Raw genomic sequence first — 69,889 nt, 5'->3', positions numbered from 1 at the left:
ATCTGAAGATGCAATTGCGCACCATATTATCATTGCGATAGATGGTTCCCTCCGGCCGAGTTTCATTGTGATGCACTTTTTATTTGCACTATAAATACCTGCAAGTATACAGAGTAGGTATAGTATAGCAAAAGGTTAGAACCGGGTATCGAACACGGGGAAGATGTACACAAAGTGTCTATCTTCTACTAGAACTCAATTACTATCTGGAGAAGCAAGAATTTTTTGTAACTTTTTGAAAATAGTAAATATTAAAAACAGTAAACAACTAAAAACAAGCAAATCACGGAGAGAAAAGTATAGAGATAAGGGGAATTCCAGGGATGTGCTTTCGCTTTAATGGTTATACAAATTCCAAACTACAATACCCTAGCACAGTTAATACTTTGAAAGGACGAGTCACCTAGCTTATGCTCATGCGATACAAACGTTGATTACTAACATTAGGGTTGTCAATCCTAACACGTAACTCCAAAAAGCTCCTAAGACCCTTGAAAAGTCCTCACTCTCAATTAACAGTGCCGTATTAAAGGAAGCTAACTGTAGTGTCTACTAAGTGGATCTAACTCGCTAGAACTCTGTCACAGTTATGAAGCAAGTTGTATTGAATCATACATAATTGTGTCACTCAATTATGAAGCATCATGATTAACTTAGGGAAGAAACAAAGTAAAAACAAAACGGATATTAAATAGAAAACGGAATTGTATAACCAAAGTTGCTACTAACACATCCCTAGAATCCTATGAGTTTAGTTATACATGACTGAATAAACTAAAAACATAGATTGAAGGGAAAGCAATTTGAACATAAAACTAAAGCAAATAAAACCCGTAGGTTGAATTCTTGTCGTTCTTGATGTTCTTGAAATCCTTCTTCAACTCCTTGCACAATTGAAGTACTCTAGCTTTTGATCTCTATGAATGTGTTCTTGTTGTGTGTCGGAAAAAAAACTTCTTTTGATGAAGCTTGAGGTCCTATTTATAGGGGAAGATTATTCCTCATCATAGAAGGAAAAGATCTTCAAAATTTGGTAAATCTTGGAGCAAATCTAGGGCTGGTCGGATTCACCGCCTTTCTCCGGCGGGCCGCCGCACCTTGGCCGGCGGTCGCCGCTCCTAGCGTAAATTTCCGAGGCGGGCCGCCACATAGCTCTGACCGCCGGGCGCCGGCGGTCGCCGTACAACTTCGCGGCGGTCGCTGGTCGCCGTCTGACTCCAGATTTCCAGACTATGCATTTTTTCTCCCCTTTTCGGCTCAAATATGCACATTTCTCACAAAACACGTCAAAATACCAAAATGTATAAAATATGCAAATAATGGACATGTAGAGTGATTTTGATGACAAAAACGGACCAATTAATGGCCTTAAAACAGTGCAAAATCCGGGCGTATCACATTGTAAAGACGAGTGATGCGCCACCAATACGTTTCCTTGGTTTGGTTCGTGCCAACATCCGGGTCTTCGGAGACTACCAAGTAGGCTTTGAACATATGGATCATCTCATCCGGAGTGTACAGGGTGCGGGTACCATGAGTAGGAGGAGTAGGAGTAGGGGTAGAAGTAGGAGTACGAGCAAAGCTACCGCTCCCTCCCGATCCGGGTTCGGGTGCCCACCCGAACCCGGGGGCATCTTGGTCGTCCACCGGGTAAGGCCGGTAGCCACCTGGAACTTGAGAACCTTGGTTTAGAGGAGGGGCCGAAAATTGCGTTTGAATGACTCGGAGCTGAACCATTCGTGATTCCAACCGCAGGAGCCGGAGGGGTGTTCGCCGCGGGAGCCGGAGGGGTGACTCGGAGCCGAACCATTCGACCACCCCATGCAGTTGGTGGCGAATTCCTCGATTACTGCCATGACATCCTCACCCGTCTTCCTCAAGAATCCTCCATTTGCACCTGAATCAAGCATAACACAAATCTTCTCGTTAAACCCATTATAGAGGATTCCTACCTGATGGTCCACGGTGAAGCTGTGGTTGGAGCACTTTCGGAGGAGAGCTTTGAAACGAGCAAACGCCTCGTAGAGAGGCTCGTCATGGCCTTGGATGAATTGGAAAATTTCGCTCTTAAGCTTCAAGATAGTGCCTAGCGGATAGTACTTGTCGAGGAATGCAACTACGATGACCGCCCATATGGAGACCTTTTCTATGGGCATGCATTCAAACCACTCTATAGCAGAATCAATCAATGAAAAGGGAAAGTGTCTTACCCTTATGGCATCGTCGTCGACACCATTTAATTTCAGATTGTTTGCTTCCACAAATTTGGCGGTTGGCATCCTCTGCGACCCTACCTGCAAAAGGAGTTTGCTCGACCCTTTGAATAAGGGTCATGCACAACTCAAAATTGTTAGCGTCAACACGAGTTTCCACAAATTCAGGAAAAGTAATCATATTCCCGTGACTGAACATGTTCATCACAGGTACTAATTCCTTGTTCTTCTTTTCCAAAGCCTCGCGGGCTGCCCTCTCCGCGTCTCTCTCGTCCATCAGCATCAGGACAATCTCCTACAACTTCTCGAGGTCTGTTTTGTCACCCATTGATCCTGATCCTTTTTCACTTCTTATTTTCCTACAAGTTCTAGATCGAGCGGTTCTGGACTGTCCTTCCCAGAGCGCGTTCGCACACAAAACCTGTAAGAATCAAAAACAAAAAGAAATTAACACTAAAAATAAAAACAGAAAGCAATTAAAATCCAAAGTAGTAAAATTGTCCGTTTGAAGATATCACTCCAAAGTGAATTGTCTTCCCCAGCAACGGCGCCAAAAACTTGATGCATTATTTTTTTTAGCACTAAATAAACCTCCAAGTATAAAGAGTATATATAGTATAGCTAAAGGTCAGTACCGGATATCGAACACGGGGAAAACAAACACAAAGTGTCTATCCTCCACTAAAACTCAATTACTATCTGGAAAACAGAGAGATTTTGAAAACTTTTGAAAACTGAAAATATTTGAGAGCAAATAACAACTAGATGCAAATAAAACACAGAGATAAACGATAGAGATAAGGGGAATTCCAGGGATGTGTGTTCACAGTTATGGTTATACAAATTCCAAACTACAATACCCTAGCATAGTTATTACTTTGATACAACGAGTCATCTAGCTAATGCTCATGCGATACAAACGTTGATTACAATATTAGGGTTGTCAATCCAAACACGTAACTCCAAAAAGCCCTAACACCCTTGAAAAGTCTTCACTCTCAATTAACAGTGTTGTTTTAAGGGAAGCTAACTGTAGCGTCTACTAAGAGCTTGTTGATTTGTATTGATTTATTATTGATACGTCTCTGCATAGGGGATGAATTCACGTTGGGGGATGGATTTAAGTGTCCTATTTTTGTTGATTATGCTCTACATGTTAACATGTTACAATTTAGGATGCTATGATACGCAAACTTGCACATGATTGTTGATTCTTAGTTTTTACTTGGTTAAGTGCAAGTTTGGAGGGACTTTGATTGCCTATTTGTTGGTGCTCTTTTTAAGAGTGTGAATTTTCTTTTGTAGGATAATGGGATCAAAGGAAAAGCCCGAGAATGCGAAGAACTATGGCATTAGCCTTGCCACGGAGCAGCAAAAGGCTATGTGGAAGAAGGTGTCGGCAAGAGAGACGGCACCAGCGATATATCCCCACGATTTCCCTCTCCAAACTTTGGGGATCACAGAGGAGTTTTGGGGGCTATGCGATGTGGGCGATGGGAATGGCCTCGCCTACATGTTCCAAAGGAAGTGGCCCTATTTTAGGAAGCTCACTCTTGAGTTTCTTAGCTCACTCAAGGTCACCAAGGATCGCCGCCACAATGTCCCGTTAAGCATCGACTTCCGCCTAGGCAACCGTTGGCACTCGCTTACCATGGAGGAGCTTAGTGCAGTGTTCCATTGCTTTGACCCCAACCCCGAGGAGGACAATGACTATGATTTTTCCGAGGTTTGGGGCGCGATAACTATTGAGCAAGAGCACGCCGCGGGTTATGCCAAGTCTTTGTCTATTCGTAACCCCGTCTTGAGGTACCTCCATCGCGCTATGACCCAACTCATGTTTGCTAGGGTCGATGGGAGGAGTGTCTCCCAAACGGAGCTTAATGTGATGTGGTGCCTGCTCAACAAGAATGGATTCGATTATGGAACCCTCTTTACACTTTATGTTGACCGGATCACAAAGAAAGACGGAGGTGTTATATGTTGTGGGGGCTTGATCACGATGATTGCCGAACACTTGGGCATCTCTCTCGCTGGTTTGACGGAAGATGGTGGGGAGCGTTTTATCACTTATGAGGTGCTCTTCTCGGTGGGATTATTGAAGACCGACTATTGGGGTTAAGGCTTTTTCTTGCAAGTGGCGGGGGATCATTTCCCTATTCCAATCCCGCAGTTGACCAAGGTCGATGTTTGGGCGAACCAAGCCAATTGGAAGCTCAACACTCCGGCCCACCGAAGAGCCATTGAGGCCAACCCCATCAATGGGGAGTTTAGAAAGAGGAACATCCCGGCTCGCATCCCCATCTTTGAGCCCGATGATGACTCCACCTTCGATGCTATTGAAAACTATAATGAGGAAGGGGAGCATTCACACACCCAAGGGAGTGGAGCACCGCCGCCGCCGCCCCAACAACAAGAAGAAGAAGAGGAAGTGGAGGACCATCGCCGCCGGACTCGAGCGAATCGCCGCCGCGGGAGGCGAAATCCCAATGAGGAGTTCCAATCGAACACCTCTGCCCAACTAGGATATATTTACTCGTACATGCAAAACATGTCCAACACTTGGGACAATCGATGGGCGGAGCAGCAAGGGGAAAATGCCTACAACCGCCAAGGGTGGACGACTCAAGGCGATTGGCGCACGGCGGAGCAACAATTTTGGGAGCAACAACGATCGAAAGACGTGCATCGCCGTCAACAAATTGAAGAGCTCCAAAGGATGGCCGTCGAGGCTCGACAAGAGCACCAAACCATGAGTGGCGACATCGCCTATCTTATTGGCGAGTTCGACGACCTCAACGCCCGTTTCCCTCCTCCTCCTCAAAAGGGTTCCATAATCGAATCCTTTCTTGTTGACCAGACACCACATCACATTAAGCTCCGTTTGGGAGACACTCCCCCCATCGACCCTAGCAAACATGAGTTGGGTCATAGCGCGATGGAGGTACCTCAAGACGGGGTTGCGAATCGACAAAGACTTGGCATAACCCGCGGCGTGCTCTTGCTCATTAGTCATCGCGCCCGAAACCTCGGAATATCCATATTTATTGTCCTCCTCGGGGTTGGGGTCAAAGCAATGGAACACTCCACTAAGCTCCTCCATGGTAAGCGAGTGCCAACGGTTGCCTAGGCGGAAGTCGATGCTTAGCGGGACATTGTGGCGTCGATCCTTGGTGACCTTGAGTGAGCTAAGAAACTCAAGAGTGAGCTTCCTAAAAGATGGCCACTTCCTTTGGAACATGTAGGCGAGGTCGTTCCCATCGCCCACGTCGCATAGCCCCCAAAAATCTTCCGCGATCCCCAAAGTTTGGAGAGGGAAATCGTGGGGATATATCAAGGGTGCCGTCTCTCTTGCCGACACCTTCGACATAGCCTTTTGCTCCTCAGTGGCAAGGCTAGTGCCATAGTTCTTCGCATTCTCGGGTTTTTCCTTTGATCCCATTATCCTACAAAAGAAAATTCATACTCTTAAAAATAGCACCAACAAATAGCCAATCAAAGGTTCCGCCAAACTTGCACTTAACCAAGTAAAAACTAAGAATCAACAATCATGTGCAAGTTTGCGTATCATAGCATCCTAAATTGTAACATGTTAACGTGTAGAGCATAATAAACAAAAATAGGACACTTAAATCCATCCCCCAACGTGAATTCATCCCCCATGCAGAGAAGTATTGCAATTCATGGAAATAATAATAGGCTTACAATGCTATGAACTTGATTGCAACAAATACACATTCAAGAACAAGAGAAAATCACTATTCACTAAGCAACAATTCACCACCTAAAATACAAATTAAACCATGGAAATTCAAAAATAAGCACACACAATCATCCCCCATCATATAACAAGAGCTTCTACCGAACAATTCATCCAAGAAATACCAAAATCCATGAAAGAATTAAAGCAAAACTCAGAAATTGAGTGGGATTCATACGTTGTGTTGGAGAGAATTGAAGGAGAAGAACTCTAAACTTGGAGAGAATTGAGAGAATGAGAGTGTGGGTGTGTGAATTTGGTGATTTATAATGGTGGGGGTGTGAGCAAGGAAGGAATTAGAGAAGGAATGAGAAAAGGAATGGAAAACATACCTTATATTGGCGAATTCCCGTCTCTGGACTGTCCGTGGCGACCGCCGCGTAATTTGTGGCGGGCCGCCACACGGGCTTTCGAAAACGGCGCTTCCTGGTGGACTGCCGTGGCCCGCCCTAAGCCTACCCTAGGCCCGACTCCATTCTGCACATGTGAACACACGTGTGGCGATCGCCGTGTTAAGCGCGGCGAGCGCCACTCGACCTTTTTTTTAAGGAAACACAAAAACGAAAATAACAAGAAATAACAAAATAAAATTAGGATGCCTCCCAACAAGCTCTTTTGTTTTGAGTCGTTAGCTCGACTTGAAGTGGCCCACTAGTTGGGCGGATCAGCGATCCTAGTGCTGAAAATTGGCATTGGGAGCAGCTTGGTCCCTAGCTTCTTCCACCACTTGTATTCCCCTTATTGGTTTTAATCACATAGATCTCGGGGTCTTCATTGGGTGCTTTCTTCTTCTTTTGCTTCTTTTTCTGCGGAACATAATTTTAAGAGTTAGGTTCATTCTTTTTGGGAGAAGGACTTACTTTGTTGACAATGTAAATTGTGGAGGATAAAGGGTCCTCCACTTCAAATGGATCATGAGGCTTTGTCAAGCCGTGACCATGATTGCCCTGCACTGCCGTTCCATCTCTGCCTGCTTTGCCTCCTCAAATTTAAGTATCTCGTCTCGATCTTGTAGGTGGAGCGACTATAATTGTCACTGATTGTGATCTCTCCACGACCTACATAAATCAAAGCTTTGCAAGTAGCTAGAAAATCTCTGCCTAAGATTAGAGAAACATTCTTGTCCATTTTCATATCAAGCACAATAAAATCGGCAGGAAAGATGAAATCATCAACCTTCACCAACACATCCTCAATCATACCTACTGTTTTGATGGACGAGTTATCGGCCAGCCTAAGAGTCACGTCTGAAGTTTTGAGCGGCCCAATGTTGAGCTTTTCGTAATACTTCAGTGGCATGAGATTGATGGATGACCCTAAGTCACATAGGGCCTTGTCAACTTTCCCTTCTCCGATCCGGCACCTTATGATGAACTGCTCGGGGTCTCTCTGTTTCACTGCCCTTTCCTTTTGGAAGATCTCGCTGCAATGATGCAGTAGCTTAAGGTCGGCTTTGATCGGCTTTTTCTTCCTCATCACCGCCTCCGTTAATAGCTTTGCATATTTGGTTATTTCCTACAACGATTCAACTAGAGGAATATTAGTATGGACCTTGCAAAACATGTTTAAGAATTGTTTGAATTGCTCTTCTAGCTTAAACCACCTCTTCGGCTGAAAGGGGAGTACAATCTCATTGTTCTGCACGAGCACCTGTTTGGTGGACGATTCTTCCTTGTTAGTGGCGGCCCGCCGCGGGGTATGCGCGGGTCCGCCGGCGGCTGGGCAGACTACAATTGGTAGGTCAGCGACAGTCCGCTGCGGTGGTTGCGGCGGTCCGCAGGCGACTGGGCAGTCCCCAGATTTTTGCTTTGCAACCCACTTTTTGTTTATATCCTCCACTCGTGCTGCTACCTTTGCCTTGTCCTCATCAAGTTTCTTTTGGACCTGCTCCATTTGAGTGTTGATGTTTGAAATGACAGTCGAGATTGTGTTTATCCCTTGCTCGAGGTTGTTGATCCTAGCTTCCTGAAAGTGCAGGTTTTCGGTCGAGTGTGTAATTGCAAGAGTGTATCCAACTGATCAGGATAAGATTCCCGACCTAGCTGAGTCGTTGGCACGACAACCAGAACCTGGTATCAAATAAATTTCCTCAACCCACTTCTACTGGTTAGTATAATGGAGGTAAGGGTCAAATCCCAAAAGGATGGACACGTTCGGATAACTGTGGTAACATTCCTGGGTGTTTTTGGTTAGCTACCACGCTATGGGTTGGGATTTTACCTAGGCGAGAAATAAAGATGGTACTCTACTGACTAGTAGGCGTGAAAATAACAGGCACGTGGTTGTGTTCGTGGAAATAGGGGACACGGTATCTCAGAGGCATGTGAAAAGTAGACAGTTACTAAAAGAGGAAATTTAGACAACAAGGCATATCTGGTGGCTGGTTGGCTTTCTGACAGGTTTGGAAGGTACAACTGAAAAGTACGAGACAAAAGCAAAAGTAACTAAAAAAAGTAAAAGTGGTCCAAGATAAAAGTTGATTTTGACGTTTTCTTCTTCACCAAGTATTAACAGAAATCATATGAACACAAACTCCATGACTAAACTCAGATTCATAACTTCAAACTCAAGATCCATTGATTAAAATGCTCAAACTTAAAATGAACGGCGGAACTGCAGTTTACCTCTACTGACTAACATGCAAGGTGGTGATTATAATGCAGAACGAAAGACTCATGCACAAAAATTAGACTGAAACATAACTACAACCTCAGATCAACAACTCCAGATAAGAAAACACTTAGAAATTAAAAGCAACGACTAGATCTAACTTTCCTAGGCAGAATGAAGCAAACTCGAACCAAAGCGACATAGAAAATAGAAACTTCATAACTTAAACGTTTGGATCTTCACAAAGTACTTCAAAACGCAAGAACGATAAATGTTTGCAACAAATCCAACGACGAAAACAGGTAAAGATTAAACTAGAAAGCAAAATAACGATTGTTTTGCCACTCCGGGCTGCTATACTACTACGGCAAACTGGCTGGAACGGTAGAATGATGAATCTCCGGCAGACTCTTGGACGTCAAGTGACCATAGCTGTGGCGAGGAACGAGAGATTGGATAATGCTGAAGGACTGATCTTCTAGAGAGAATTCTACTAAGTGTGTATGAGAATCGAGAGCTTGCGAACTGAGAACTCTCTCCAAGTGGCTTCTTTTATAGGGAGGCTTGCCCTTGCTTTTAGGGTAGACTTCCTTCACGATTTGACTTTTCTGCCCTTGTTAATGATCATCCCAGCTATCCTTCTTCTCTATCTCGATCCTTTTCTCTGGCACGCATCCTGGTCAGTATTGCACCCTTCTAGCGCTCTTTTCACTTGCGTCGCCTGAATCGTCTCCTACTGACTTGGATCCCTTTTCTCTCGAGCCTTTTCTTTGGCATGCATCTCCAAGTGACAATCTACCCATCTTAACAAAAATTTCATCTCGAAATTTGCTTACGTCCTTCGAATATAATATTTCTCCATCATCTCATCTTCCAATTTCTAAGCAGCCTCCTCATATCGTTAAAATTAATAACTATAGTTGAAAGTAGTATCATCATCGTATTCTTGTCACGTCACCAACATCATTCTTGTTAAACTTCGTAGTCATCTGCATGCTTCTTTGCCCGCTATAAAGGTCGTCTCCGTCGTGTCGGTACTTTTAGGAAATTACGCAAGATTAGACTATATTAATTTAAATCACGAAACGATCTCTCGTCATTGCATGAATACATCCTCTAACAAAATCTTCTTGTCTCGACACCTTGCTTGTTTGAACTTCAGTTTGTTTTCCCTATTCTTCTCTTCTTTAGATCTTCATCGTATTCTTGTTTAGGAAAACGATAAGAAATAGTAAAATGGTTCACAAATTAAGCTTGCTCCAAAGTTTCGCGCCATTCCAAGAACTAGAAAAAGTTTCATGGTCCTCCGTCTTCCATTCTCACCCTCGATCTCCTTGCCTCGTGCTTTCGCCCCAAAGTTTCAGATTCTCGAACGTTTTCATTGCTCGGAAAAGCAATAGATAAGTTTTAAATTTAGCACTAAGGTTTGCGCTGTCAACTAGGCCTACTACATCTTACGCACTCTAAGTTCACAATACATTTCATCATCTCATAGATCAACAACTATCACAATTAACGTCATTTATATCTCAAGATAAACAAGTATAACACACAACATATCTCATCCCAAAGCAAAACACTTTTGCATTTCACATTCACATTCAAAACTTTTGAAACAAAATTTTTCTCAAACTCTCGTACTTTCCAAACAAATTTTTTTTCTCAAACTCTCACACTTTCCTCAAAATTTCCACATCTCACTTTTAACGTTAAAGTAAAAATTTTGACTCAAAAATCAAAAAGTATTTTAACTCAACTTTCATCAACACTGTCATAATATATCACATACTTCAACGTCCAAAAACCATTGCTTAAAACGTCATTCATATATCGGATAATTAAAGCATGCATGTACACAGAATACCCTTGACATCCCATAGCATAGCATTATATACTTCATACTTCAACCTCCACAAACCACTTCATATTTAAACAAACATAAACACATTATACCTTGCATCTCATAACATAAATATCATCACACTTCCATAGCTCAATTTTTCAAAAAGAAAGAGTTAAAACTTTTTTTTCCTCGAACTAAAAAATTTTCAACAATTCAACACACATCATTTTCCATTGATCAAATCTTTAAATAAAAACAAGTCTCATTACATAGCATATATCTTTTTATCACCATAGATTTTCAACTTCTCGAAAAAAAATAAATCAATTTTTTTTTTTATAACCATAGTTCCTCTATCCCATTGTAAAACATATAACCATAGCTTCTCTATCCCATTGTAAAACAAACTCTGTTAACCATAGCTCCTCTATCCCATTGTAAAACATACCTTGTTTTCAAAACCATAGTTTCTCACCTTCTTTCTTGAAAACATTCTCAGAAAAATTTCTCAATAAAAATAAATTACCTCTTTCTCAGTTGAGCGTGGCGAAGCGGGATATTGAGCCTTCGACACAAAACTTTTTACTCTAGCGAAACGATTCCAGACTATGATTGAAAAAGAGACTCTCGGGTCCAGAGCGGAAAGAAAAATTGCTCTGATACCACTCTGTCACGACCGCATTTTCTAAGGATAGAAAACACGGTGAATCGCGACTAGGGGAGGATAAAAGAAGCGGGAAAGAAAGGGAAAAACAACGAAATTCGACCAAAGCTCAATATAACAGAAGTAGCTCGAATAAAAACAGAGTATTATTTCGACAATCAACAACTCAAAAAGATATTATCTCAACTTAACATTAACTCTAACATTAACTCAAAAGAAACAACATTCAGCGGAAGCATTCGAGAGAAGAATTATACTATGTATGAAGACATAATATATTTGAAATCTTTATTTGTTATCTTCTTCACTTTTATGCTCAACACCCACCACGCTCGTCACAGCTCAACCTGCACATTTTTAAAAAGAGAAAAGCAGGGCTGAGTACTTGATGCACTCAGTGGACTCATGCCGAAAACATTTTATAAAAAGTATTTATCATGCCACCATTGAGTGAACTCGGGGTTTAACTTTGAAAAATGCCCAAGACACTAAAAACCATTTCCATCGTAAAAGTCGGTTGATCAACCATTTTCCCATAGATGTCTACCATATCTGATCCATTGATGACAAGGAATGTGGCCACATTCCAAGTCACTAGACCGGCCGACCCAAAAGACGGCTCACGATCTCCATTGGTGTACACTAGCCTGAGTAGGGACTCACTCCCTAGTCAGACCCGAATTCGATTATCCATAGATGGCAAAAGCCACAGCAGATAGGTTCCATAGATAAAACAAAACACGGCATGACAAATATTCATTTTCACATAAAAATATACTTAGGGCATTGCCCTTATTTAAAAAGAAAGCCCACCTCGTTCGTTTAACACCGTAAATTGCGTTCTATTCCGTTCTCGAAAAACGTGCGTGAAGCTACCCATTGATTTAATGTACTCCGGCCCAAACACTAGATTAACTCCAATCATCTCCTTTACTAAAAACAATAGGCCCAATCCAAATCTATAAATTAATTCACATTGCCTAAAACATTTAATTAAAACAAAGTCTAAAACTTTAAAAACTTTCCTCACCTTACGTATTAGTGAACTCCCAAAATGGGATTTTCCCCTTCTTTTCAATTAAACCACATGTTCGCCATCTTTCTCTCTTCTAGCTCCCTCCGTCTGCTGTCTCCAATCTGAATCCCGTCGGTGAGATCGACGGTTCAGCTCCATCTCCGCATATTTAAAATCTCAAATCCTTCACTCTCTGCACAGTGCCGCTGCACTCTTCTTCTCTCTCAACCTCAGCACCGTCTCCTTCCTCTTCATGTATCAACAATGGCGCAGCCATTCCACTCTCCCTCTCTCTTTAATTCTATCGACATCTCCGATCCAAAATTAAAAGAGAACTCGTTTCCCTCCTTCTTTCAAGTCGACGTTGCCCCAGCTCTCTCACTCTTTTCGTCTCTCCGTCGCCGTTCACTGTTGCAGCAAGCACCGCCGTGGTCGCCTTCACTAGCATATCTTTCCCTCATCTCTGCCACAGTGCCGCTGCTGTCAAAGTGCCGCCGCCGGCGTCGCTGCTACTCCAGATCGAGATAGCCGCTATCCACCCTCAGTCGTTGCTGCTGCTGTTCGGGATTCATCGAGCGTACGAGCAGTGCCATCGCTGTCCCGATCAGCTTCGCACCGCCGCTGTCATTCCGGTGAGCGTCTCCCATCACTGAACGTCTTTCCCTCTCTGCTCGCTCTTCTACAGCTCTCCGTTGAGCAGCTCCTCCACACGGGGCTGCTGCCATCGCCGTCCTCTCCGTGTTCGTCGCCTACACGCAGACCATTGCGCCACCCGCTGCGCAGCCGATCTCTCTCTCCATTTCCGGTTCACTCTCTGTTTTCTCTCTCGCTTTATTCCATCAGAGCCGCTGCATATGGCGTACCTCTCTCTCAGATTCATCGACATCTCTGATCCAAAATTGAAAGAGAACTCGCCTCCCTCTTTCATCTCTCAATTTCTCCGATCTGTACTCGTTGCCATTGCGCCGCTGCACCACGCTCCAAATCGCAGCGCCGTCGCCTCTCCGTCTGAACCGATCGCCGCCGTGCAGCCGTCGTCGCTGCTGCCAGCACAGAGCCGGCGCCGCACCGCCTTTGGCTCCTTATGCACCCCGCCGTCGCTGAGCCCGTGGACCACTCCGTCGTCATCTCTTCTCCCTCCATCCAACTCTCTCAAACACAACTCCTACCATCTCTCTTTCTCTAATTTCTAACTCTCTCATTTTTCTTGGAATTGATTGAATCTGATTAAACGTGGAGTCATGGAGAGAGATATGTATAGGTATAAACTGATTTCATGAGATCATGGGGAGGTAGAAACCGATCAGAAGCGGATTTTGTGGAACAGAAATTGGGTGAGAGTAATCTCACGTTTAATTCTTGCATATTCAAAGTGCGCTCAAAGTTGAAAAATTGATAAATGTCTTGGACTCATAGCAAAGGGTTTCAAATTGGGCTAGGAAAGAATAATTGTTTCAGCCCAAAATGTAAAGTCATTCTCTCGACGAAAGAAATTAAAGAGAAAAAAATTCAGATGCACAACGATGTCCTTTCGATGACAAATATAAAGGTAGAAAAAAATCGGGGTGTTACTGGTCCACCCTAACTTTGAGCTCGGCTAGCTCTTTAGCTAAAGAGCTTTCTTCGGCCTCTTCAATGGCAGCTACCCTCTTCATGTTGTACCTTTCTTTTGACCACCCCCTGCTGTTGGTGGCGAATTCCTCGATTACCGCCATGGTATCCTCACTCGTCTTCCTCAAGAATCCTCCATTTGCACCTGAATCAAGCATAGCACAAATCTTCTCGTTAAACCCATTATAGAGGATTCCTACCTGATGGTCCATGGTGAAGCCGTGGTTGGGGCACTTTCGGAGAAGAGCTTTAAAACGAGCAAACGGCTCGTAGAGGGGCTCGTCATGGCCTTGGATGAACTGGAAGATTTCGCTCTTAAGCTTCAAGATAGTGCCCGACGGATAGTACTTGTCGAGGAATGCAACTACGATGACCGCCCATATGGAGACCTTTTCTATGGGCATGCATTCAAACCACTCTATAGAAGAATCAATCAATGAAAAGGGAAAGTGTCTTACCCTTATGGCATCGTCGTCGATACCATTTAATTTCAGAGTGTTTGCGATTTCCACAAATTTGGCGGTTGGCATCCTCTGCGGCCCTACCTGCAAAAGGAGTTTGCTCGACCCTTTGAATAAGGGTCATGCACAACTCAAAATTGTTAGCGTCAACACGAGTTTCCACAAATTCAAGTAATCATATTCCCGTGACTGAACATGTTCATCACAGGTACTAATTCCTTGTTCTTCTTTTCCAAAGCCTTGCGGGCTGCCCTCTCCGCATCTCTCTCGTCCATCAGCATCAGGACAATCTCCTACAGCTTCTCGAGGTCTGTTTTGTCACCCATTGATCCTGATCCTTTTTCACTTCTTATTTTCCTACAAGTTCTAGATCGAGCGGTTCTGGACTGTCCTTCCCAGAGCGCGTTCGCACACAAAACCTGTAAGAATCAAAAACAAAAAGAAATTAACACTAAAAATAAAAACAGAAAGCAATTAAAATCCAAAGTAGTAAAATTGTCCGTTTGAAGATATCACTCCAAAGTGAATTGTCTTCCCCGGCAACGGCGCCAAAAACTTGATGCATTATTTTTTTTAGCACTAGATAAACCTGCAAGTATAAAGAGTATATATAGTATAGCTAAAGGTCAGTACTGGATATCGAATACGGGGAAAACCAACACAAAGTGTCTATCCTCTACTAAAACCCAATTACTATCTGGAGAACCGAGACATTTTGAAAACTGAAAATATTTGAGAGCAAATAACAACTAGATGCAAATAAAACATAGAGATAAACGATAGAGATAAGGGGAATTCCTGGGATGTTCGTTCACAGTAATGGTTATACAAATTCCAAACTACAATACCCTAGCATAGTTATTACTTTGATAGAACGAGTCATCTAGCTAATGCTCATGCGATACAAATGTTGATTACAATATTAGGGTTGTCAATCCAAACACGTAACTCCAAAATGCTCCTAAGACCCTTGAAAAGTTTTCACTCTCAATTAACAGTGCCGTTTTAAGGGAAGCTAACTGTAGCGTCTACTAAGTGGACCTAACTCGCTAGAACTCTCTCACAGTTATGAAACAAGTTATATTAAATCATACATAATTATGTCACTCAATCATGTAGCATCACGAATACTTAGGGAAGAATCAAAGTTAAAATAAAACGGATATTAAATACTCCCTCCGTCCATTGAAGATGACCCACTTTCCTTTTTAGTTTGTCCCAACTAAGATGACTCATTACTTATAATGGAAACACCTTTATCTCTACTTTATTCCCTCTCTCTTACTTTACTCTCTCCTCTCAATACACAAAATAAATTTGCATAAAATCTCGTGCCGCCAAGAAAGGGGTCATGTTCCTTGGGACGGAGGGAGTAGAAAACTGGAATTGTATAACCAAAGTCGGTACTAACACATCCCTAGAATCCTATGAGTTTAGTTACACATAATGAAATAAGTTAAACAGATAGATTGAAGGGAAGAAAATTTGAACATAAAACTAAAGCAAATCAAACCCGTAGGTTAGAAAATTTGAACATAAAACTAAAGCAAATCAAACCCGTAGGTTGAATCCTTGTCGTTCTTGATGTTCTTGAAATCCTTCTTCAACTCCTTGCGCAATGACGTACTCTAACGTTTGATCTCTGGGAATTATTTTGCAAAAAGAAGCTCTCCAATTGATGAAGCTTGAGGTCCTATTTATAGGGAAAAGTCAATCCTCATTGTAGAAGGAAAAGTTCTTCAAGATATGGTAAATCTTGGAGCAAATTTAGGTGAAGTCGGATTCGCCGCCTTTCTCCGGCGGGACGCCGCACCTTGGCCGGCGGTCGCCGCGCTGCAGTCCAGAGTCTCTGTTCCTTCGGCGGCGGACTGCCGCATGATCTCCGGCGGTCGTCGGGCGAGACTCGTTTCCAAGCGTGAATTTCCGAGGCGGGCCGCCACATAGCACTGACCGCCGGGCGCCGGCGGTCGCCGGTCGCCGTTTGAACTCCAGAATTCCAAACTTTGCATTTTGACTCCCTTTTTCGGCTCAAATATGCACATTTCTCATAAAACACGTCAAAATACCAAATGTATAAAATATGCAATTATTGGACATGTAGTGTGATTTTGTTATTAAAAACGGACCAAATAATGGCATTAAAACCGTGAAAAATCAAAGCGTATATGTGTGAGGGAGGGAGTACTATTTAATTGAAATTTCCAAAAATATCCTCTATAACCACATTGCGCAATACAACAGTGGGCGAGAGGACCGAAACAAGACACACAATGCGCAATTCTAGAACCCACATTGAGCTACAAGAAGACCTAATCAAACACATTTGGGCGAAATTCAGCCACGAGTAGTGGGTTTTTTTAATTTTTTGAATTTAATTATGTAATTTTAAAGTTTTAGGATTTTAATTATGTAATTTTTAATTTTTAGGATTTTAATTATGTAATTTTTAATTTTTTTTGTAATTTGTAATAGTATTCCGGGTATTTTTAATGCATTTTAGTATTGTGGAAATGTTTTTATTCAAATTGAATAATAGAATGGAGGGATCCTTGAGCATGTCCTTGTGGAAGTGCATGGATGTGGGTGTTGTGCTCTTGCCAAAGAGCAGGGAGTAAAAAATGAACAAAAGTGGGTCCGGGCCCACATCCATGCTCTTTGGCGAGCATGGATGTGGATGCTCTAAGTGTTCACACCTAAATGAAAGCTATGAAAGCTAATTTTCTTGGAAAATGACATCAAAAAGACGGCATCTAAAAAGTCCTAATTAACTATTCCCTTCGTCCCACTTAAGATGACACATTTTTCTTTTTAGTTTGTCTTAAATAAGATGACATATTTCTACTTTTGGAAATTTTCTTTCTCCAATTAATACATTCAACCACTTTTTCTCTCCCAATTAAATATCCAACTCTCTTTCTCTATCCATTTAATACTTACACTCATATTTTTTTCTCTTGAATTAAGCACACTAACCAACAACTCCTAAAATCACGTGTCGACTAAAAAATATGTCATCTTAGCCGGGACGGAGGAAGGAGCAATATTGGAGACTTTCTAAAGTGACTAAGTGATATGAAAAGCATGAGGGAGAAAGTTCAAATCTGAATTTGGAAGTTCTATGTCAATAAATGAAAAGGATTTGTACTTGTTGCTTCTCTTAAGCTATTATCCAATGGTCACTAGTTGATGACAACTAAACTAAACACACGTTAAAAGGATTAGCATTTTAAAATCAAATTTTTGGGTTCCTAAATAAACTATGACACCAAATTTAAGTGAGATAAAAGACTAATTAGCTACCACACAACTAACAAAGCAAGAGAAACAAAAAATCAACACTTAAACTACCTAATTATGCACTGAAAACACCAAATTGAAAATTGAAACTTAAAGACTCATTGAAGAAGATAAAGAAAGTTTCATAACCTTTAAATATGGTGAAAGAGTACTCAAGAACCGAACTCATCAAACTCATGCAAAATCATAGGAAAATGACACCTGACGAAGCGCTGAAAACACACAACACCATGGCTGATTTTTTTGAAATTTTCCAACTCTTTCTCCACGTTTTTTAACATAAATTAACTAAGCGAATGCTTGAGAAACAGATTTTAGAGATTAGATATTTTAACTAAAAAAGAACATAACAAACACTAGAACTAATCAACATGCTAAAACCCGAAAATCAAACAAGAACTAACTAAACCTTAAAACACATTAAATACACAAACATTTAGAGCAATAACTACTTGAAATAAGCTTCTAAAACAAGACAAAAAACAATAACTAAGAGTGAGAAAGGTCAAAAGAACTCCAAAGTTAAGAACAAGCAAATAAAGAAATAAATACTACTACTCCCTCCGTCCCATAATAGATGTCATAGTTGGAGAATGGCACAAAACTTTAGGAGATGTTATTTTGTGTGTTAGGTGGAGAGAGAAAATAATATATTTATATTCATGCGAGAGAGAACTTTTACCAAAAAAATGTGACATCTTTTGTGAGACAAACTAAAAAGGAAAGTGTGACATCTATTATGAGACAGAGGGAGTACTAAATTACTACTACTTCAAGTCTTTAACCCACGGTGAACAAAAGATCTTGGCAACCTTAAGTTTGAAATCTCTCTTCTTAAGGAAGAGAGAGTTTTCTAGAGAGAGAATTCACTAAAAATGAACTAAACTAAGTGTTAAAGTGATAAGTGGTCTTGGGTACACATGTCCCCAAGAGTTTTGAGTAATTTTGGTACATATTTTCTATTAAAAGATATTTTCCCTTCTTTTTACTTTCCAAAGGAAGATATGGTTTTTACTTTCCAAAGGAAGATATGGGTGCGTGTAGCAGGTAAGAGCTATCCTTGATAAGTGTATCGAAGTAGCTTTAAGCATTCTCCCGTCTGGTTCAAACCGGGCAATCCCACGGCATGGGCAGTTTGGGCTTCTTTGCCTTCTTCCTTCACTTTCTTCTATTTCTTGTCATTTTGCTCTCTTTCTTGCATATTTTTCTTTTCATTTCTTCCTTAAGCACCTTTCGAACATAATGCTCCATTCCCTGCCAAAAAACATTTCTTTCATGCAAATATTCAACGTATAGTGCAAATAGTAATCAAATCCAAGTGACAAAAACTAGCCTATCAATTGTCCCAACTAAAGCGATACATTTTCATTTTTTTTTATAAAAACAACACTCTTTTTTTTCTCTCTTCTCCTAATTTGCTCTATCCACCCTGCTTTATTTCATAAAATTTCGTGCTTAAAAGAAGCAGCCTCACTTAGAGCATCCACGATAGCCACGCCTTTTCCATAGGCTAGCATTAGGACTAGCTAAAAACATCTTCTGCCACTTCATCAAGGACTTTCCACTGCCTGTCACATCATCAAGGACTTCCCACGGTCCAGTAAAAGGCTAGCCGACACCCTAGCCCTCCCGAGAAAAAAACACCAAAAACAACAACAACGAAATGAATTGGAGAAAAAAAAACATGGAAAAAAATGAAATGGGAATAAGGATATTTTAGAAAAAAATTTAAAAAAATAAAAAAATAAATAAAAAATTATTGCGTGGATGAGCGATCGGCTAGCCGCTCTTGTTCGCGCCCTAGCTTTAGGGCGTTTGTTTTTCATCCGTCGGGCTAGCTCAACGCAATAGCAGACTAGCCGAGCGCCCTAGCCGCACGCTAGTGGCTATGACGTTGGCTAGTCGTTATTGTTGATGCTCTTGAGGGAGGACGAGGTAGTATAAAATACTAGTACATTTTTCCTCATTTTTTGTTGGTTGGGATTTTCAGCTACTCAAGAGGCTACCATCATTTTGCTTTTTATCATTCACACTCGCTAATATTTGTACCAATGTTTTAAAAACCAGACCGGTAAGCGAACCGGTGTAGCTTTCGGTTCACGGTTTAACTGGTCGGACGGGTCGAACCACTGGTCGAGCCGAAATACTGTAGCATATATATAATTAAATATATATTATAATATTAGTATACATAATAACTTAAAATGACATTAAATCTACACAATTACATGTAAATTCATTTTCAATAAACTAATTTTGTTTAACAAAATATGTAAACATAACAACAAATTAAAATAATAATTCAAATCATTATTTACATCATTCTTAATTCTAACATAATATATAATATATTATAAAATTAATAAGTAGTATAATACTTTCTCTTAACCCATGCGCCACATGTCCAATTGCAAAATATATAAATCAACATAACTCATATTTTTAACATAGAAATAAAATTATAAATTTTTAAAATCAAAATGTTTTCCCATTACCTCCTACTGCCACACGACACCCGTATTTAAATACCCTAACCCTAATATAACTCCCTCACGTCGCCGCCATCAGTAAAATATCCCCACCCCACTTCAACATTTTGAAATCATCTTTCTCTTCATAGTTTCTCTCTTTTTCTATCACTCTTTACCTCGTTTTACTTTTCAATTCCTTATTCCGTTCCTCACTTCGAGCTATTTTATTTCTAAATCCTCATTGATTATCCTCTAAATCTATGCCCAGCGTGAGAAGGGTGCAAACAGGAGGTAAACAAGATCTGAAAATGTGGATTTACAAAAAGAAAATTGGGAAATCGGTTCAACCGGCCAGCGGTTTCCGGCCCAACAGCCTGGTTTTGCCGGTCTAAAACGGTTCAAAAATGCAGCAGTTTTGATGTGCAAATCGGACCGGTGACCTTGCCAGTTCGCGGCCCAACCGATCGGACCGGCCGGTCCGATCCAGTTTTTAAAACACTGATTTGTACTCATACGTCACATAAAAATAGGTTATAGTGTTCTTTTTCATAGGTCCCATATAATAATCTATATTTACTTATGTAAATCTCTTACTCCTTCCGCCTCTAAATATTTGTCATTTATCTTTATGTTTGTCCGTTCTAAAAGATTATCATCTTTCACTTACTATTTTTTATAGTGGACTATATATTCCACTAACTTATTTTCACTCTCATTTTATTATAAAAATATTATATAAAAGTAAAATCTACATTTCACTAATTTTTCTGACTCATTTACTATTATATTTTTTAAGATCTTTGTCGAATCAAATAATGACAAATTAACATAAATGATGGAGTACTACAATTATTAAAGATCATATCAATGTATATAAGACGGAGGGAGTATCCAATTTTGACGGTGATTGTTTAGTTATGAGTTATCTATTGCATTACTATTGTACTACTCCCTCCGTCCCGCTTTAGCAGTCCCATTGACTTTTCTGCACTCGTTTTGTAAAAATGATAATAAATAGTTAAAGTGGAGAAATAATAAAGTAAAAAAGAGAATAATATCTACATTATTCTCTTTTTTACTTTATTATTTCTCCACTTTAACTATTTATTATCATTTTTACAAAACGAGTGCAGAAAAGTCAATGGGACTGCTAAAGCGGGACGGAGGGAGTATTTTTTTATGACCTTCATATTCGTATAGTAACGTTAATTCAATTTTATAATTTTAAATTTACGGATTCATCTGGATAAATTCAATGTTATCTTTTTCCATTTTCTATTTTGGATTGTTAGTTAATTATTTTACGACAAAAATTTATATATTTAATTTTTCTTAACCAATTCTATATTTTAAATTTATACTTTTTCAATCATTTAATTTATTCTCTGATATTTTATTTTGTCATTTACCTATTTAATTTATTCTTATCTCCTAAATTTTTACCACTTAAACTCTCTAAGAATCACTGTCTTAAATCTTATACTCAAAACAATGTGGACAAGATTTTTGAGTAATACTCTCTTCATCCATGATTAAATGTCTCATTTATGATCGACACGAATTTTAAGACATTGTTTAACTTTATGTAGTAAAGTGTGTTGAAAAGTTAGTGGAATGTGGTGCCTATTTTTATATATTAGTTTTATACTAAAATGTGAGTAAAATGAGTTAATGGGATGTTGGATTGACTTACCAAATATAATAAAAGTGAAAGGGAACATTTATAAAAAGAAAAAATTGAACATTTAATGGTGGACGGATGGAGTAATTTCAAATAATTTTTAATAATAAAAGTTAAGGTTTTATAAATAAAAAATACTATATTTGTCCCATAGAAATAGATCATATTTCATTTTTCGTTCGTACATACAAATAGTTCTGACAATCTTTTTCTTCTTCTATTTTACTTTTATCATTTATGGATCTCATCATCGAGTATACAATTTCAACTATTTTTCCATCTTCTCTCTTATTTTATTAATTACACATTAATATTTATGTCAAATCTAAATAATACTCCCTCCGTCCTAAGGAAGATGACCTTTTTTTTGGGCGGCATGGGATTTTGTATAATTTTATTTTGAGTGTTAAGTGAAGAGAGTAAAGTAAGAGAGAGGGAATAAAGGAGATATAACGGTGTTTCTGTTTTAGATAATGGGTCATCTTAATTGGGACAATCAAAAAGGAAAGTTAATCATTTTTAATGGAACGGATAGAGTATATTAATATGGAACCGAGGAAGTACTTCCTATTTTTTTAAAAGTCAATATTTTTTGAATAAGATATTGCCTTGGGTTCCCACAGGATGACAGGAGTAGTGGCCGCCCTCGTGAATTGATGCGTTTCAAACTTTTGAGGTGATTGTCATTGTGAATGGCACTAATAATCATCTCTATTCAATATTTTTTGAATAAGATATTGCCTTGGGTTCCCACAGGATGACAGGAGCAATGACTACACTATCTTATAAAGGTACTACTCTCATCTGATCCATGTTCAATGTTTCATATTCTCTCCGTTCTTAGTTAATTGATACATTTTTCTTTGGCATAGAGTTTAAAAATAATATATTAAATAGATGGTGGAAAAAGTAAGAGAAGATACGATAAGAGATGAAGAAAAAATAAAGTAAAAAAGAAGAATTATTTTTTGCTAAAAATAGGAATGACTCAATTAACTTGAAACTTCTTAAAATAGAAAAATGACTCTATTAACATGGAACGGAGGGAGTATCTTTTTATTGGACAGTCGGTCCATCATATTTAACTTACACTATTTTAGTAACTGGATATCATATTCTACTAACTTGTTCTAATCATAATTATTATAAAATTAATACTCCCTTCGTTCTAAGGAAGATGATTCCTTCCTTGAGGGCACGGATTTTTATACAATATTATTTTGTGTGTTAAGTGGACAGGGTAAAATAAGAGAGAGTGAACAAAGTAAAGATAAAGATGTTTAGCAATGAGTCATCTAGATTGAGACAAATCAAAAAGGAAGATGAGTTATCTTTAATGAGACTAAAGAAGTGGTATATTTATAAGTGAAGTTCACATTTCACTTACTCGTTCTAATCACAATTATTATAAAATTAATACTTATAAAACTGAAGTTACATTTCACTACCTTTACACTCACTTTTCTTTACAAAATAACTCAAAATTTGCACCGAACAAATATGAGATATTTAGATGGAAACTAGAGGAGTAGTCAAGGGTGGAGTAGATCGTAAGCCTTACCGACAAAAAAGGTGTTACACGCATTCGTCTTATTTTCATTATACCAAACACGACCCAGTTCAAGTTTTGTTTCCATATTTTTGTAAATATACAAAACGACAAGTTAAATCTTCGGAGTCCTTATCTTTGAGATTGGTGTATAATTACACGCATTAATCTTATATATTTTCATCATACTACATGACCCACTTCAAGTTTTGTTCCATATTTTTGTAAATATCCTTCCCAATTCATTTAAGATAGTGAGAGAAGTGTGAAATATTAATCTCACAATCGCAATTAAACATGGATATGGCTGAATATTTCTTGAATTTAGAAGGCAATGGCATTAATCTTTTGATAATTACCCTATTGATCGCCATCCCTCTCGTCTTCTTACTCAAAAAATCTGAAGCTCCTCCACCACTCCCACCAGGCCCAAATCCATGGCCAATCATAGGCAACATCAATCATCTCCTCACCCACAAACCTCTTCACATCTCCTTAGCAAATCTCGCCCAAACCCACGGCCCTATCATGCACATCAAGCTCGGAACACAGCACCTCATCGTCGGATCCTCCCCGGCCGCCGCCGCCGAAATCCTCAAGGCCAACGACCGCCACCTCTCGGGGCGGTTCGTCCCCCACGCCGTGCCCAGAACGCCGGCCCAGATCGACACCGTGTCGTTCTGGGCCGACTCCACCAGCCACCACTGGAAGAGCCTCCGCGCACTCTGCCGCGCGGAGATCTTCGCGGCTGCGGCGCTGGATCGGAGTGGCCGCGCGAGGGAGGAGAAGGCGGCGGAGCTGGTGGCGGAGATGAGGCTGAAGCGAGGTGTGGTGAATGTGGGGGAGATGGTTTGGGCGACGGTGGTTAATATGTTTAGCAATGTTTATTTTTCGAGAGATTTGGTGGTTGGGTTTGGGGAGAATCCGATGGCTGATGTTTTGAAAGGGATCGGTGAAGCGTTCGATGCTAAGGATTTGTCGGATTTGTACCCGTTTTTGAGGGTGTTAGATCCTCGGGGTTTGCGAAGGAAATATATGGAATGTTCGAAGAGGATGTGGGGAATATGGGAGCCTATTGTTAGGGAGAGGAGAGTCTCGGAATTGAAGCACCGTGATTTTTTGGACACACTTATTTCCAGAGGTTTTGGTGATGATCAAATTAATCACTTGTTAGAGGTATGGTATCACCCCTTTCCAATCTATTTTATTTTGTAGAGAAATATGTTATGCATCATACTTGAATTCCCTCCGTCCCATTATAAGTGACGCGTATTTTTTTTGGGCTATCCAACTATAAGTGACACATTTCTTTTTATAGTAAAAAGATAATACCCTATCTCTCTTTTGCTTTATCATTTTTTCTACTTTTTCTCTATTGTTTTCTCATTTGTACTATATTCTCTATTTATTTAACCACATAACTCAACTACAAAAAGAATTGTGCGCAAAATAAATGTGTCATATATAATGGGACGTAGGAAGTACTACATATTTTGGACTTATGTGAGCATCAATTATGAGTGGTCTTTTATTTAGTACGCATATTTGTTGCCTTATATTCCCTTCCGTTCCATAAGAGTATGCACTTTTGATTAGACACAAGATTACTACATAATTAGAAAATAAAAAAGATATACAAGAAAGCAAAAGTAATTAAATTATTGTTGGTGGAGAATGAGTCTCACCTCATTAGAGAGAAAAGAATTTTCAAAATTATAAAGTGTATACTTTTGTGGGATGAACTAAAAAGGAAATAGTGCATATTCTTATGGGATGGAGGATTATGTATTTAGCTTGACTCTAATATAGTTCATTATATGGAATTTAGAGATTAAAAACAATGACTTCATCTGACTTAATTTAAAATTCGGAGTTCATTATAAGTTTGTTATTAGTTCATATAATGAACTCCGATTTATCTTATTAGGATGTTGTTCAACACAGTCTTGATGTTAGTAAATGACTATATAGCATAACACACACACATACATAATCTATGCCACCACCACAGGATCTGTTCTCAGGCGGTATACACACAACAAGTTTAACCATCATCGAAACAATAACGGAGCTTCTCACATCACCACATTCCATAGCTACACTCAGACAAGAACTGGACGCTGCATTCGGCGGTCAAGATTCACTCACTACAATAGCCTCCAAAATCGACAATCTACCATACCTCCAAGCCTGTATTAAGGAGACGTTGAGGTTGCATCCTCCGGCCCCGTTGATGCTCACCCACCGCGCCTACACGGCCTGTCTCGTCATGAACTATACCGTCCCACGCGGCGCCCAGGTTCTCATCAATGTGTGGGCGATTGGGCGCGATCCGACACTATGGGACGACCCTCTGCACTACCAACCAGAGAGGTTTCTTGGCTCGCCCATCGACTTTAAAGGGAACAATTTCGAGTTTCTTCCGTTCGGATCGGGGAGGAGAATTTGCCCCGGAATTAGCATGGCTACCAAGATTGTTGCACTAGAGGTGGCGACGTTGGTTTATTTTTTTGATTGGTCAGCTCCGGTGACTAATGGACCGTTACTTATCACTCCTAGAGTAAGAAAGTGAAGTTTTTACCAATCACAATATGATGATAAAATTGTGTATGCATGTATAATGACCATAGTTGTCGCAACTCACTCAATATCATAATATGTTTTACTAGTAAATTTTATAGTATTATTAATAAAGAGGACATGTTGCTAGTTCGTTTATTATTTAGATTTACATATCTAATGTCACATTTCACAAAATGAAATTGTATGCAATTACGCGCCACAATAATCAACAACAATAGAACAAGAACAAGAAAACAAGTGATGGAACAGTCTTGATTTAAGAAAACCAAATAAAAAACTCTTATTGATGATTGTGTGCAATGTTTTAAAAACCGGACCGGCAAGCGAACCGACAAAGCTACTGGTTCACGGTTCAACTGGTCGGATCGGTCCAACCACTGGTCGGACCGTTTTACTGTAGCATATATAATTATATAAGGGTGTGTTATATTGCTAACTAATTCTTAAATTGCTAACTACATCTAAATGATATGTCTTGTATCATTAAAGTAATGCACAAGATCATTCATCTAAGAATATCAATACGAAGCACAAAAAATGTCAATTAGGGGATATTAGTGTCAATTAACAAAAAGTTAGTTATAACCAACTTTTTAAATGTCAATGCTTAATTGTGTCGACATTTTCAATGAATCGTATTGATATGTTTAATAACTAATACACTATATCGACATTTTGATTCAAAATCATAATTTTGGTAGTTTTAAATAATAATAAAAAGAAATTACACATAGCAATTTATAAACCACTAGATCTCTACATATCTTATGGTTTTAAATTAGTTGGAGTTAGCAATTAAAGGTTAAGTTAGCAATTGATTACTCTCCTAATTAAATATATATTATATAAATATACCAAATTTATTATATAACAAAATGTAGTTTTTATCAAATTCAAATATATTTTCATGTAATTTAGTGGAAAAAAATATTATTAAACTTAATTGATGATAAGTATAATTAAATTTTGAAGAAATATAAATATAAATTATATAAATATATACCTAATATATTAAAAATTATATTTAATTAAATATATATATATATATAACAATATTAAAATTTAGTGTAATAAATTATTATTAAAGTTTATTAAATAACAAATTTAATTAACATATTTTATTTACAATTAATTACAATGAATTAATCAATTTATAAAAAATAATAATTAATCATAGAATGAATGAAAATTTATTCATTGATTATAAGAATAATTAAAGTTATTGTTATACCACAATAATTGAAGTGGTATAGTGGTAATGGAGTTGCACTTAAATACATGAGGTTTATGGTTCGAATCTCATTGGACACAACCGCTCAACCTCTCGGCGGTTTTAGTTGATGAACCGGACCGACCGACCTGTCCCGTCCGGTTTTTAAAACATTGATTGTGTGTGTGTCAACAAACGCGAACCGGTCTGACCAGCCGGTCCGGTCCGATTTTTAAAACACTGATGATTGTGTATGTGTTAACAAACTGAACTACACAAACGTGACAAGAAAACAAACGGTTCTATTGCTAAGCGTTTTAACGGATTTTGTGAAGCCTCCAACGGAACTACATTTACCATTTTGGATTCTCCCTCAAATTAGAGCAGGTGTAAATATGAAAAGTTTTTAACCAATTACACACCACTAATAATGTGGACCCCACAATCCACTAACACTATTTCCGCTATCTTTTCTCATCTATCTACAAATTACACATTAAAACCTGTATCATTACAAGTTTGTCTATTTTTTTAAGACATGAGTATTTATTTACCTAATTAACAGTGTCGAGTGAAGAGTGGCTCGGTCACTAACCCTGCTTCTGATGAGAAGATGTTTACTCGGGGTGGATAGTTCCAAGGAATGTGTCAATTACCAAGTACATTGTATCACTCGGTAACGTACCGCCCAGAGTTGGTGTAGGCTTGGATAAATAGCGAGATGTTGATTAATGTGTTCGACGTGTGCTCAGTAAAAGTGCGAAACCAATAGTGTTATTTTCTTAAGTACCGTCAAATAAGGTCACAATTTTTATAGCGATAAAACCATGGCTCGTATATAAAAATGTACTCCAAAGCCCAATTATATAACGGTGAATTCGTATAAAAAATGATACACCAAAACCCAATTATATTGGGGGGAAATTATTAGTACCATGAGAACAGTCCACATCTCACATACATTTGAAGAGAGGAATTTTTGCACGTGTGTCGCAGGCACGTGTTCTCCTTTCAACAAGATTTATAGTTTCCCACTTTTGCAACAAATATTACCAAGTATAAGCGGCAAGAGAGGAGTCGGACCCACAGAGACCATGGACCTACTCGAGATTGTTTCTACGACACAAGTTTTGTGTTAGCCACCACGCTTTAAGCACTTGAATATGGACCTAATTACTAGTGTAGGAAACTTGAACTTTAAACATGAAAACTAAGTTAGGGAGCTTAAACTAATCTAACTAAGAAAGCATGAAATGAAATGTAATCCCGACGTCGGAGTTGTCAATTCCTCCGTCAGGGCTGTAGAGCTAAGCTACATGGATCTAAACATCTAAACTACCAATTGCGAAAAGCATCCAAGAAACACGAATAAATAACATCATCAACATGAAAATAAACCAAAGCTTCATAAACTTGGAAATAAACCGAGATCCAACGGCAAAGTCGTCAATTCCTCCATGAAACTCTGGATCTAACTACAGCGTCTCAAAAGCGGCAAAGAAAGCAAGGATCCAACATCAGAGTCGTCAATTCCTCTGCCGAAACCATTAAATCCAACTAGAAAGAGAAGTGGTGAAGGAGATGGAGGCGTCAATTCCACCGTTCAAACGGCCAACACACTGTAAATCTACACTAAAATCTTGAATACATGAAATTAAATGCAAACAGGAAATGAAATAAACCAAAGCTTCAATAAACTGAAAATAAGTGAGATCCAACACCGGAGTCATCAATTCCTTTGCCGAACCCATTAAATCTAACTAGAAAGCAAGGTGGTGAAGCAGCTTCTAAGATGGTGGAGTCAATTCCACCGTCGAAATGACCAACGCACTGTAAATCGCACTAAAGTCTTGAAAACATGAAATTAAATGTGATCCCGATGTCGGAGTTGTCAATTCCTCCGCCAGAACTACAGAGCTAAGCTAAGAAAGTAGTAATTAAACTAAGCTAAGAGAGCTCCCTACCTAAACTACGATAGCGTTAAGCGCCCTTCTTTATTGTAAAAAACTTCTTATTTATAGAGAGGATTTAACTTCAACCCTAAGGCAACTTCTTGTCCGATTTGACCATTTAACCCTTGCAGTAATTTAGGATGATCCAGCAGATACGTCTTCATGTGGTGGCTTGATCCAGCTGGCACCATCTACTTGATCCAGCTTGATCAGTTAGCATGGCTGCCTGGTATGGTCATCCCATCTAGGCCCTCTTGATCCGCTTGTCTCCAACTGATCAATTTGTCTTCAGATTTGACCATTTTTTGCTCCTTTTCCGAGTTGATCAAGTTGTTCTCGCATTCTGCCGCTTCAACACTTTTTAGCTCTTGCACACTTAAATTCACCACTTTTTCGCACATTATTGATGCACTTTTTATTAGCATAAAAATACCTACAAGTATACAGGGTAGATCTAGTGTAGCTAAAGGTCAGTACTAGGATATCGAACACGGGGTATATAATTGCAACTGGCTATTATGTATTAAACGTCAAATACTATCTAGAGAAACAAGAGAATTTTGGATTTTTGAAAATAAAAACAATTAAAAGCAAGTAAACAACTAAATGCAATTAAATCACAAAGATAAAGTATGAGAGATAAGAGAATTCTGGGGATGTGCGTTCACAGTTATGGTTATACAAATTCCAACTACTATACCCTAGCAAAGTTTATACTTCAATAGAACGAGTCACATAATTTACGCCCATGCGGTACAAGCGTAGATTACTAACACTAGGGTTGTCAATCCTATACCCTTGAAAAATCCTCACTCTCAATTAACAGCGCCATTTTATGGGAAGTTAATTGTAGTGTCTGCTAAGTGGATCTAACTCGCCAACCTCCTCTCACGATTATGTAGCAAGTTATATTAAATCTTCATCGAATGTGTCACTCAAGCATGAAGTATTACGGAACTTATGGAAGAAACGAAGTAAAAACAAAATGGATATTAAATAGAAAACGGAATTGTATAAACCAATAAAAGTTACTAATATATCCCTAAAATCCTATGAATTTGGTTACACATGAAAGAATGAGCTAAAAACATAGATTGTAGGAAAGTCATAAAGAATAAGAACTAAAGCAAATAAAACCCTAAGGTTGAATCCTTGTAGCTATTTGATGATCTCTTGCTTCTTTCTCCAACCCCTTGCACAAAGAAGAACTCTCAAATTTATGCTATGGATTTAATTGGCTAAAAGATGAAGGATTAGGGTTAGAGGAGGAGCTATGAAGGCTCCCCTTTTGGGGGCTATGAATTAGTGAATATTATGAATTAGGTTATGGGGTGTATATAGTCTTGAAAAGGATTTAAACTTGGTAAAAAAGTCTCCTCCAAGCAATAATAAAGATGAAATTTTTGTGCCCCATAGTAGAAGGAAAAGATTTGGCTTCACAAGGTAATATCTTCTTTCCTTCTTTAAATTTCCGCCTAGACTGCATTTGACAGGTTTGCGCGACTTTGGTAGAATGGCCATAAATTTCTCCACAGAACTCCGATTGAGATGATCTTGGTACCAACGCGAAGCTATTTCGAATACAAAGAGAATGACATATAGAAAGCCCTGGTAGGACTTTAGGATCGCCGAAAAATTGAGTTTGAAGACAGCTGTCGTGCGCCACGTTTTCCCAGCGGTCGCTGGCAAGGGCCCAGCGGGCACTGGAGAGAGTTAGAGAGTTCTGGAGTGCTTTTCAGCGACCGCTGGCCGCTCCAGCTTCCGAACTTTGACATTTTTATGCCTTTTTTAGCTCTATCTTGCACATTTATCACAAAACACGTCAAAATACCAAAATAGACAAAACATGCAAATAATAGACATGTAATGCAACTTTGACACTCAAAACAGACCACAAAATGACCTTAAAATAGTGGAAAATCCGAGCGTAAAAAAAGAAACTGGAGTTAGACTAAACCAGACTTAGGTTATACAATTCTGTTTTGCTATTTAATATCCGTTTTGTTTTTACTTCGTTTATTCCCTAAGTTGTTGGATAATGTTTTACGTTTGAGTGACACATTCTGTAATGATTTAATATAACTTGCTACATAATCGTGAGAGGAAGTTGGCGAGTTAGGTCCACTTAGTAGACACTACAATTAGCTTCCTTAAAACAACAATGTTAATTGAGAGTGAGGACTTTTCAAGGGTCTTAGGAGCTTTTAGGAGTTACGGATCTAGGATTGACAACCCTAGTATTAGTAATCTACGCTTGTGCCGCATGGGCAAAACTTAGGTGACTTGTCCACTGAAGTAAGAACTGTGCTAGGGTATTGTAGTAGGAATTTGTATATCCATAACTGTGAACGCATATTCCTAGAATTCACTTATCTCATATTTCCATCTCTGTATTATTTGCAAAAGTTGTTTATTACCGCTTTCAATCTGTTTTTTATTTTCAAAAATCCAAATTTCTCTCGGTTTTCCAAATAATGAAAGACGCTTAGTAGAAGGTAGCCAATTGGTGATTGTTTTCCCTATGTTCAATATCTAGTACTGACCTTTAGCTATACTATATATACTTTGCATACTTGCAGGTTTATTTAGTGGTAATAAAAAGAGCATCAAGTATCTAGCGTAAAACAGGAAATGCGACAAATCTAAACCAGATCCATGCAATTCAAGCGAAAGAAAAACATATCAACAGAAAACTGCTCCTGCGCCATGCAACTGACCTCTCAAAATCAGATCCAAACGTAGACTAACTAAAATCAGGCAGATCTAAACATCTAACACAAATTGGAACACTATCTAAATGATCGGCGAAAATCAAACTGAACTAAACTTAAACAAAACAAGCTCCAACTCAGAAAACGTCAAATCCAAACCAACATCTATCAAAAACTCCATTTCATAAACAAACTTCAACAACTCCTGCTCAAATCCAAAATTCCAACATCATATTCAAAGATCAAACGATAGAACCACTTGCATACGAATTAACTAAGAGCGAAACTCAAAAACAACTGTAGATTCAGAGATTAAACGGGAACTAAAACTGAAAACTAAGTAAACAATGTATCAACCCCTCGGGATTTAGGAAAACATAAACGAACAAAAGTTTCTTTAAGATTAAGCTTCTTCCTTCCTAGACGAGGAAGAAGAGAGAGATGTAGTGGTAGAACTTCTCCTTCTGCTACTGCTATCCTCTTTGCTCCTGCTAGCTTGCGGTATGAAATGAGTGTTGATCGACGATATGTGGTGAAATGGTGACGAGTTGGTGATATGTGTGTCTCATTTCTTCTACTATTTATAGGACGGCTTGGGGCACCAATCCCTAGGATAAGATCCTCATGATTTGGCATTAATGCTCTTGCATATGAAGACATTCTTCTTTCTCTCTCCTATGACTCATCCCTTGCTGCTTCCTGATTTCAACTTCTCTTGATCAACTCATACAGCTGCCAGGTCCAGTCGCTCTGTCTATCTTCGCTTGATCAGTTTGCTTCAGTTCTGGGTAGTTTTTCCGCTTCTTTCCCCAATTGATCAAGTCGCCCCAATGCTTAGCCGCTCTAATGCTTTTCAGCTCCCGCACACTTAATTTCACACTTTTTCCAACGTTAATGCCTCGATTGGTGTAACATCCACCATTAAACCATGCTTGAAACGAGCTCTATGATTTGTCTTTATGTAGTAAAGTGTGTAGAAAAGTTAATGGAATGTGATGCCTACTTTTATAGTATATTAGTTTTATAATAAAATATGAGTGAAATGAGTTAGTGAAATGTAGGGTCCACTTACCAAATATAGTAAAAGTGAAAGGGGACATTTATTGGCAGATGGACGAACAAGAAAAAATTGGACATTTAATGGCGGACGGATGAAGTAATTTCAATTACTCCCTCCGTCCGCGAATAGGAGTCCCGTTTTTCCATTTTAGTTTGTTTGCGAATAGGAGTCCCGGTTCACTTTTACCATAAATGGTAATAGGATCCCACCTTCAACTAACTCATTCCACTCACATTTCATTTAAAACTAATATATACAGGTGGGACCCTTATTCCCCTAACTTTTTTCTACCCACTTTTCTTAATATTTATTAAAACTCGTGCCACCAAGGAATGAGACTCCTAATGGCGGACGGAGGGAGTAATTTTTAATAATAAAATTTAAGCTTTTATAAATAAAAATACTACATTCGTCCTATAGAAATAGATCATATTTCTTTTTTCGTCTGTCCCATACAAATAGTCCTCCATTTATGACAATCGTTTTCTTCTTCTATTTTACTTTATCATTTATGGGTCCCACCATTCACTATACAATTTCAACTATTTTTCGCCTTCTCTCTTACTCCCTATGTCCCAAGTTACTTGAGTCGTATTTCATTTTTGGTTGACTCAAGTTACTTAAGTCGTTTCTCTTTTTGCCTAAAAATAAAACATCTAATCACACCTATTTTATTCTCTCTTTTACTTTACATTTTTCATCTCTCTTACTTTATTCTCTCTTCTACTTTATATTTCTTTAGGTGGGGTCGGGCAGGGTGGACCGACCCCACCACCAGCCAACGGAAATCCATTCCGCCCTTTGAAGTCACCGCTATCCCCACACCAGAGCGGGAAAGAAAGTTGTCACTCTTCTTAATAGAATAGTTTGAATAAATGAGGGGAAGAACATGAAAAAATTGAAATGCGGAGAATGAAAATGGAGTTACAGGCGAGAAGAGGGAGAGAAGAAGATCAAAAGGAAAAAAAGACTCATTATGAGACCCACACGTTTGGTTAGTTGAATCACTTATATTTTTTTAAATTGTGTATTTAATTACTGGAAATGAATATAATAGTTTTAATTTTCAATTTTGATAATTCACTTAAATAACCTTTCAAAGTGTAATCACTAATAAATGAATACTACTAGTGTAATTAATCAACTGTAATGGCTACTAATATAAATTAATACCTAGTATAACTTTAATACTGCAACTATTTCTTTTCAAAATTAATAAATTGGTAATTATATATACATATCTATCTTATTTTAATAAAATAGGAGTAATAAAAGTAGATAATTTCAAAATATTTAAAAGTTGTGTTTAATAATTTCACAAATTTTTAATTAATTATGAGACCATCAGAAGTAGTATTTTAATCTGATTTATTAAATGTTAAATATCTATTTTCAATGACGAATTATTTATCCATTTTATTACTTTTTGTCTAAAAGACTTATTATCAAATTATGGAATTTAACAATTTAATTTTTTTAAATGAAGTAAATAAAGGGATGCATATTATTTAAGGCGAATTGTGATTTCTAAGCTACTTATTTCGACAATATAATCAAGATTCAAGCATGAAAATGTATTTACGACGACTATGATATTTACGATACGTTGTTTGATCACTTTCACAGGATTTATGAGAAGGACGGCGAATGAGGAAGCAACATAAAAATAGTATTATCCATTATGTGTTATCCTACGAGTTTGGTTCCTGGATCTACCATTGCATGGGACGGAGGGAGTATTTTTTTTAATTACATATTAAAATTCATGTTAATTCTAAATGACATATTTATATGAGACGGGGGTACTACCTATTTTAATAAAATTCAATATTTTTTGCATACTTTTTTAATAAGATAATGCCTTGGGTGGGGTCCCCACCTGAGCAATGGCCGCCATCGTGAATTGACACGTTACAACCGTCATATGAGGTGATTGCATTGTGAATGGCACAATAATCAACTGTCGCTGAAAATGACTACTCTATCGGATCCATGTTCAATGGATCGAATCTTCTTATTTGGGTTGGCCATCATATTTTATTTGGGTTTTGGCCATCATATTACACTTGCACAATTTTAGTAAGTGAACTTTGTACTCCAATAACTTGTTCTGATCATAATTATTATCAAATTAATAGTATATTTAAATTGAAGTTTACGTTTTAATAACTTGTTCTAATCACTATTATAATAAAATTAATTTGACATTTCACTAACTTTACACTCACTTTCCTTTACCAAATAACTTAAAATTTGCACCGAACAAATATGAGATTTTTAATACTCCCATCGTCCATATAAAATAGTGCAATTTATGTACAATACGGATTTTAATCTATAATTGATAAAGTAAGAGAGAAGGAAGAAAAGTAAGAGATCAAACGATCAGATCCAAACCAGCTTCCATCAAAAACTCCAAATCATATCAAAATTGGTAAAGTAAGAGAGAAGGGAGAAAAGTAAGAGATAAGGAGAAAAAGTAAGTGAAATGTAGTGTTAGTGGAATGATGTGTAGGGTTATTATTTGTTAAAAAAAATTCAAATGAATGTGCTCTATTTTTTGTGGATGGCCAAAAATAGTAATTGTGCTCTATTTTTTTAGACAGATGGAGTTAGAGATGTCAAGTGGGTCGGGCCGTCCCAGCCCGACTCGGGCCCGCTGAGGCCCGCCTAAATTGAGGCCCAGCCCGGCTTAGGCCCATGTCTGAGGCGGGCTGGACTGGGCCGGGCTTTTTAAAAATTTTCTTAGCCAAGCCCGGGTTGGGCTGGGCTTTATTTTAATTTTGTGTTTATGTATTTTTAAAATATCATAAATGTATTATATGCAAAAATAAAACATATAATTTGTATTTATATTTCATTAACTAAATCTAAATTTAAATAATGTGTTTAAGTTCATGTTATTGATTTGTATTTACAATATTTTTCATATTCTTTATTCTATTTAAAAGAAAGTGTATAATTAAAGGAATAACCAATATTGTTAGTTTTATTAGTAGATAGTGACACATGAGTTGATGTTGCATTTTATAATAACAAACCTAACAAATTTTAAAAAATTTATAATTTTTCATCAAATATCAAGGTTTGAATACGTAATATTCTTAAAGTTAAACTTCAAAATCATCTTTTTTACCTCTTAGATAAAAAATATATATAAGAAAAAATTAGATATAATCAAAATTGAATGTCGCAATCATGATTTAGTAGGAAACTTTTGTTGATATTAAACTATTGTTGTTTGAATCAATTCGGAGACACCAAAAAAATTGGAATAATAGACAAAATTAACATATCTCGTGCACAAGATGACATGCATAAATAGGAAAATATACTATTATTAGTAATTAATCACCAAATTACATTAAAAAACACTAATTATAGAAGATGGGCCTCTTATGGGCTCGGGCCTGGGCTGGGTTTACAAAACGGCACAATTGGAGCCCACTCAACTAATGAGCCCAGCCCAGGCCCACTTCGTTTCACTGGTGGACCGGGCCTGGGCCGGGTTGACAACTCTAGATGGAGTACTAGGAAACTAGAGGAGTACTATAGGGTGGAGTAGCTCGCAAGTCTTACCGACAAAAAAGGGGGGAAGAGATCCTCTGCAGTGTTAGGAAATACAACATATGATGCTGTAGTTTAAACGCAGCTAGTAGGGAATGAAACGCAGCAAATGCTGCAAATTTTCTTTTTTATAATAATACTCTACTATGGTTATTTAATACTCCGTTAGAATATTGTTTTCATTTAAACATTTATAACTATTGTAAAATTTAGTTTGTTTGATAAAATTTGGTTGACACATCACATACAGGAATTGAAACGCAACAAATTTCTCTTTTTATTTTATATTGAAATATTTTTTAAAATATTCACAAATATTGTAAAATTTAGTAAAATTGATGAATTAAAATAGGTAGCAATTCTAATTATCATATCATCCATTATAGGATTTAAATTTTTATTTGATATTTTTATTTTTTTTTAAAACATAGTACTCCCCTTGTCCCACAAAAGATGTCATACTTGTGGGATGATACAGATTTTAATAGGTTTTATTTTGTGTGTTAAATAGAGAAAACAAATATATAATTTTTATATTAAGTGAGAGTGAACTTTTTTCAAAAATGGAAATATAACATCTTTTATAAGACAAACTAAAAAGGAAAGTATGACATCTATTATGACGGAAGGGGTAATATATAACTAAAATAAAAACAAAAACCAATGATATGATACTTACATTCCAAAAAATGGCTGATTACCGCGCAACAAAGTGCTCGATATAAAGGGTGAAAGTGCTCGGTTAACGGAAAATACCAAGCATATTCCGAGCACTTTAGGTGGTTGATATTTGCTTCGTCGGAATATTATAATTAGAATCGATAAGTATTTTTAATTTAGCAATCTAACTAAATTTTTATGAATATTTAATTGATAGATACTTAGTCTCGGTAAGTATTTTAAATTATCAAACTAACTAAATTTTACAATAGTTATAAATATTTAAATGAAAACAATATTTTAGCGGAGTATGAAATAAACATAGTGGAGTATTATTATAAAAAAGAAAATTTGCAGCATTTGCTGCGTTTCATTCCCTACCAGCTGCAATTAAACCACAGCATATGATACTGTGTTTCCCAACACTGCAGGGGATCTCCTCCCAAAAAAGGCGTTCCTTGGTAAAGATTTTTAAACAATGTTTAAGTTGGTGTATAATTACACGCATTCATCTTATATTCTACTTACCAAACACGACCGAATTCACGTTTTGTTTCCAAATTTTTTGTTTCCATTTTTTTGTAAATTTACCAAACGACAGGTTAAATCTTCTGTTGACATCTTTCCAATCCTTCCCAACTCAACAACCGAAACACACACTGAATTTCACTCTCCATCTCTTATCATGTGTTTCAGTTTTTCATTTTAGTTTGTCTTATATTTTATTTCATTTTTACCATTTTTGGTAGTAGATCTCACATTACACTAACTTATTTTCATCCACATTATAGTATTATAAAAATTAATACTCTCACCGTTTCAATTAAATTGAGTCAAAATTTTTGGACACAGAAATTAAGAAATTGTATTGAAAAATACTGGGAGAGAAGAATAAAGTAGAAAAGGTAAAGAGAAAGTACAATAGGTGACGAAATAAAGTAAGAGTAATTTGATGTTTTATTTTTTATCAAAAAAAGATATTATTCATGTTAGTTGGGACGAAGGAAGAATAAAAAAATAACTCACATTCCACTAACTTTTTCAATTCATTTTCTACTGTTATATTTCCTAAAATTTGTGTCAAGTAGTGGAACACAGGGATTGAGGGAGTAGTATTTAAGCTAGTGAGAAGTGAGAAATATTAATCTCACAATCGCAAACATGGTCATGGCTGATGGCATTAATCTTTTGATAATTATCCTATTGATCACCATCCTTCTCTTCTTTTTAATCAAAAAATCTGAAGCTCCACCACTCCCACCAGGCCCAAATCCATGGCCAATCATAGGCACAATCAATCATCTCCTCACCCACAAACCTTTTCACATCTCCTTAGCAAATCTCGCCCAAACCCACGGCCCTCTCATGCACATCAAGCTCGGAACACAGCATCTCATCGTCGGATCCTCCCCGGCCGCCGCCGCCGAGATCCTCAAGGCCAATGACCGCCACCTCTCGGGGCGGTTCGTCCCCCACGTCGTGCCGAGAACGCCGGCCCAGATCCACACCATGTCGTTCTGGGCCGACTCCACCAGCCCCCACCGGAAGAGCCTCCGCGCACTCTGCCGTGCGGAGCTCTTCGCAGCCGCGGCACTGGAGCGGAGTGGCCGCGCGAGGGAGGAGAAGGCGGCGGAGCTGGTGGCGGAGCTTAGGCTGAAGCGAGGTGTGGTGAATGTGGGGGAGATGGTTTTGGCGACGGTGGTTAATATGTTTAGCAATGTTTATTTTTCGAGAGATTTGGTAGTTGGATTTGGAGAGAATCCGATGGCGGATGTTTTGAAAGGGATCGGTGAAGCGTTCGATGCTAAAGATTTGTCGGATTTGTACCCGTTTTTTAGGGTGTTAGATCCTCAGGGTTTGCGAAGGAAATATATGGAATGTTCGAAGAGGATGTGGGGAATATGGGAGCCTATTGTTAAGGAGAGGAGAGTCTCTGAATTGAAGCACGGTGATTTTTTGGACACACTCATTTCCAGAGGTTTTGGTGATGATCAAATCAATCACTTGTTAGAGGTATCACCCCTTTTCAATCTATGCACTAAATATTGGTTATATTTTGTAGAAAAATATGTTATGCATTATTCTTTACAGTAGTACTACATATGTGAATATCAATTATGAGTAGGTCTTTTATTTAGTCCGCATTATTTGTTTCCATATACTTTCTCCGTTCCACAAAAGTATGCACTTTTGATTAGACACATGTTTACTGCATAATTGGTAAAGTAAGAAAAATATAGAAAGAGTCAGACCTCATTAGAGATAATAGAGTTTCCAAAATTAGAAAGTACATACTTTTGTGGGACATATTAAAAAGTAAATAGTGCATACTCTTTGTGGGACGGAGGAGTATGTATTGACTCTAATATAGTTCATTATATATTAATTTAGAGATTTAAAAATAATGATGTCATCAGACATAATTTAAAAATTCAGAGTTTATTATAAATTTGTTATTAATTCTCATTATAATGAACTCTGAGTTCTCTTATAATCATGTTGTTCGGCTTTTAGCGTTTAAAACTAGTTTGGTATTGATCACGATCGATGTTAGTATATGGTATATAGCATAACACACATACAATGATGTCACCACGACAGGATTTGTTCTCAGGAGGTATACACACAACAAGTTTAACCATCATCAAAACAATAACAGAGCTTCTAACATCACCACATTCCATAGCCAAATTCAGACAAGAACTCGACGCTGCATTCGACGGTCAAGACTCACTCACAACAATGACCTCCGAAATCGACAATCTACCATACCTCCAAGCCTGTATTAAGGAGACGCTGAGGCTGCATCCTCCGGCCCCGTTGATGCTCACACACCGCGCCTACGCGGCTTGTCTCGTCATGAACTACACCGTCCCATGCGGCGCCCAAGTTCTCATCAATGTGTGGGCAATTGGCCGCGATCCGGCAGTGTGGGAGGACCCTCTGCACTATCGACCGGAGAGGTTTCTTGGCTCGTCCATCGAATTTAAAGGGAACAATTTCGAGTTTCTTCCGTTTGGGGCGGGGAGGAGAATTTGCCCCGGAATTAGCATGGCTAGCAAGATCATTGCACTAGTGGTGGCGACGTTAGTTTATTTTTTTGATTGGTCAGCTCCAGTTACTAATGGACCGTTACTTATCACTCCTAGAGCAAGAAAGTGAAGTTTTACCAATCACAATGTGATGATAAAATTTTGTGTGTATGTATAATAACCATAGTTGTCGCAACTCATTCAATATCATAATATGTTTTACTAGTAAATTTTATAGTACTATTATTAATAAAGAGGACATGTTGCTGGTTCTTTTATTATTTAAACTGTTGGAAAATGTTGGAAAGAGAGACAACATTAATATGCCGCCCAACATTCATTATGGAGAGTTTCTAAGTGGTGCATAGTTTCAAAACTTTGTAGAGTACCAATTTACATTTATTGGTGTACTAGAATATTCTCCTTCACCCTATGAATACTAGGGTCATGAACTTTTGGAGGAGACAAGTTGAATGAATGAAATTCTTCCTTTTCTACAATTTACTCTTTTAACATGGCATCAGAGGAAGGCTCAGAATAAGATTCATCACAGTCTGAGAATACCAAATCTCGGCCAAGCTAGATCATTCAGACGATGAAGAAAAGCCCAGCAACAACAACGAGTCAAGACTGCGAATGAGTAAGAACGTTACTCTGGCGGTAAAACTCAATGGAAACAACTACCCTCTTTGGCAGAAACTAATGAGGATAGTTGTTGTGGGCAGGCGAGCTCTTCGGCACCTCACAGGTATATCTGCGCCTCCGGAACCAGAGGCAAAAGGCTACACCGAATGGGAAGAGACCGACATGATCGTGTTCTCTTGGATAATCGACAATATAGAAACTGATATCGTCGTCGGCTTCGCACACCACCAAACCACTCAGACCCTGTGGGAAAGCTTGTCCGTCACATTTGCAAGCACCGGTGATCCGCACCTGTTATACGACTTGGAGGAAAGAGCAAGTAAGATCGTGCAAGGAGAACAATGACTCGAAACTTACTGGCGTCATCTCCATGGAATCTGAATTGAGATTGATCGGTGTGAGAATCGCCCGATTGATTGTTGCGACAAAGGAGTCGGACAATTCCGAACTAACATAGGAACAAGACGTCTGTTCAAGTTCCTCACCGGATTGAACGAACGATACGACGAAATCCAACGTGATATCTGTTGGAATGTGGGTCATTATTTCACAAATAATAAAGCTGAGGGACTAATGTGCAAAATGGGAAAAAGGGGTTTGAATTAGGGATTGGGGCAACGACAATTTCTGGAAGTTGGGAGCTGAATCAATTCAGCTCATTCAGTTGAAACAACAAACGGCCACAGCTCGATCACACATATATATGCTAATCTTAGCGGTTATTAGCATAGAATTTTGGATGCATTTTCTGAGTGAGGAAATCAAAAGATAGTAGTGTGTGCTCTCGCGATTGAGACGTGTGATTTCTTGAGTGCATCTTAGTAGAGCGTTCAAATTCCTTTCTGCAATTGTTGTGCGTGAATGAGTATTGAAGATTGAGTGCTTTTCTCGTGGATGTAGATCACATTGATCGAACCACGTATATTGTTGTCTATTTTTGGCTGCTACCACGCAATTTTCTCGGGGTTGAGATTTTATTCCTAGGCTCTGGAAATGAAATGTCCTATCCTAACAGCTAGATCTAGGCAGAGATATCAGAACATGCATAATGGTGATGAGCTTGAAATTACTACTAGACGGGGTAAACGGCTTCCTAAACTAACCTAGACACAAGAAAACTCAGCATGTGGGGACCATTTCCCTAAACGGCATAGTACGACGGAAAAAACTGCAGATTAACCAACTAAAGGACTAACTAACGGCGACATTATCTTCTCTAACTTTTATCACGAAATAACAGATCAAAAACAGAGCAAAACAAGGATCGGAAGCAGGGCAAACAAAATTAAATCGATTCACACAATTAACTACTGAAACTAAAGCAGATCTACGACACTAGACGAGGTAAACAAGTAAACAGAAGTTAAATGTCACAACCATACAAACATGAACAGATCTACACGATGGATGCTTCATCCACTCCGGATCCAAGCCATCCACGACAATCCAACACAATTTCCATCTCCGATCTTCGCAGATTCAACCAGATTCAACCGATCAACTACAAATCTCCATGCAATTCAAACTCCACCTCAGATCAATCGACAATATCCACCAAAAACAAACAGATAATGCAACAATAACATAACTGAAACCAAAGTAGCAAATTCCATAGCAAAACACGCAATATCCAACGAGAAAGTAGCAAAACACGACCGAGCTTCGAACATCGAAGACTCGGGAAATCCGAAACACAAACAAAAACAAATAAAGGATTGTATCTTTGCCTCCCGTGGAGACGGTGTTACACAACGACGGAACTGAAACGTGAACCCCTAAGATGATTCCCCTAGAAGTGTGTGTGAAGAGAAATTGGAAAAGCTAAGCTAAGAGCTGATGATGCAGAAGGAGTCCTCTTCAAGTTGAATACGTGCTCTTATTTATAAGGGTAGAGCTTCTAGACTCTTCCTGGTGTTTCCCATTTTGCCATCCTTGTGGATGCTCCTTCGTCTAGTAAACTCTTCCCTTTTTCTGCTCACTTTTCCCGCCAGCTTCTTCCTCCAGGTAATCCTTTCTTTCTTCCTGGGGCTGGCATTTTCTCTACACATCTGGCTTATAAAACTTTGTTAAACCCAGGAAATCACAAAATTTATCCCATAACCAATGCATGAAATTAGCCTTATCAGTCACTCATTCCTCACCAGAAATGTTAGGACCATTTACTCATTTTTTCCTTACCATTGATGCTTTGAGTTCTACTGAGACATAACAGTTCCTTAAGGTCTTTCTTTCGATTGTAATGGGGCCAGAGAATTATAGTGTGCATAGGTGATAATCCTAGGGGTTCTAAGTTCAAGAAGTATAATTAAAGATATGTGAAGGACATGTGAGCTTAGGAACAAAAATCGGAAACAACCTCCCTATTTACAATTCTAACTTCCTATAACTTGAGGATGTTCCTTGGCTATTTTGGCCTTATCCTATTTACCCTTTTCTGTCGGGTTAGGTTATAAATTTTTCCTCCCCGTTTCCTTTTCTAAATTTTCCTTTTTTCATTTTCTACCAGGTCATGTTACAAATATATCCTGCCCTTTTCCTTTTCAAAATTTTTCTTTTTTTCATTTTCTATCGGGTCAGGTTGCATAATTGGTTTTAACATTTTACTTACTCTAGATTGAGATTATAGTTACTAATTGTGATTAACTTAATTATTGTTATATTCATATATCTATTTAATAAAAAAATATTATTAGGAGTATTAACTACACAAATTATAACTTGTAGAAGTATAATTGTATATGAGATTGAGAAAACCATCTTAAACCTACTTAATCGACAAATTTTATTTTTTTCGAAACAAATGATCAATAAAGATTCCCTACTTATTCTCGTGATGACCAGAATTCATAACCTATTAGATTGAGAAAAAACGTTTTATCAACTTAGTAGCGTTTCATCGTCTTCTTATTTAAGTATTTTTATTGTACGGAATGTGTTTCAATAAAAAAAAAATAGGCCTAATTTTTGTAATTTAAATTTGAAGATAATTTATAATAGAAATATTTAGAAATAAATAGAATATATAAGAAAAGAGTAGAGAATTCTAGAAGAGAATAAAACAGGATGAGAACTTTAGAACAAATACAAAGGCAATCTATATATATGAATTAACATGGAATAGTTCAATGTCCAATTTAGTTTGACTAGTTGTATTTACTAATCTAATTTTAACAATTTTGATCAAAATCATTGCTAACTAAATAATCCATATTACAAGAACTTGGACAATAAAGAAGACATAGTAGTAGTTAAAAAAGACAAATATTAACATCACCGACTAAATAATCAGCATTAACTAAGACGGAAGTGTGAACTCCAATTTCACACAATCACATTCCCAACCATTGATATGAATAATGTCAGGAAGCAACACTGCATACATCAAACTCATCTCACCACTGCAGACATCAAATTCATCTCACCACGCCAAATCGACCAACAAGATTACATAATTATAGAGAACAAAATGACAGCCCTACGAGTCACTCTGCTGCTCCTGTGATGGTGGTTGCTACGAAGGATTAGACTGTGGCCACTGCATGAAGGGCAGTGGAAGCTGGTGTTTTTGCTGACCTCCGTAAAGTGCAGCCTGATCAATCGGCTTTCCCATGATCATTCCCGGGGCTACCACCGGGGACTGGGGGGGACATAGTAGTATGGAAGCGCATCCGGAGCCAATCCAACTTGCGGAATGGCAGCCTTGGTAATACCGAGCCCTCTTCTTTCAACTCATCTCTAGGAATTATATCAACCAAGAAGCCGAAAAACGTCGGTACTTGAGATGGCAGCGGCAATGACGTTCTTCTGCAGAGACCTTCTTTTGTTTTCTTCAATGTGGATCCAAGAGCATAGCATAAGTTCCAGGATGAACATCTCGCATGCCTTGCTAAATATAACAGGAGCTTCGGCAGAGATCATTCTAACATCCTCGATGGCTTTCATTATCTTTTTATCCGGGCAAGGGGGAGACTATGGTTCTTGAAATCGGTGGTGTGGTCGATCTCTTGCATCTGATTCGCCCAGAATGCTTGAAGCTGTTGTTGCTGCTGTTGGGTGTGAAACTGTTGGGCCTGGTGGTAGGTGCCGAGCTGCTACTGAGGAGCAAAACTAGTTCGGTAGCCATCATGGGTCTTGTTTGATAGGGAGCATTGGTATACGTCATGGAGCCGCCGCCTGATACAACTCCCACACCTGGCTGCTGCCTTTGATCTGAATGATCCATGTCTATTCAAAATGCTATCTTAACTTCTTACTTTTTATATTCTCAATCCGACACTGCAATATGTAATAGAATAAGAACTCAGCTAATCAATAATCCAATGTCCCCCGAAAATCCATCACCAGCCATTATCGTTACATGAGCTAACATATGTACATGAATACAGGGGAAATTTGCGTGTAAAACAAGAAGAACAATGAAAAGTCCAGGACAACTATGTGATTTAATTATAGATTAAGTCTAGATAAACACATGACATTGACTAATCTAACATTAAACAATTTTACCCCACATCGAGCAATATTGATACAACAAAGGAGAAAAATCAATAAGTTGTGTGAACATGAAGAACTTGTAGGATAATTATCTAGCATTAAATATAGAAAGAATGTCAACCGATACGACGATGGGTCATGCTTATATCCTTTCATCCATCATTAAACAAAACATAGTTCATGAATCCCTTATCACCAGTGAAGGCAAAACATATCAAGAATCAACTCATAACACAAAAATTTGATGATTCTCCTATTTTCAAAATCTAACTCTAGACAGTGTTGAAAAAGGGGAAGGAACAAAACCCAACCATACGCTGCTGCGGGGTAGAATACACGTTAAATTATTCCCCAGTTTACCTACTGTATATCTACAACAAATCTCCTATTTTCTTAAACATTGAAATTGAAGAAGAAGAGAAATTGAAACAGAGAGTCAATCAAGCAACGGAGCACAGAAAAGAAAAATTACCGTTACAGAAATTACTAATAATCCAAGTAAATTCTTTTTTACCTGATTTACAACTTCGCCCCAAAATTCTTGATTAACTTAAATGGATAAACCAGAACTAAAGATATTTTTAATCTCTCCAAACACAATAACGAAGTGAAGGATGCAAAAATTTTAAAATGAAAACTAAGAGAATCTAATGGAGGAATTGATTGTGCGTCGAAATATTAGGGGTACATACCATATTATGGGTGATCATTAAGTCGACTCGAATATTCAAAACCAACAATCAAGGGTTAATAAAAGCTTAGTCGACTTAAAATAAAATATTGAAAAGAAATAGTAAGGGGCATCACCGTACGCAGCGTCACAACACTCTAGCCCAATGGCAAGATCAAACATCAAACAAAGATGAAGAAATGAAAAATACGTAGTACTATTTTTGTCTGAAAATTTTACAAATAAAAGCAGCTTGAAAACTTCGGTGGCCAAAACCCTAAGAGAGAGAGTCAGGGGAGTGTATACGACTATACGTAGAGATGGTTTATCAGTTTATGCCTAAGTGTTGACAATTTTTTAGTAAGAGAGAGAAAGGAGGAGAAAAAAAAGAGGGACAGATGAGACATGGTTTTGAATATGGTCCGATGAGAGAAAGAATCTTCGACACCTGAGACGCGTGGCGTCTACGCGAGAGCCCCATATTCAGAGGGCTTAGCCACGTGTCGATAGTTATTTGGTGCTCTACGTCATCTAAGCGAGCTCGTAGATTATCGGTGTCGTTATTAACATTAAATTATCCACATCTACATTTCTTATCCACATCTAGATTATCGGTGTCGTTATTAACATTAAATACTTATTATCTTCGGCTCATTCAAGATGTCCACAGTATAACACAGAGTTATAGGAAAAATTATTTAGTACAATAAAATAGGGAGAAGAAATATAATTGGGTGTTTTTAAAATTGAGGGGCAACGACAATTTAAGCTATTTTGACTAAATTAAGAGCAAAATTAGAATATTTAATTTTTTTTCTTATTTTTGAAATACAATTTCTCTTTCTCTCGACACAAAATCATCATCTCTAATGGAAGCAAGGGCGGTGGAGTATCGAAAACCCAACCCACAAACTCCTCCTCAAGCAGTGGCTCAAAGAGGAGGAGCTCATCCTCAACCGCCGCACGCCCCCACCTCTGTCGTTGCTCCTGATTCCCCTCCCTCTGCTCCCTGCTCTTCTCCTTGGGTTTCATACGGGCCATATGGTACAAGACGTCACGAACGACGCTGAATCCCATCTCGAGAAAATGCTGGCCCGGGCGACGCTGCTGGCCAAGTGTGTGGAGAAGCTGAAGCGGAAGGGCATTGAGTTCGATATGCTCACCAAGGTGGACGCCCTGCGCCCGCGTCAAGAAGCTGAAGCGGAAGGGCATTATGTTGAATCATGCGCGAGGTGAGTCTCGTTTGATTACTCTATGAATAATAAATAAGTGTTTCTTGCTGCGTCCACTCTTGGAATTAATAAGATGTTAATTAATTAATTCCATAGCAGACATTAATTAATTAATGGACATTTTTATCTTAAGCGCGAGAAATAAATAATATAAATAATGGAAACCCAGATTACTTGTAATTTCGGATTTGGATGGGGAGTGCAATATTACTTCTCTAGTGGTTGCTCGTAATATTCCAATATAAGCTTGTATTAAATTGTGGGTTCAATTTAATTAGTAAAAAACTAATTGGGGGAGCCCATATCCAAAACCTTCCATAGATCCCTGACTGGGCCCATATGAACTTAATATAAATAGGAGAATAAAGGAGACAGAAAACACACTTATTTTCATTGATAATTTTCGCCCCTCTCCTCTCTTGAGTAGGAGACGAAATTTTCATGATTTTCTCCTCCGTGAGATTTTCAGCTCTCCTCCGTGAAAAAGTTCTGTCTTCTTTATTTGAGTCCTAGTATTTTGATAAGATCAGCCCACCCTGATATCAAAATACAGTTCGGAAACCAGTCAGAAGATTTGTGGTCTAGTTTTGAAGATCATCGTGGAGAAGGCGCGAGCAATCGACGATTCTTTGGAGAATCAAATCGGTTACTCTAAACCGTAGAATTCATGTTTAGGATTTACTTTCTTTGAGCATGAATTATTTGTGTTCTAGCATGCAATTATCTGTTTAACATGTGAATTGATTAATCGCATAATCGGTCAAATAGATCCTTATCTGATTTATTTGTTTTGTACAAGTCTTTCGTTGTGCAAGGGGCTCCAAACCCCAACATAATAAACATCCATTAAATGTAAAACATAACAACATTATGACAAAAATAATCTGTTTATTCCTTTGAAAAATAAAATAAGAGTTTTAACAGTATTCAATCACTCGAAAAGTGATTTCTAGTATACAAACTCTAACAGATGGTCGATTGTAGAGATTTAACATTGTTCTATATTTATGTAACCGGTGAATATACAATAATGAAAAGTACAAAAGTCACATACAAATATTGTAATTATATAAGACAATTGATAAATATACAAAAGTTATGAGATTACAAAAGTCAATCAAAAATTATTACTCACTCCGTCTCACTTAAGATGACCATATTCTTGAGTGGCACAAGATTTTAGGACGTATTTTAGGTGGAATAAAGTAGAAAGGAAAAAGGTAGTTGAATATTTTAATGAGGAGAGATGAGAGATGAGGTTATTTCCAAAATTGAAAAATGGTTATCTTGATTGGGACAAATAAGGGTTGTCATCTTGAATGAGAAAGAGGCAGTATTTAAATGAAAATTTTCCTTAGTTAAAGATAAGAAGTTTGTACATTATTAAATCAGTAGAGGCAATTTGATAGCTATGTTGGAGCATCCACAACAGTGCGTGTTTTGGAGGGTTGTCCCCTTTTGCAGGGACGGAATGAACACGAGATGTCGTTGCAGGTATCCCATGGGACAGGTTGCTCGAAATGGAGTTTTGAGCGCTATTTGGAGGGACCATGTGACATTCTATTGTGGGGCGGTGACGCCCATTTGCCCCCCGCAAGTAGACGATGTTTTAGCTATTTAAAAAAAATCAGCAAAAAAATTAAAATCAATAAATTTTTTTCACTCCCCAAATATTATCATTCTTTCATTTTTTTTAATTTATCATGTCCATTCTAAAATCATCTATAAATACCTCATTTCATCACAGTAATCTAACCATGACTTTAAATTATACTACTTCCGTCTCGTCCCACAAAAGATGTTACACTTTCCTTTTTAGTTTCTCGTACAAGAGGTGTCACATATCCCTTTTTGGAAAAAGTTCACTCTCACATAAATATAAAAATTATATTTTCTTTCTCCATTTAACACACAAAATAAAACCTCCTAAAATCACGTGCCGTCCTATAAGTGTGACGTCTTTTGTGGGACGGAGGGAGTAGTATAACTTTTGATGTAATTTTTTGTTTTTAAGATTATAATTACGTAAGTTTTAGAAATTTGTAAAGTAATTTTTGATGGGTTACATACTTACATTAACAATGTTGAAAATTTAATTAAAAAAAGTGGAATAAATTACTAAGTTGCCATCCATTTTCTTCATTTTCTTCATTTATGCATACATATTATTAAAATTATTTTAATCTTTACAGATTCAAGATGATTTCTATATTTGCATCAAATAAATTAAAGATAATTTCAAATTTTTGTTAAATTGTTAAACATACCATATAAAAGTATGAATAACATAATCTATGATATATATCATCACCATTAATCTAAGCAGTTGTAACATAGATAGTCTACTAAACATGCTCTAAAAGGTTGGCATTTACTTAGTAACCTTTAAAAGCTTCCAAGATATCATCTTTGCGGACGAGTTTGGATCTTCTGCTATAGAGAGAAGCACAATAGGGATGTTATTCCTCGTATCTCATTATTTTATTCATACAATAAAACACTAAATTATTTTTTTTTTCTTTAAAATAATGAAATGTATATTTTTGGAGTACATTTTCATTACCATTTTCATATAATGATATTATTTTTGATTTTATTTAATTAATTTATAATCTAAGTCAATGTTTTAAAAATATCCTAGTCTGTGTATAGCACCGTTGTCATACTAGTAAATATAAAGAAAAAGGTTCAAACTATTTTTACCATATATATGGTAAGTAGGTCTCACATTCTTCTAACTTACTTCATTCACATTTTATTATAAAATTGATATAAAAATTTAGGCCTCACTAACTTTTCCAACTCATTATTCTTTACATTTCTTAAGACTCATGCCTACACAAAATATGACTCATATTGTAGGACAGAGAGAGTACTACTATTATTTATATGGGATATTGACATTTAATATAATGAAACTTTCAAAAAGTTAAGTGTTTCCCACAAATTTTAAAATTGGCAAATAATATCATGAACTTTAACTTCGGGTTTGTTTTTTCCACAAATGAAAAAATTCATGTTATTTTAATAGATTGAAGAACAATTTTGGAGGGTGTGCTTTCAAGAAAAACTATCTTCAAAGATTGAAAAACTTGAAGCTCTCAAAATTGTTGTCGAGAAATTACGGAAAAAAATTTGTATGATAATATTATTTATTGAATTTTTTTCATTCGTGAGAAAAAACAAACATGGGGTAAAGTTCGTGATATTATTTACCAATTTTAAAGTTTTTGGGAAAAAACCCAACTTTTTGAAAATTTCATGATATTAGATGTCAATATTCCTCTTTATATAGTATATTGTATAAAAGATGGAGTACTTCCTTCGTCCCATGAAAATAAGTCGAATTTCCTTTTTCGTTTGTTTCAGTTAAAAATAATCCATATCTATTTATCAAAATATTTTTCTTCATTTTATTTTATTATTTATGAGTTCCACCATCCGCTATATTATTTCAATTATTTGAATGGTTTTTGAAAGTTGGATCTAGAGATGTCAAGTGGGCCGGGCCGGGCCGGGCCCAGTGAGGCCCGACGAGATTTGAGCCCAGCCCGTCCCAGGCCCATGTCTGTGGCGGGCTGGGCCGGGCCTGGGTTTTGGTTTATAGAATGAGCCCAGCCCAAGCCCGGGCCCAGTTGGTATGTGGGCTGGGCTGGGCTGGGCCGGGCCAAGTTAAATATTTTTATTGTGGTTATGAGCCCTAAACACACGCATAAGCAAAAGTTATATACATATATACTATATTATAGTCTTATATATAATTACCATATGCATAATTAGATATGGTCTATAATTAACCCACACATAATTAGTTGCTGCCATGCTAATTTGCTCGAAAATTTAAGTAGTCAACCCACACATAATTAGATTATATAATCCCATAAAATCAGGAATTAAAGAAACACCTACTAAAATACACGAACTACTATATAAATATTATAATATATAAATACATAAAAAATAAAAATAACTATCACTATAATCATGGAACAATAAATCTGTATATTAGTGCAAATATCTTTAGTTCTAGAATCCACTATTTTATAAAGTCATAAATTAGTTAACAATCAATATCTATAATTATGGAGATATTGATTAAGTCTAGGAGTACGATTAACAACCAATCACTATAATTATGGAAATCAAAATTAAAACTAATTAACAACTAATCCTAGTTATACAAATCAATTTGTATAACACGATTACACAATTCACGATTTCTAGGAATTGCCTTCTTTATAGGTATATCGAGAATAATGACAATAAGTAGAAGAGAATATTTATAGCATTAATTTAGGAATTAATTTTGAATATAGTAGATACATGTACAACATTATGGCTTGATCATCACATTATAGTTATATCGAGAATAATGACAATAAGTAGAAGAGAATATTTATAGCATTAATTTAGGAATTAATTTTGAATATAGTCTACATAGATACATGTACAACATTATGACTTATGGGTAAGGATAAATGGAAATTTGACCAATGAAAAATAACGAGCGTGATTCATTAATTATTTTTGGTAAACGTGCCAATTTGAAATAATATAAAAAAATTAAGCATAGATTATTTCATAAAACACACTATATTACTGATTTTATAAGAAATGTACTGGGCCGGTCCTGGGCCGCGCTCCAGATGGTCCTGGGCCCGGGCCGGTCCTGGGCTTATAAAATGGCCCAATAGGAGCTCGATTACACTATTAAGCCCAGGCCAAGCCCGCACTATTTCTCTACCGGGTCGGGCCTGGGCCGGACTAGTCTGGGTCGGTCCGACCCATTTGACATCTCTAGTTGGATCCAATTGAAAATTGGGAATAATTGAGCGTGGAAAGGAATTTTCAATGTTTATAAAGAACAGATGAGCCCTAAAATTTGAAACATAATCAAACCTCCGCCGCCGCCGCCTGAGATGAAAATAACGGGGCGCGTTGTGTCCACAAAGCCAATCTCTCTATCCCGAGCGGCGAAGCTCGTGTCCCGCTTCTCCGCCGTGGAGAACGGCGCCTCCCCTGCTGTTTCCATCTACCTGCAGCGAACCTCCGACGCCTTCAACCGCCTCGTCCAGTACCACTCCATGACCAAGAATTCCATCACAGAAATCGAAAAGCCGATTATCAACGATGTCGAATCTGATGGACACGAGAAGACGAAGAAGAGGAAGAAGAAGACAGAAAACAGCGGCAGCAAAAAGAGCAAACTTGATTCGTAATTACGGAGTATGTAGCAAAGATTTGTTGTGGCTGTTGTCATTCGTTCACATTAGCATAGCATAGCATTGTCTATACAATCTTTGAATCCTCAAGATTGCTTTTTTTTGTCTTTTCTCTTTATAGTACTTATTCAATAGACTGAGTTTTATGAAACAAATGGTGCAGCTAGATTTGTATCAACAAGTTAGATATAGAAATACTTATATTTTCAATCTGAACAAGAGCTGCTGCTACCAAATTTGGTGTTTTACTTTTATGTAAGCAATAATGGGTAATAATAAGGCTCAATTTGAGGGAGTTGCCACTAAATTCTCTATGCAAAAGAAGAGTTTGCAAGATGATGTATCTAATGACTCTCTACATTGCCTCTCCATCTGTGCTTTCACCTTCGTCAAGTTCCAATCATGTAGGTCATCCACAATGGGACGCCCTAAGCGACGCCCTATACACCGCCATGTCAGCATTTTATCCTCCTCCTATTCCACCTGCAGTGGAGCGGACTATAGTCTGCCCTAAGCGGACTATAGTCTGCCCTAAGCGACGCTCTAAGCATTTTTCTATAATTTGAATATTTAAATACTTCAAAATTTGAAAAACTAACTTCATTTCATTAAAATTCAAACATTACAATACGAAATAAAAAAACTACAATTTCTCAACAGCGGCGGTTGCAGGTCCAAACTTCTTCAATCATGTCGGTCATGAGCTGAGTATGGTCTTGTTGGTTGCGCATTGAGGTCTGTCGCTCTAGAACCGCACCGAAGCCAGTCGGTAATCCTCGAGTGACCGGCGAGGTCGCCGTGCTGGAGCTAGATCCGGCTTCATCATCCACCCAATTGGTGACATGGCCACGTTCTTGTTTGACTATCATGTTATGCATGATGATGCACGCATACATGACGTCGGCGATGACTTCCTTGTACCAGACACGCATACATGACGTCGGCGATGACTTCCTTATACCAGAAACGCGCCGGACCTTTCACGATTGCCCACCGCGATTGGAGCACCCCAAAAGTCCGCTCCACATCCTTCCGCGCGGACTCCTGCTTTGCCGCAAACAAGACTCTCCTCTCACCAATTGGGCAGCTGATCGTCTTCAAAAAAACAGGCCACCTAGGGTATATGCCATCGGCCAAGTAGTACCCCATATGATGTGTGCGGCCGTTGGCAGTGAACTGAATGGCCGGACCGCGACCCCTGCACTGATCGGCGAATAGGGTGGACGAGTTGAGGACGTTGATGTCGTTGTTCGACCCGGCTATACCAAAGTAGGCATGCCAGATCCAGAGGCGGTGGTCAGCGACGGCTTCTAGGATCATCGTCGGGTGCTGCCCTTGTAGCCGCTAGTAAATTGGCCTCTCCAGGCCGTCGGGCAGTTCTTCCACTGCCAGTGCACACAGTCGATGCTCCCTAGCATCCCAGGGAAGCCGTGCACCGTCTCGTGCATCCGCATCAGGCTCTGGCAATCGTCAGCAGTCGGACGTCGCAAATATGTGCCGCCAAAAGCCTCCACAACTAACTTACAAAAATTCTTCAGACATTCGCGCCCAGTTGTATCCCCGACGTGAAGGTACTCGTCGAACATATCCGTTGTTGTGTCGTAGGCCAACTGGCGGATCGCAACCGTGCACTTCTGCAACGGCGTAAGTCCGGGTCTGCCGATCCCGTCTTCCCGATACTGGAAGTACTCATCACGGGCCTCCAACGTGTGCACAATGCGGAGAAAAAAATCTCGGCTCATTCTAAAACGGCGGTGAAAAACATTCGGGCCCCACCTTGGATTCTCGGCAAAATCATCTGCGAACAGACGTTCGTGCGCTACGTCGTGCTCGCGGGGGACAAACGTCCGCCGTCGTATCGGGCGAGGGACCCGCGCCTCCGCCGCCGCCGCCTGCTCCCGCTGCATTTGTGCCAAGCATTCCGCCTTGGCTTCATTAACGGCATCGAACAAGGCTCGAGTCAAGGCCGTCTGCAGCCATCCGATGTACTCAAATCGTAGTCGTCGGGATTCATTTTTGAGTCGATGAGAGAGAATAATTGAAGAGAAATTGAAGAGATGTGAAATTGGAGTGTGTGAAATGGTAGTGAATAGTAGAGTTTAAATAAGAAAATAAATTTGAAAAAATTCAAAAAAAATTCGAAACGCGTGCCCATCGTTCGCTTCGTCCACAGTGGCGGACGATGGGTATCCTCCGCGCATCGTCCGCGGACGATCTATCGGGCGCGGACGATGGTTAACCCATCGTCCGCGATGCTGCAGTGGCGGACGATGCGACTGACGATGCATCGTTCGTCGCATCGTCCGCACCATTGCGAATGCCCTAATGCTTCTTGGATTATGATATAGTGTAATACTAGTTTCTTTATTTGTTACTATAACACACACACACACACAAGAAAAAAAGGATGTATTTTTATAGAAATGGAATGTGACTCGCATCAATTTTGATTTTATGCTATAATGATAATGGTATGAAAATGTTGATGTATTACTGTGTAGCTAATTTCGTTTTTGTTGCACATAAAGAAGGTTTATACCATCTCTTGGGACATTGCAAGATCTGTCTAGTTTTCTTGACATGATCATGTTTAGGAATTTATAGAAACAGGGTGTAGGGTGAAAATTGAATCTCGATCGAGGTTTGGGTGATGGGGAGGCTTGTCAAGTGGGTCGCCTTTGTCCAAGTGACCAAGTCGTCTTCTAAACAGTCAGAACTACCCTCCACAAGGGGGAACTGTTGTCTTCCTAGCTGGGCTCCTTGGACTATGTTTTGTTGTTGGTCTTGCTTGTTGTAGGTAAATTTTCTTTGCAAGAGAATTCTAAGTTCGAGACAGAGAAAGTCATGTTGAAGTTGAAGCTAAAGTTGAAGTTGAAGGGAGCAACCCTCCTTCTGACCTTACCTCTACTTATTTATAACCATCTTCTTTGTAAAATTATGGATATGGGAGATAGAAAGTGAAAAATTGTTATGGAAAATAATTGACATAACTTTTTTACTTTAATGATATACTTAGAATGAATATACTATTACTTCTTCCCTAAAAAAAATTGAAATTTTTATTAGAATGCTTCAAAGTTATAATGGGCCTCCTTCTGAATTCATTTATAAACTCTCTAAAAAGTCTTCGGATGCTAGAAGTGTTGGGACTTGTTTTGAGTCTAACTTATTAATGAAACTCCAAAGAGTAATATATTAAAATTAAAATTGGATCTTGTACTTTGTGAAGCATCATATTTGGCGTAGAGTTATGTGCAAATTTAGACTTTTTTCACATGATAGTTCAACGTCAAGATGAAGGAATCATGTGAACAGAGTGTCAAGAATATCACAAGTAGATATCTGTGGTCCACGACTACTTTGGTTATACTTTGTTTTTAGAAATAAATACTATCCTGGTGAAGAAATAACCCTAAGAGCACTCCCAATGGAGGTGGCGAATTCTCGGCGATAAATCGCCGATTATCGCCGAATTATCGCCGGCCATTGTGGCGAAGTCGGCGATAATTCGGCGATAATGTTACCGTTGCTTCGCCGAGTGGCGATTTATCGCCGGATTATCGCCGAGCGATCGCCGGCCACTGTGGGCGACGCTCGGCGATAATCGGCGATTTTTAAAATTTTTTTTTTTTTTTTTGGCCGAACGGCTATTTTATCCCACCCCTATAAATATTTCATCCTCTTCCTCCATTCATCACCCACAAACTTCATTCACACAAATTTTCAATCTTTTTTCTCTCCATCTTTATTAAATGAGTTCTGATTCATCGTCTCGTGCTCAGTCCGACGAGGAAATATCACATTCTTCTTCCGAAGAAGAGGTACCTCCCGCTCCCACCGGATGGGATGTAGCGGGTTTCGCCAACAACCCAATCAACAACTATATCTCCCGCTGCATACAAAGCGAGATCGCTCGAATGCAGCAGCCACCCCCCCAACGGCCAATCCGCCGGCGGCGCCGATACATCCCTCGCAACCACACTGGTGCGCACGATCGGCTGTTCGCCGATTATTTCGCGGAGGAACCACGTTATCCGGCAGATGTATTTCGTCGCCGGTTCAGAATGCGCCGCTCCCTCTTCCTGCGCATTGTTAATGCGTTGTCCGCGCGTTACCCCGAGTTCCGGCTCCAGCGAGACGCAGCAGGGAAGCCCGGACTATCGCCCCTACAGAAATGCACTGTTGCCATCCGGCAGTTGGCATATGGAGGGTCCGCCGACATGTTCGATGAGTATCTGCAATGCGGCGAGACGACTGGCAACGAGTGCCTGAAGAATTTCTGTCAGGGCGTGCGAGAGATATTTGGGGAGCACTACCTTCGCTCGCCGGACGCAGCTGACTGCCAGTTCCTACTGGATTGGCACTGGAGGACCCACGGCTTTCCGGGGATGCTCGGCAGCATCGACTGTATGCACTGGCAGTGGAAGAACTGCCCAACCGCGTGGCGAGGCCAGTTTACTACCGGCTACAAAGGTACGCATCCCACCATCATTCTTGAAGCCGTTGCCGACCAACGGCTTTGGATTTGGCATGCTTATTTTGGTATAGCCGGGTCGAACAACGACCTAAATGTTCTCAATTCCTCGCCCCTTTTCAACGAGCGGATCAACGGATTAGGCCCCTCCATCGAATTCACGGCCAATGGCAATGTGCATAACATGGGGTACTACCTGGCTGACGGCATCTATCCGCAATGGCCCGTGTTTCTGAAGACGATCAGATGCCCACTCGGAGATAGAAGAAGGTATTTTGCCCGAGCGCAAGAGTCTGCGCGCAAGGATGTGGAGAGGGCATTTGGGGTGCTCCAATCGCGATTTGCACTGGTAAAGGGTCCGACGCGCTTTTTCTACCAGGGGGATATTGCCGATATCATGTATGCGTGCATCATCATGCATAACATGATCATCGAAGATGAACACGAAGGCGTCCTCGACGTCACCAACGACCCAAGTGTTGCATCATCGAGTCACGGTGTCTCAACCGAGTCCGCCCGCCAGGGTGTACCGCACAACGAACATGAACGGTTCCAGGCGTTCATGGACATACACCAGAAGGAGGCCCATCAAGCACTACAACACGATATCATCGAAGAATTGTGGGCAAATAGAAACCGCGCCCACCGCCCTTGAATTTTTTTTTCTTTGAATTTTTTTTTTGATTTTTTATTTCCATTCGTGTACTTTTTTTTTTTTTAATTTTCTTCGTTGTAATGTGTACCCGTGTTTAATACAACGAACTTTATTACTATTTATTTGATTTATCTTTATAAATTAAATAAGCTAGCTTTATTATATATAAAAATAAAACAATTAAATTAGTGATGATGTAAAAATGAAATGTTGAGTTAGGGAGAAATAAGGGAGAAATAAGGGAGAAACCATTGTAGGGGTTGGCTAAAAACTGGGGATAAAATGTGATGCTGATGTGGCGCTGATGTGGCAGGAGTTAGGGAGAAATAAGGGAGAAATAAGGGAACTCCATTGGGAGTGCTCTAATTAGATAATGGTGACTCATATTCTATTTTTTTGTAAATAGATATATAAAAAAAGGTGCATTATTTGATAGCAACATCACAATAAAAAATGTTTTTATTTATAGGAGTATATGATTTTCTATAGATTTAGTGGCATTTTGTTTAGAAAGGGACACCTTAGCAAGAAATGTACTAGTAGTAATAATCAGTAAAATTAACAGATTCGAAACAGGGAAATACAGGCTTACACACCAATAAAAATTTAGTTATTTATTTAATTCCTTATGTGTACGCATTGTTATTAATTAGGGCTAAAACAGCAATAAAAATTGAATCCTGGTATTATTCTTGAATTGATGGAGAAAAAAGGTAAAACTGGTAAGGTAGAAATTCCCACTAAAGCACAAACGCCACTCTTTTCTGCAATAATAAAATGCAAGAGGGAGTTTTTATTTTTCATATCAGTATTTTTTTAACAGACAAAAATTCTTAATTCTTCAAATTCCATTACTGCACATGCATTTGTGTAGAGCTTTGAACTGAGATTAATAAAGAATTGTTTTATTAATTCTTCCGCAATTAATGCTGTTGAATGAAAACCACTGAGTTCAAGGTTGAATCATTTCTTATTTTCACTTCCCTTTTAGCCAACTTTTTCTGTTCATGATTTTCTTTTTCCATGGCGGCCATTCAGAATTCAACACTAAAACTGCAGCATTGTTTGTACCTCAGCTCGAATTCTTGAATCTTGATGTTCTGTAACCTTTGTTTTATGAGTAAGCCTCTTTTTCTTTCTTTATTTTTTTTCTTCTGCAAGCTTAGTGTTCTGTTAAATATGAATTCTTTTTCAATTTAAATTTTCTTGAAGAAGTTGTTCTTTTCTTCTGCAAGCTTAGTGTTTTTGTTGTAAAATAATTCTTTTTTTATTTCGGAAATTTCTTGAATTTGCTGTTATCTTTTTTAAAATTTGGGAATTTCTTGAATTTGTTGTTCCTTTTTTAATTACTCTGTTTGTTAGAGGAGAGGTAGATGGTTTCCTAGTAGGAAACATGGATTTTGTGTGTTTGGTATCTGAATTTATGTTAGACCACCAAATTAATAACTGCAATTGTTTGCCCATTTTTTCATTTTTTTGGGGTCTTGGTTGTTGATCTTATTGTTCATTTGAACAATTAATTTCATGTGTTTGCTTTGATTTCTGCTTCCTACTCATCAAAATCCAATCTTGTTTTCCACTAGGTTAGCTTAACTGCAATTCTTTCTTTATTTCGCTCTTCTTTAGTTCAATAGCTTTGTTGTTTGAGTACAGAATCTCAAATTGTATATCGGTGGATATAAAATTATCTTCAAAAGTAGAATGCTTTAGTTATGAAATAGCATATGCTTGAACTATCTACAAAGAAGCTTATAATGTCATTTATTTTCTTAGTTTACTATGCAACTAGAATGAAACAAATGGCTTAAACCCAATTTCGCAGATTCAGCAGCAGAACTCGACTGCTCCAGTTGTTGGTTGTTTCAGCAACGTCGTTGTGATGGAAACTCGAAGGCTGCTGTGGTTTATGGCTTTTGCCTTTTCACTGGTTTTATTGGTTCAGTACATTGAACTCCCATATGGCTATGTTATATCATCTCTATTGTCAACTGGCAAAGCCGGAGTAGCATCAGCAGACAGTTTCTCGGCTAATGGGACGGGGGATCCAGTTAATCGGACAGTTTCTGGTGGTCCGGATGCTTCTAGCGCGTCTCAGAATGTAACAGAGGTGGTGGGTGAGCAAAAGAAGCCAGAGACGAGGAAGCGCTCTGGTGAAGCTTTTGGTGGTGATGAGCGTGTAGTTGAGCGCTCGTCTGGAGATTTTCTGGAGATGAACCTCTCCAACAAGAGTTTGTCTGCAGAAACAGGTAGTAATCAGCACAAACACGAGCTGCCAATTTCGAGTGACACTTCTGCGAGAAACTCATCAGTAGATAGCCTTCAAGGCGCAGATGCAGTTCCTCCGTCCATCAAAGATGAAGACAGAACTCCCCGGGTTTCTAGTCCACTCTATTCACCCTCCAATGCCTCGTCTCCAGTAAGAGAGAGGCCTAGTTTGACACACAGTCAGCTTTCAACTGAAGTCAGCAATTCAGCCATCAGAAGGGCTCCTAAGTCGACAAGGATCAAGGGAGCGCCCACTGTGGTCGTGCCAATATCTAAGATGAATGATCTTCTGAGCCAGAGCCGTGTTTTGTATCATTCTATGGTTTGTGTGGATTTAACTGGAATTTATGGCGTATATTGGATAATTGCTGCTTCTTACTAGTGGTTTTTCCCATTGTAGAAAGCTAGGTGGCCTTCAAAAGCAGACGATGAATTGCTGAATGCGAAGAGACTGATTGAGAGCGCAGACTCTGTGGCGAAGAACCCTCGTGTCGATGTTAGCATCTACAGAAACTTCTCTGCATTTGCAAGGTAAAACAAAGCAAGTTAGTTGCATGTGATTGATCTTCAATGACAATGCTGATCTGATCCTTGTATGCAGGAGCTACGAATTGATGGAAAAAACTCTAAAGATTTACATATACAGCGAAGGAGAAAGGCCCATTTTCCATGAACCCGAGCTCAACGGGATATATGCTTCCGAAGGATGGTTCATGAAGCAGCTGCAAGAAAACAAGCATTTTGTCACCAAGAACGGCGACAAAGCCCATCTCTATTACTTGCCCTTCAGCTCACACGTGCTGCAGGAGGTTCTCTATGTGCCTGACTCCCACAGTCGCAAGAACTTGGTCCGTTACCTGAGTAGCTACCTCAAGAACATCACGACCACACACCGTTTCTGGGACAGAACCAACGGGGCTGACCATTTCCTCGTTGCCTGCCATGATTGGGTACATCTTCTGATCTCAATAGTCTTTACGCTATGTAGTCGAATCGTTTCTCCAATTATTGTACATGACTCCCTAAAATTGTCTTCTATTGTTTTTGCTCAGGCACCTGCAGAGACGGGGCGGATTATGAACAACTGCATCAGAGCTCTATGCAACGCGAACGCCAAGGGAGGGTTCCAGTTCGGAAAGGACATATCCCTACCTGAAACGTACGTACGAGATGCCACGAGCCCTCTCAAGAGCCTCGGAGGGAAACCACCCTCCCAACGCCACATCCTAGCCTTCTTTGCAGGGAAAATGCACGGCTATCTCCGCCCCATTTTGCTCGACCACTGGGAGAACAAGGACCCCGACATGAAGATCTCCGGCAAGCTGCAGAAGGGGAAGGATCAGACCTACATCCAATACATGAAGAGCAGCAAATACTGCATCAGCGCCAAGGGATACGAGCCCTACACCCCCCGTGTTGTTGAGGCCATCTTTTACGAGTGCGTGCCAGTGATCTTATCAGACAACTACATCCCCCCGTTCTTCGAGACGCTCAACTGGGAGTCCTTCGCGGTGTTTATACTCGAGAAGGACATTCCCAACTTGAAGAAGATCCTTGCATCCATCCCAGAAAAGAGGTATGCTGAGATGCAGCAAAGGGTGAGGTTGGTGCAGAAGCATTTTCTTTGGCATGATAAGCCTGTAAAGTTTGATGTTTTTCATATGATACTACACTCATTGTGGTATACTAGGGTTGTGAACATAGGTGCTTAGGTCTAGGTTTAGACGCACGAGGCCCCGGGTGAAGAGATGTACATATACATAGCATGTTCTACAAATTTCATTTCATGCTTCCTTCTTGATTTCTTGAATAAGTTTCTATTACCCCAGTTTTTTAGTCGAAGAATCTAACTGTTATATACTTCCTCCGTCTCATTATAAGCGACCTATTTGATTGGGGCATGCCAAATCCGCTAGATTTCGGCCGCTGGGGCATCATATCTCAATACTTAGAACTCATGCCCACACCAAGTGACTCCTATTATGAGCTCAATTTTTGTAGTTTGGATTTTTGTTTTTCGTATTTTTTATGTATCTATGAAATTTCAATTTTTCGGTTCGGATCAGTTTTTGCAGTTCAAATTTCAATATTTCATGTTCAGTTTTTTGTTTTTTGGATAAATTCATTTCTATTCAATTTCGCAAAATTTCAATTTTTCAGTTCAGCTTGGGCAAAAAAACTGAACTAGAAACAAAGTACTCACCACTAATGGTAATCTTGTTGAGATTTATTTTTGAAGTTACAAATTTACAATCCTAATCCTATAAAATCCACATTTTATAAATTTGGCAGGCTATTCAGATTCATCTATGAACTTTAAACCCGTATTAACATTGACATCACTCAGACCCCTAGGTGTGATGGAAGGATGACCGGAAATTTTTGGGTATCCAAACCCGATAAACCCAAAATCCCATACGCAATATCCGACCTTGTTTCTGAATAGGATACCTGGATATCCGATTTGGGTATCCAATCCCGAATTTTTTTAAAATGACAGTGGGTGTTGGCAGTAGATACGGCGAGCACTGCTTGCTTGGGCATCGGACAAGGCGGCAGCAGTGTGAGAGGCAGGGTGGGCGACGGCCTTGGAGAGGGCATCGGCAACATGAGAAGCAGATACAGTGAACTTGAGAGAGAGCCGAGAGTAGCGTTGTATCTAATTGTGTTTTGGTTTTGGGTTGGGGGTACCCTAACCCCAACTCCCTTAAGGTTTTTAAATTAAATTAATAATTTGTAAAATTTAAATTAATTTTCAGGTAAAAGGAAAATACTCGATACCCGAAAATCTACACATCCTAATACCCAATAGTTAAAATTAATTTTTGAGTATCTGGTGTACATTACCTAATTCTTCGGGTTTCAGAGGTACAGATACCCAATATCGATTTGGGGAGCCCTACTGAAGAGCGCGAGGCAGATGCCGCTAATGAGGCAAATCTTGAGTTCCAGTGTGGAAAGACCAGAGGGTATCACGTGATCGGCATCAATATCCACGTGACACCTGCTGTTGTGATTGTAAAGCTATTTCGTTGTCATTTATTGCCCTGTCTTGTCTTTCAGTAATCAGTTGAAAATCAAATGAGAAAACCCACACCAAGGAAAATAAATGAACTTTGTTCATAGTACAGGAGTAATATATAATGTTCTATAAACTCGGTATATGTATATGTTGATCAACGTGCTATATTGTGTACAATTGAGTCAACTAATTAAAGAACATACCTAAACCCTATGAAGCTGCCGCCTTCCGTGGCTGGGCTGCAGCCGACATTACACGCAAGCGGCTAGCGATCTCAGTAAATGATGGCCTCATCACTGGATTCGGAGCCCAACACTGTTCCATCAGTAGTTTCCATTCTGAATCGCAATAGCTTGGAATTGTCGGCCTCAGTGTGTTGTTCACAATGCCTCCTGCATATGGAATACAAGTTTTAAACGTATGCAAAATACTAAAAAACCTCTACTGCATTTTGCCTTTGGCTAATAGCCCATAAAGAGGATGCATGATTTAGCTACTATGTGACAAATTTCATAAAGCCCGCTGAATTCTTGAGAATTTGTGCAAGAAAATTACAGGTGAAATAAGCAGAAACTTTTCATATTGGAAGATCAAGTCAAGAGCCATAGCAAGATGACACCAGAAGAAGATAAAAATATAATTTTAACTCACCCTAAAATCTAAAATCTGGTTAATGGAATACAAGATCTTTATCACTCATTTAGTCTTGTAATCAAATGCAGCAGTTACAAGACAATATTAAGCCCTCGACACTGGAAATCAAAGTTATTGGCAAGTAAGTGATCCATAAGAGAGTTTTTGGATGGCTTTCAAAATCCATCCTACTCTTTTCCTAAAACACAGCACAGGCACATTTTGCAATTTCCTCATGATATTTTCCAAGAAGTCATTCTCAATTTCGCAAAATAAATATTCCATACATTTATAGGTACCAAGCTGAATTCCCATGCATGTACACAGCGATTTAAGTTATTTCATGACAGCCATGAATTGCTTCATACCACAACCACAAAAGACTGTATATGAGCTTGCGTAACAAACCTATGATAGCACCGTAATGCATGTTTGCATAAGGTTCCTCTCCAGTGAGTATCTCCCACAAGACAATACCAAATGAAAAGACATCAACCTGCCACGCAAACAACAAAATCCAGAAATTATTAGGCCTAATAGCACATAAAATTTTGAGATGCTATGGATCAAATATTATAAATATACTCATATAGTACTTAATTGCTCTCTGTACTTTGCAGAGAATTTTAGAATAGTTAAAAAGTGTTGGTTTTGTAGGTATAAGGCTATAAGCCTATGAAACTAGCTTATGTAATTCAATGCCAATGAACTAGCTTATGCAGAAAAGTTCCTCTTAACAGAGGGATGTTTCTAAACCCGAACCGAACGACAAAATATTATAAAAGCATATGGAGTCTCTGAATATCATAAATGACTTTCTAGATTTGCTATGCTATGAGGTCTGATTTGTGGAGGTAAATCTGTAGATTACAGGTGTTACCTTCTCAGATACTTTACTGCTGCTACCATTTAGTAGCTCCGGAGCCATCCAAGGCAGAGTTCCCCTAACTCCACCAGAAACCAACGTATTCCGCTTTATCTTTGATAGACCAAAATCAGCCACCTGATAAATTACATAACAATATCAGAATACTGATTGGTGAGTCAGTGACATCAAATACTGATGACGATGAATGGTAGAGAATATTCCAAAAGTGTAACTCTGGAAACATAATTCTTAATGAGGAATGATGAAAACTAGCAAAGATATCAATAATCTAGGCAAAAGAAGAATAGGTTCCCATGTAGATGACCTTGCATATTGGTCTTGAAGGATCTTTCAAGTTGACAAGCAAATTGTCACACTTCAGATCAAAGTGCACTATATTCTTTGAGTGCAAATATTCCATCCCAAAAGCTGCATCCATGGCAATTATAAGTCGTTTCCGGCGATCAAGGTGTCTGAAAAGGTATTTAATAAACATTGATTGAATGAAAGCTATCGCAAAAGTGGAATGAATACATATTTCCACATTAATATTTTGATGCCGATGCTTTAAGTCAAGATAATAATATAAACATAGAATGAGTAATAGGCTCCTGATTGACTTGAATAGTTGCAACAGCTCAGTTGAAAGTAATACCTATCTTTACGAAGTAAAACATGTCGCAATGATCCATCAACCATAAATTCTGCTACAGTAGCCAATGTACCCCCTGGTCCATCTTGTACAACACCATAAAATGCTACCACATTCGGGTGGTGAAGCTTTGAAAGAATATCTGCTTCCCTCCAAAATTCATTGGTCTGAAAGTGTTGAGTTATTTAATAACAATGCCAGCAAGGCCTAATATACATTTGTGATAAAAATAACTTAAATAGAAATTATAGAACAGTTCAAGAGAAACAACATTGCTGCCGATCTCTTCAGTTTGCTTACTATCAATTTTAACGATAGGTCAAATTTCAAAACATGCAAAACAAAAATCTTAATAAATAATGTTTCAGACCTTAAAGAATATGTTGAAAGGACAAAAATAATTTTTTTGTGACAGGAACTTTAAATCATGTACCAGTCGCTCTTGCTCTGATTGTCTTCCTGTGAAGCAGCTTTTCTTTATGCGCTTGATTGCTACATCTGAACCCCTCCATTTTCCATGATATACAGTTCCAAATGTGCCAGAACCAAGTTCCCTCAGTTCTTCTAGATCTGCATCTTGTATAATCTGCAAATCATCCATCACATAGTTACAGATTCATAATTAGTGTGATTACAGACAACTTAGCCAAAAAGTTACACTAATATTCAACAAATTCATTATTCTTTATTCCAATTAAAACGAAGATAAGAAATTGTAAATTAGCAAATATTCAATGTTGAATACTTTAACAGATACCACAGCACATCACTTTTAACAATATATAGAATACAAAATTGTTTTGCAAGATAGCAATAGCATGGGATTGCAACCAATTTAACTTACCATTTCATGCTGTGGTTTGAAGAATGGTTATAGGGGCAATAATTAAGACTAACCTGCAATGAGTTGATGTCAAAATCTTCCAAGGACGGTTCTAGAGGAGGCAAGTCAATATGTTCAATCCCATCCTGAAATATTAATAAAGTTACAAAAAGTTCCATTAGAGCAGTATTGAGCATAAAATAATTAATTCTGCATATTCATCAGAAAAGGTACCTCATAGTTTGAATCTGGAATTCTCATATTATCCGTCAAATCACTATACTGAACGCCCTCATTGACTTTCGCTTGTGGTGCATCATAATTAGAATGATGATCCATAGAGTGAGGTTGGTCTCCAAGCGGTGAATTTTTCTGATCATGTTTGCCATAATTCTCCTGGAATTCTTGGTGACTAGGAGGAATTCCATCTCTCGTAAGAGGCACAAAGTCATATGCCAAAGGTGCATCTACAACCTTTGTATTTGCATAGGAATGTATAACATGGTCTTGATCAATAAGAGAGACATCCCTTCTCAAAAACTCATCCCCTGCCAGCCTCTGGAAGAAGGACCAGTGCTGTGGTTCATGGTTTTCCATATTCACACTCAAACCAGCTCCATCTTTAGGTAGAGGACCAATATCAGATGAGTTATCAGAAAGAATAGCTTTTGAAAATATATCGGAAAGAAGATTACGAGGGAACCGATCATTGATATCAATAAGTATGTCTCCTTGCTCAGTTCTGGGTATAGCAGCCTTGGATTCTGTGTGAGCTCCTGTGGTTCTCGGAAGTTGAGAATGCTCATGAGCATCATCAGGAATGGCCTGACATCCGACCCCATCAACCCAATGAGCTGTAGGATCTTCAGAATGTTTTGTTGAACCCTCGTGGCTCTCAGCGGGAAGCTTCAAACCAACTTCCACCTCTGTCGGGTCTTGATTTACATGCAAGGAGTCTTTAACATCAAGTGCCTCTACCATTTGAGTTCTATGATGCTCGCTATCAAAGGTTTCAGGCTCGGCAGGATAAGTAGAAATAGATTGCTCGGCAGGAATATCTACATTTCCATTTTGCAATTTTTCAGAAAATCCCGAAACCAAATCCTGCTGGGCACTATCAGTATGAGAGTGATTAATAAGAAATTGGGAACCCCGAGAATCATCAGATTTTGATATTCTGTTAAGTGGGCCACCCTGCTCTCGAGGAATTCGTTCAGAATAATAGACCCTTTGAGGAGGAATAGAAGACTCAGATTGGCCCAGAGCAGTAGGATCAGATTCTGAATTAACAGATTCAGGAGCTGGATCATTACCAGATGCATTATGCTCATTTCCACTGGATTTAGATAGTTGGGATGTTTTAACATCAAAAGGTTTAGAGGCAGAAACGGGTTCTGGGGTTCTCCCTTCAATCATTTTTGAAGATAAGTCTTTGTTCAGTTTAGGGATCACAACTGTTGAGTCCTCATCTGGAAAATTAACTTCTCTGCCACCATTACTCCTACTTTCCGGTTGAACTGAACCATCAACTCTCAGTTTTGCCTCCTTTTCTTGTATCTGTGTGCCTTGTGTGTCTGAGGAACCTGGGGGCCTCCCTTCAAGGCCTTTATGTTGAGAAACAGCCCCATAAGAAGATTGAGTCACAGCACTTCCTGAAGGGGCATGATAAGGCGGATACAGATTATAGTCAAACTGGGGAGGTTGATGCTTGTCTTCATGATGGCGCACGATCTGACCATGACCTAAGTGTGCAATTTCTGAAACATTGGAGGAATTTGGTAGAATGGATTTAGAAGATTCACCAACTGTTGATGGGACAACAAAGCCAGCCATATCTGAGGTATTTATCTGAACATCACTAGAATCCTTACTTTTTTCCCTTTCGACATTAAGAGTGTCCAATTTATTTAAATTGTTTCCAGATGAGCTTGCTAACCCACGAAAGGTAGAGGTTTTCCTAGACACAATGTCCATGCTATTGACAGCAACTACATATTTAAACTCAGAATCACCATCAGCGTTGGCTAGACTGAAATGAGCATCTTCCAAATCTTCAAGAGAGAATAGAAACATCCGAAGCTTTCTTGATTCTTCTCTTCCACCGAGTAAATTGCACTCTTCCATCATGTTCAGCAGATCCTCATCACTAGATACAGAGACTAAAGCATCAAGATCCTCCCCAGGGAGCTGATACTTTATGGTGTGTGTCTCATCATAAATTGCAGTTGTTTTCAACCATAAGTTCCGCCATGTAATATCCTTGCTGATCCGGATAATGCGTGTTTCACCACCAACATATCTGAGCTTTCCATCACTGGGGCGAGGCAGTATTTTACCACCAAAACTGCAGAGAACTTTAAGCTTCTGTGATGAACTATCAGAAGCCTCGGACGAGACATAAAGCATGCCCTGATTGTTGTAATCTGAATAGACATGTCTTGCTTGCACAGAGCCATGGTTGCCTCTGTTTCCATATAAAGACACATTCCTCTGCTCAATTTCTGAAGAAGTTTTTACCATTGAAGAAACCATGGGTATATCAGAGCCACTTCCGGATCCAGTATGACTAATGCCTTTCAGGTCCAAGTAACCAGGCACATAACTGGGATCCCCATATACATTTGGAATAAATGGAATCTTAGGATTCACCCGGTCACGCATAAATTCGAGAGAGAACTCCTCACCGGTCTGTATAGAGAAGTTACGTACAGGTTTAGGTTCTGAAAATTGGTTCTCTGGGTATTGCAAACTGGGATTTTCATGACCTGAAGCACCTGTCCCGTGAACTAGTGATACAGGGCCATGATCTTCATTTCCATGTTCTGGTGGATAATGCATGATATTATGATTTTTCAATGGCTCCATATTAAAATTGCTGTATTTCTCCTCTTTTAAATATAAACCCAATGGTGACACCAGGTGACACCACGGCTCTGTGAATAACTTGTGATAGGCACACAGAAGCACAGCAATCCTCACAGCTATGGAAATAATTCGTTTGAATGCAAGTTGGGGGGCACGCAGAAGATACATAAGCCCAATATCCTAGGAAATTCTCTTACTCAACACATGATGTAAGAGCACCACCATCATCAACGAGAACCTTGAACCACCAAACAAACTGGCAACAGAAAGAAACATCGCATATTAATGTTGAATCACGCTTCATATTTTCTAGACTTAAAAAAACATTATAGCTCAACACGTGGAAGGGGTTTTTTAGCTGCACAACTACAAATTACGAAATATAAGATTTTGCTTCAAAAGAAACTAGATATCACACTTCTTCCCAGCTAAGTCGAGATGATGGGATTAACAAACCATTCGGATATTGCTTATTGCTCACCCTTTCACGGAACTGAACAGAAAGTTAAAGCATCAGTAAAATTTGATCATATGTACAGCAGATTTATATTATATCAAATGGCATATCTTAGGAAATAAGCAGCTGGTAAATTATAAATAAAAGTAAAAAAGAAACGACGGAGGGTGAGCAGCTAGCAATCTCCTAAAATCTTTCAAGTGAGGAATACCACCAACCATTTCAAATTCCATCAACCCTACCCCATGCAAAGTTCAACTAAAATATCACTAAATTCTAGTCCTGGAGCGAGAAATTACTGTCCGTGTTATATAGAACACACTCCCACGCATTATAAATCAATAATTGCTTCGCAGTAAGAACCCTAACATTAGAAAAAACTGGCGACACAAACCAATGAAATAGAGTGTGTAAAAGGAGAGCAGAATCGGTAGAATGAACAACTAAATGAGTAAGTTGTGTACCCCAATGCAGTATGCGAAGTAGAGCTGTTGACAAAATCCGCCATTGTTGCTACTCCATTTGCACAGGCAAGCGATGAACCAAAGTGCAGAAATGAGGTAGTGAGATCGGAGTAGAATTTATCTCATACTCTACTCTATTTTAATAGAGTAAAATAATGCGATTGAATTAATGAAAGTTTCAAAAGCACGTTTATTTGGTTGACTCTACTTAAAATAATTGGACAATTGCCGCGCCATGCCTTTGCCCATCAATCCACAATCCACAATCCACATTTCGATGTAGTATTCAATTTTTTCTCCATTTTTGTCGCCTACGGAATAATACTGATATCCCTTTATAAGTCGAAATAATACTTACTTTTATCTCTCTATTTCCTACCTCATTATCTTTTCATTTAATACTCCGTAGCCGAAAAATGCACCAGATGGGGATCGAACCCTGGCTGACGCTATGAAAGAGGAGTGTAATACCACTAGGCTATCGAGAACTTTTGGGGGTAT

General features: G+C 38.6%; 5 protein-coding genes and 1 pseudogene across 8 annotated transcripts; 4 read left to right on the top strand and 2 right to left on the bottom strand.

Annotated features, from left to right (window-relative positions):
* The first annotated feature begins 23,356 nt into the window (after nt 1-23,356).
* On the top strand, nt 23,357-25,891 carry LOC125187003 ((S)-N-methylcoclaurine 3'-hydroxylase-like protein). The gene is made up of 2 exons (XM_048083502.2): nt 23,357-24,348; nt 25,184-25,891. The coding sequence occupies exons 1-2, from the start codon at nt 23,470-23,472 to the stop codon at nt 25,742-25,744; spliced, it is 1,440 nt and encodes a 479-aa protein (XP_047939459.1). The 5' UTR covers nt 23,357-23,469; the 3' UTR covers nt 25,745-25,891.
* Nucleotides 25,892-38,078: 12,187 nt separating this feature from the next.
* On the top strand, nt 38,079-40,228 carry LOC125189955 ((S)-N-methylcoclaurine 3'-hydroxylase-like protein). Its single transcript, XM_048087168.2, has 2 exons — nt 38,079-38,928; nt 39,517-40,228. The coding sequence occupies exons 1-2, from the start codon at nt 38,083-38,085 to the stop codon at nt 40,075-40,077; spliced, it is 1,407 nt and encodes a 468-aa protein (XP_047943125.2). The 5' UTR covers nt 38,079-38,082; the 3' UTR covers nt 40,078-40,228.
* Nucleotides 40,229-40,583: 355 nt separating this feature from the next.
* Nucleotides 40,584-40,937, top strand: LOC148924251 (uncharacterized). Its single transcript, XM_089059027.1, has one exon. The coding sequence runs from the start codon at nt 40,584-40,586 to the stop codon at nt 40,935-40,937; it is 354 nt and encodes a 117-aa protein (XP_088915153.1).
* Nucleotides 40,938-43,856: 2,919 nt separating this feature from the next.
* Nucleotides 43,857-46,159, bottom strand: LOC125187224 (nuclear transcription factor Y subunit C-2-like; annotated as a pseudogene). The gene is made up of 2 exons (XR_016130406.1): nt 45,779-46,159; nt 43,857-44,867 (listed from the first exon to the last, which is right to left on the bottom strand). The product of XR_016130406.1 is annotated as a nuclear transcription factor Y subunit C-2-like (transcript).
* Nucleotides 46,160-58,109: 11,950 nt separating this feature from the next.
* Nucleotides 58,110-61,432, top strand: LOC125189229 (putative glycosyltransferase At3g07620). Its single transcript, XM_048086520.2, has 6 exons — nt 58,110-58,296; nt 58,378-58,459; nt 59,162-59,926; nt 60,005-60,135; nt 60,206-60,554; nt 60,657-61,432. Exons 3-6 carry the CDS (start codon nt 59,219-59,221, stop codon nt 61,314-61,316), a joined length of 1,848 nt encoding a protein of 615 aa, XP_047942477.1. The 5' UTR covers nt 58,110-58,296; nt 58,378-58,459; nt 59,162-59,218; the 3' UTR covers nt 61,317-61,432.
* A 966-nt stretch (nt 61,433-62,398) lies between these two features.
* Nucleotides 62,399-69,687, bottom strand: LOC125188946 (RAF-like serine/threonine-protein kinase 20). Of its 3 annotated transcripts, none has more exons than XM_048086062.2 (10): nt 69,389-69,687; nt 65,837-68,723; nt 65,677-65,748; nt 65,213-65,365; nt 64,783-64,946; nt 64,453-64,600; nt 64,140-64,262; nt 63,668-63,755; nt 62,830-63,018; nt 62,399-62,655 (listed from the first exon to the last, which is right to left on the bottom strand). In XM_048086062.2, exons 2-9 carry the CDS (start codon nt 68,633-68,635, stop codon nt 62,837-62,839), a joined length of 3,729 nt encoding a protein of 1,242 aa, XP_047942019.1. In that variant the 5' UTR covers nt 68,636-68,723; nt 69,389-69,687; the 3' UTR covers nt 62,399-62,655; nt 62,830-62,836. The 3 variants fall into 3 exon arrangements, with proteins under 3 accessions (XP_047942019.1, XP_047942018.1, XP_047942017.1); XM_048086061.2 differs by having other exon boundaries at nt 62,399-62,651; XM_048086060.2 differs by lacking the exon at nt 62,399-62,655 and having other exon boundaries at nt 62,687-63,018.
* Nucleotides 69,688-69,889: the final 202 nt, after the last annotated feature.

The sequence above is a fragment of the Salvia hispanica genome, chromosome 5 (genome assembly GCF_029641045.1).
Source record: "Salvia hispanica isolate PSC_SH4W2 chromosome 5, Shi_PSC_v1, whole genome shotgun sequence".
NCBI classification, from domain to species: Eukaryota; Viridiplantae; Streptophyta; class Magnoliopsida; order Lamiales; family Lamiaceae; genus Salvia; species Salvia hispanica.
Note: the sequence above shows the minus strand (reverse complement) of the source record. Positions and strands in the feature narration are given on the sequence as shown.

Coding starts and splice junctions, on each gene's coding strand:
- LOC125189229 (XM_048086520.2), top strand. CDS start 59,219: ATGGAAACTCGAAGGCTGCTGTGGTTTATGGCTTTTGCCTTTTCACTG. Junction 60,136..60,205: donor AACTTCTCTGCATTTGCAAG/GTAAAACAAAGC, acceptor CCTTGTATGCAG/GAGCTACGAATTGATGGAAA. Junction 60,555..60,656: donor TCGTTGCCTGCCATGATTGG/GTACATCTTCTG, acceptor GTTTTTGCTCAG/GCACCTGCAGAGACGGGGCG.
- LOC125187003 (XM_048083502.2), top strand. CDS start 23,470: ATGGATATGGCTGAATATTTCTTGAATTTAGAAGGCAATGGCATTAAT. Junction 24,349..25,183: donor AAATTAATCACTTGTTAGAG/GTATGGTATCAC, acceptor CCACCACCACAG/GATCTGTTCTCAGGCGGTAT.
- LOC148924251 (XM_089059027.1), top strand. CDS start 40,584: ATGAGTAAGAACGTTACTCTGGCGGTAAAACTCAATGGAAACAACTAC.
- LOC125188946 (XM_048086062.2), bottom strand. CDS start 68,635: ATGTATCTTCTGCGTGCCCCCCAACTTGCATTCAAACGAATTATTTCC. Junction 65,749..65,836: donor TTCCAGATTCAAACTATGAG/GTACCTTTTCTG, acceptor TTAATATTTCAG/GATGGGATTGAACATATTGA. Junction 64,263..64,452: donor CTTCAAGACCAATATGCAAG/GTCATCTACATG, acceptor GTAATTTATCAG/GTGGCTGATTTTGGTCTATC.
- LOC125189955 (XM_048087168.2), top strand. CDS start 38,083: ATGGCTGATGGCATTAATCTTTTGATAATTATCCTATTGATCACCATC. Junction 38,929..39,516: donor AAATCAATCACTTGTTAGAG/GTATCACCCCTT, acceptor TCACCACGACAG/GATTTGTTCTCAGGAGGTAT.